Raw genomic sequence first — 72,089 nt, forward strand, 5'->3', positions numbered from 1 at the left:
CATTACTGAATAAAGTCTTTACAATTATTACACAGTCCAGTCTGCACACAGTTCAATCTGAATATGTTTGTTGTATTACTTGTCAGAGGACTTATCATTTTTGGGCAGTCATTCACACCCCTCACCTATTCAGGATGGTCACTGAACGGCATCCTGGGTCAGAGGTGATGACACTGAATGATTGTCTAATGATGAAGTCAGAGGTGTAGAGGTGGACAAAAATATAAATGGCTGGAATAAGAAATCTGGGTGTCACTTGTCTGGCTGGGCAGCATGAAGATGTGTGTAGATCACAAGACTGGATGGACAGAGCCAGAAATCTTTTAGCAGATGAACTGTATACAAATATGTATTTCAGCTGTGTATTTATGTGTTTCACTTTAATATTGTTTAATTACTGGAAAGTCTTTGTTGGTCTTTGAACTGAATTCAGATAAAAGTAAAACAATCATTAATTATTACTTGTACCTGACTGTACGTTCTGACACATATAGATATTCTGTATACTATGCAAATGACATGACATCACTTCCTATGATGAAATCTCTCATACACTATAAAGATAGAGAAGACCCTTTACAGGTTATTTCTGAAGTGTATAGATACAGATTATACAGAGGAATAATGAAGACCCTAATAGGCTTTTTTATATCATTATCATGGCTGTCAGGTGAGACTTCATAGGACAGGATCCCTCAGATGAAATAATCCTCCTAATAGATCTGAGTGTATGTATTAGTTCTAATGCTATTTCCTATTGTCACTGTATATTTTCCAGGTGTCCTGTCTTCTAACCAACTTGTCCAGTCTGATCCAGCCGTGATAAAGCCGGGGAACTCTCATACACTCACCTGTCAGGGTTCAGGAGGATTCACCTTTGGCAGCAATTATATGTCATGGATCAGACAGTTCTCTGATGGAAAGTTCCAATGGTTGTGTTATATTGGTAGCGGTGGGGACACAGGCTATCATGATGATGTTAAAGGAAGATTCACAGCCACTAGAGATAACAGCAATAACAAGCTGACTCTGAAAATGGACACCATGAAAATAGAAGACACGGCCGTGTATTACTGTGCAAGATACACACTGATGGGAAATATATCTTTCCTGTAACAATAAGTAGAATATCACTTCTTCATGTTATCAGTAGGTGGCAGCACATACATGTAATGACTGGACACAATAGCTATAACTACTAAAAAAACAACTAATTAACAAAGTACAGATGCAACATTGTGTAAAGTGTCTGTTACTTCCTCAAATATAAGTAGTCTCTGTCTGTGGTAACATAATGAAAGCATTACATTCTCCCTACACAGAATTGTCAGCTCTTCATATTAGTTCCAACATACAATGACAAATAGAGTTGGGTCGAACACCGCCCAGTTCAATTCGCACCAGAACTCTCGAACATCACAAACGTTTGGACCCCAACCCCATTAAAGTCTATGGGCCCCAAATTTGAAAAATCTGAAGTGCCTATATGCAAGGCTTATACGCAAGTTATTAGCCATAAAAAGGATAGAGGGGCCTGGGTACTGCCCTGGGGGATTTGTATCAATGCAAAAACATTTCTTTTAAAAAGATCGTTTTTACAGGAGCAAGGATTTTAATGAGGTTTAAAGTGAAACAATAAAAATCCAAAATTATTTTAAATATCGTGCCTGGGGGTCCCCTTAGTCTGCCTGTAAAGTTGCCCATCTATACTGTGTGTAGAACCTGCTGCAGCAACATTTACATAAAAAAAAAAAAAAGACAGTTAAATTGCCGGCAATACAAAAATATATATACTTTAACTTATTTATAGTTATTTATTATATTATAGTTTTTGATTTTGTGTTTCAAACTTTATCATACCCGAGATGTTATAAAGAAGAACGCACAGTAAAAAAAAATCATATTTAAATAGTTGGTTTGGGCTGCTCGTCGTTAAGAATTACTAGCAAAATAATTGTACCGCTTTCAGCACCTAAAATCGGAAAGAATCATACTGCCAGGGAGGTTAAATATCGTGCCTGGGGGGTCCCCTTAGTCTGCCTGTAAAGTGGCCCATCTATACTGTGTGCAGAACCTGCTGCAGCAACATTTACATTTAAGAAAAAAAAAAAATGATGGTTAAATTGCCGACAATACAATACAATTGCCAGCAATACAAAAATGTAAAAAAAAATGGCTTGGAAACAAGGAGCTTTGGGGTGGGGGGGAGAGCCCCCCTGCACCGAACACCCCCATGTTGAGGGCATGTGACCTGGTATGATTCAGGAGGTGGGGTGATTGCTCACCCCCCCCTTCCTGTCTTTCCAGGCTGCATGCTCGGGTAAGGGTCATGTATGGATTTTGGGGGCCCACGCCTTTGTTTGATAATGTTTGGTGTGGGGTTCCCCTTAAAGTACATACCAGACCCAAAGGGCCTGGTATCGATTGGGAGAACCCTCACATCGTTTTTGTTTTTTTTTTCACTTTTTTTCTATTGCCGCAATTTTTTTATTTTCATTCAGCTGTCACCAGGGAAGCACATTGACAGCTGATGATTCATATGTTGTTAAGGACGCAGTGACCGACTTCCTGGCCCGCTCCTTAACAACCAGCTATTTACTGTGTTATTCACTGTGCCTTGATTAGGCAAGGCTTTGGCCAATCAGGGCTTAGAATGCTCTGAACATCCCGCCGAGAGCTCCGCAAATTCCGGTGTTCGCCAAACAGGCGATGTTCAGGCCAAACTTTTGCTCAGCTCGAACTGTTCACCCAACTCTACTGACAATATAGCTGCTTGTCTCCTTATTTCTTGAGGCGGTTTATACTAGCACATTATGGCTTTTTTTTTTTTTTATAGTTTACTGCCACTTTAAGGGTACAAACCCCTAGTTTCAGACCACTGGGTTTTACTGGACAAACTTCTCAACTACAAATTAATACAAACAACATATTTCTTGGGGTAAAATCATCCTGTCTTTCTCAAACTCCCTCTAAAACCAGCACAACCTAACTGCCAGCTACACATTTCCATTCTTCTTCCAGTCTTTCTCCCATAATGCGGTGGGGGTTGGGTTGCCCTGCCTGGTGTGTCCTCTATCTCCCATGATCTCCTTTCCGCCTGTTCTTCTGTTCCACCCCCTGTTCTGCCATTCACACCCACTATCCAACCATAATCCCCCTCCCCCACCCCCATAGTTGTGCAACATCCCCTAAATATTTCCATGTAATGTAAAAAATTACACGTCAGATAAAACCGGAACATGTGTCTAAGGGAACTATGCTATCCTCATTCCACCATGTTATATGCATGTACTGACTAGGCTTCAATGGATGTCATGCTTGTCATAACTCAGCATGTCTATGGAATATTCTGGTATAATAAAATAAAGACTGCATTCAAAAAATTGTATATTGTAATGCTAGCCCACTTAAAGAGGTTGTAAACCCAAATTCGTTTTTTTTTTCTCACCCTGAAAGAGAAACGCATAATGAGCTAGTATGCATCGCATACTAGCTCATTATGAAATACTTACCTTAGAACGAGCCCCCGCCGTGCCGCCTGCTTACCTTTATGACGGGCGACATGTTCAGTCGCCCGTCTTCCGGGATCGCGGCATCCGGCCATCTGATTGGCCAGAGCCGCGGCGACGTCACCCCCGCGCACGCACGGGGGAGCCAACGGTCACGGCATGGGGCTCTGAAGGAATGGCACCAGCGGCCGTTCCTTCAGAGCGCATGCGCCAGTGACGTCACTCACTGGCTGCATGTAAGGTAAATATCTAATAAACGGTACATGTTTAGGAGAGATTTACAGTACCTATAGGTAAGTCTTATCATAGGCTTACCTATAGGTACAACTTGCAGAGGAGGGTTTACTTCCTCTTTAAAGAGTCACTAAACCCACAATATAAAAAAACTATCAATAGATGGAGTATTACATACTGTTCATACTAACTCTGTCAATATGAGATTCGTTTTCTGTATTCTGCAAAAAACCTGGTTGAACCTGCTGTTCTCTATCTCTACCTTCTTTTTATGTCCCCTGTTCAGCTAGGTGGCAATTCTGCACATGCTCAGTTTTCAGTGAGTTTTTATGCTGAGAATTTCCTCCCTATCACACCTGAGCAACCCATGTGACTATAGAGTCACACATGTGAGCATATACACAGTATTAAATGACAGCCCACTCCCTCCCTCCTTCTCCATATCCACTAACCAGCTAAACCCAATGGGGGCAGGATATTACATGTAGATTAATTGAGGCTTCACCTCCCTCTTATTCTAAGACACAGGCTGGAGGGGCATGACACAACTTGTGACTGGCAGAAATCTGTCCACACCATGTTATTGCCAAAAAATAATAAAGATTTGATTTCAAATAAATATATATAAATGTGTGTGTATGAAAATGTAAAACAGTTTAATGATATTAATTATTTATTTTACTCTGTATCCCAAAGGCTGTTTCTTTTTTATTTTGAACATGTGACCAGCAGCAGAGGACTAGAAGCTCCTCCTGCTTTTTTTCTTTCCTGCAGACAGACTGAGAAAGAGCTGGGTCATGTGACAGCAGTATACAAGGCTGTATATACAGAATAAAGCCCCTTGTCTCATGTATAGAGGCATGTGAATAAATATTCTATTTACCATCAGCTTTCTATGCTTTGTTCTAAGCTAAAAGGGAAATTATAGTACTCATACCTTCCAACTTTTTGAGATGGGAACAAGGGACACCTATTATCAAAAGTATGTAGGCAAAGAACACACCCCCTGCAAAAAAAAATGATCAGTTAAACCCACCAGTGCTTTTTTACCACTACAATTTCTTTATTTTGGCTTTTCAGATTTACAAATGCAGCAATTTAGAAATTGGATGAAGGGTTTAGCACTGGGAAACACTTTTTAAAAGATAAAATGTGCAATTTCTATACCAATATGTACAGTAGATCAGATCAAAATGAGGGACAAATGAGGAGGAAAGAGGGACAGAGGGACTTTGTTCCAAATGAGGGACAGTCCTTCAAAATCCGGGGAAAGTTGGTGGCTACGTAGTACCTGCAGGTCAGGTTAGCTACTGTAGACAGGCAGTATTTTATTTTACTTTAATTAATTTAATATAATAAATAGTAACTCCACTTTTGTTGAGGAAAAACATTCCCCTCTGGGTGATCACTGTACATTTTAACAAACTTTTTTGCCGATTCCTACCTTTTGTTATTCTGAAGGAATAGCTGTTTGTTTGGCTAGGTCCATGTGCCCAGTGAATCTGCATGGGAATGATTTTCTAATTATCAATTATCTGCTGCACCTGCAGAGCTTGAACAATGAAAGTTGCAGGGACTGCAATCCCTTTAGTTGTGGTTTATATCTTACTGGGAATATCTTACCAAAAATGACATTTTTGTTGCAGGGGATGCCCAAAATCTGACTTGTACCTTGGTGCAGACGTCTGGGAAAATCAGTAAACCAATCACAAAAGCATGAAATTACATTTCTGAGGAGATTTGTACCATTTGTGTACAGAACGTCTCCAGGTAGCCATATTGCATTGCATTTTATAGAAAGTTACAATGCTGCAGATTGAAAAGGAAAGGTATTTTTTAATAACCTTTAATTACAATATGACTTGTGTTACAATTGTTTACACTATATTATTATTATTATTTTTTTATTTGCTAAGTTTTTCCCACAAAAGTGCAGTTGCAGTTACCCTTTCACTTTTTTTTAATAGGTAATAGTGTATTTATACAAAAATAAAAACAAAAATCAAAACAAAACAAAAATGTTGCATGACAATTCCTCCCTCTAATCACTCTGTAAACTGTTGGCGCTATATAAATCCTGTATAATAATAATAATAATAATAATAATATTTTACCCAGTGAAAAGATATGCACATTCATTCTGTGTGAATAAAGAAAAAAAAACAAATATTATTTGGCTATTTCCTGTGCTGGATAAATATTTTTCATTGATTTAAAATGGAAAATACTGCATCTTTGCACTAGATGGTGCTAAAAATCATAGAAATTTACTATCTTGGCTTCAGTCTAAAATTGTTGTGCTTGGATTAAAATGGAACTAATGTATATTGTTTTTCATTTTGGATAGAACAATGGAGGGTTATAACCCCTGTCAGATTTTTTCCCCCATCTATGTCTAGTTGAGGAGATTTCCCTTCACTTCCTGTCCCATTACCAAACAGGAAGAGAGAGGAAATCCCTGGGGACCCCCAGATCACCAGCACTAGTTTCTATTTCTTTTCTGGGGACAACCCAAGAACATTTGGGATTTTCTTTTACTTTCACTTTCAATGATAATGGTAAACAGGACAAATAGAGAGGGAGAATCTCCCCAATGGGAACCCAGACAGCAGTAAAAACTGAAGAACGTTGTAATCCCTCTCCACCCTATCCAAAACTAAAAAAAAAAAAAAAAAAAAAGTTTTGGCTTTATTTATACTTTAGGTACTTTAACATACCACCTGAACAAGCATGCAACAACCGAGTGTCAGAAAAGCCATTATGTTATGTCCTGACATAAACTCATCAGCTGACAGCAGACACATATATATAATATGCTATGCAAATTAAATGATGCCATTTCCTGTTCTGAAATCTCTGGTAGAATATATAGGCAGATAATGTGCTTACACATCACCTTAGTGTACAGATAGAAATTAATCACAATAATGAAGACTTTACTGAACATCTTTATAGTGGTGACATGGTTGTCAGGTGAGACTATTCTAAAGGTGAAGAGATAAAGTGACAGTTTTGCTGATATATGACATTATATTGTGTAATTTCAGGTGTCCAGTCTGCAGAACAACTTACCCAGTCAGACCCAGCGGTGATAAAGCCGGGGAACTCTCACACACTGACCTGTAAAGCTTCTGGATTCACTTTCAGCAGCTACTGGATGCACTGGGTCAGAGAGATCAGAGGACAATTACAATTCCTAGCTGATATTAGCCCAGATGGGAATACCAAACGCTATCCTGACGATGTTAAAGGAAGATTTACAATCTCCAGAGATAACACTAATAACATGTTGTATCTGAAAATGGACAACATAAAAACTGAAGACACTGCATTGTATTACTGTGCAAGACACACACTGATCAAAACAGCTCTTGGATGAAACAAAAATGAGTCTGTCCTTCATTCAGTTAATCAGTAGGTGGCAGTAGAAAAATCTAAAGGGAAATCCTAGACCCAGATATATAAAAGCTCTCCTATATTCCTCCCAATAGGTAAGAATGGATATGTACTATACTCCCTCAGTGACTTGGAAAGGGCAATAATATAGCAATTACTATTTGTGACATACCCTGGCACTTATACTTACTTTAGATTATTGATATGTATAGGCCCCTTTCACAAAGGATGTGTCCAGTCCAATCAGTAGGAGATGTTTGAACAGATCCTCTGCTCAACGAGTCGAGAATGGGATGGATGCCACTTTAGTCACATCCGTGACAATTCATTTTTTTGCTGCATGTAAATATTGGAGCTTTCTGGACCCATATTAGATCTATAAGCAGCTATGTGTAAGATTACTTGCATCCATCTGCATGCAATTACCTATGAACCATCATGTTTAGGTCTAAAAAAAAATGGAAAAGGACACCATTTTTTTTTTCCAGACCTGAACATACTCAGAGGTAATTGGATGTAAATGGTTGCAAGTCCAGTTAAACCCAGATACCCATGGAGTATCTTAACAGGTCTACCTGAACAACTGACAGACAGACCTGATCAGGCTACTTGTGTGGGAGGGGCCTTAATCTGCCTAGCTCTTTAAGAGCCGGTTTACACTGGGGCGACTGAAAGTTGCCCCGACTTTGAAGCTGCCCTGTGCAGAGCGACTTCAACGCGGCTTGCAAACTTCTCTAACAGAAGTCAATGCAAGCCGCTCCGAAGTTGCCCCCAAGTAGTGCAGGAAACTTTTTCTAAGTTGGAGCAACTTGAATCGCTCTGATTAGAACGGTTCCATTGCACAGAATGGAGCGCGACTTGTCAGGCGACCAAGTCGCTTGTCAAGTTGTGGCTGTGTGAACCGGGTCTAAAGCAGAGTTCCAGTCGTTTTTGTGTTTATTAAAAGTCAGAAGCTAAAAAAGTGTAGCTATTGATTTTTAATAAACACACACTCACCTGTCCCAGGATCCAGCAATGCTGCCGCCTGAACCCTCAGTTCTCGCCTTCCCGGCATCACAAATGTGGGCACCCGGCTGTGACAGCTTGTGGTTTCACTGCACGAGCCGTGCTGCATCTTCTTAATGGCCGGGCAATCTTCTGAGACCTGGGACGTGTCCCAGAAGATTGCAGATGGAGGGGGGGGGGGGGGGGGGTAGAACTTCCGCTCAAGTACATACTGTGACCGACCTTGGGGCACAGAGTACCTAGGGACCTAGTCTAGAGTCACAGACAGAGATGTAGAGGGGGCCCTGGGAGGAGAACAAGCATGGAGTTATGGAGAAGTGTTTCCTGCATCCATTAGTAACATAAAGAACATTGTCACTGGGAGTGAGTTGACGGGACTGCTAAGTTGGTGGTGACCTGTACATGCTCCATGGTAGCAGCTCAGAAAAGATGCGCAGCTGGGGAGAGGTGATCTCTAACATAAGTTGTGTTTGCAGTTTAGTAATGTCATTAGTGTAAGAAGTGTGACCATGGATTACAAAGCATTATCTGTGCAAGCTGTTCTGCTCACTTCGGGGTACCACCTTAATGTTTATTTCACATGACCAAGTCTCCTGCCTGTGATACAGACATTAGCAAGTGTGGTTCCACAGTGTCCCCACAAGGGCACCTTAAGCCCTTAAGGGAAAGAGTAGGTTTCCAATTACAAGGTGTCTCTTCTATTAGCTTCTTGAAGAAACTGTCTTCCACTATCAGCTGGATAAACTGCAAGGTCTTTGGGGATTTCAGGGTGATCCAGTAATCTGATACCTCCTCCAAGGGAAGTGCTCCCCTGGCATTCTGTGGTCTGTAAACTCATATTATTTTGCTATTAAAAACTGCCTTGTTGGACAGATGTTTGTGTATAAGTGTGAAACTTGCAACATATGTGGTCATTTAATTTCCAGCCAGGGGGACTTTGCTTATTTGGCATCTTTCAGGGGGGAGGACCGTACCTGGTTTTGACCTCCTCTTTACCCAACCTCTAGGTTGTTCGTGCATGTGCAGTTCGGAGCTGGCTGTGATGTCGCAAGAAATGGCAGTGGCAGCCCCCGAGAACCGATTAGAAAAATCAGCTGGGGTGAGGATACCGCTGTCCTAATATTAAAACTCAGCAGCTACAGTATTTGTAGCTGCTGACTTTTAATTTTTTTCTGAAAGAGACTGGAGCTCCTCTTTAAGCCCCATCCACAGGTGGGCAAGTGCAAGTGTTTCAGCAGCACAGACATGAATAGTATATCTTAAACACTTCAGGAATTTTGACTCCAACACACAGCTCATAAAACCCTGCACAGATAAAATGTTGGGATTGTTCTGTTTCCTTAAGCACCACCCCTTCTCTTTAAGCTTCACTCTATACCTGAGAGTGGTGTAGAAAGGATGATCTCCACCTATATGTATCTATCATTAGATACTGTATATGTTCTCATATTAGGTGCCTGCATGCTGAGAAAAGTGTAAGATTAATAGCTGTGGATATTTATAAACTCTCCTAGAGATGACAGTACTCCAGCTGATATTGTCTTCATCTGCTATTTTATCCAGAAGGGCAGCAGCATATTTGTTTATATATCATCCAGAGTGGCATTTATTTCTTGGGTTAAGATAGTAACCCAGGAGATAAAACACAAACTACTAAAAAAAAAACCAAGATGCTAGATCCTGGTTTAAAATATGCCCCTATAAAAAAAAATAATAATACATTATCCTCTTTCATCTACCTAAACTATTTTTGGAGACATTTAATGCTACATCCAGCATATATTGGTTTGATTGATTAGTAATCAGAATGTTTTACTTCTTTAACCACTTTAGCCCCGGAAGATTTTACCCCCTTCCTGACCAGGGGGTTTTTTGCAATTTTTTACTGCGTGACTTTAACGGACAATTGCGCGGTCGTGCGACGCTGTACCTAAACGAATTTCACGTCCTTTTTTTCCCACAAACAGAGCTTTCTTTTGGTGGTATTTGATCACCTGTGCGATTTTTTGATCATGCGCTATAAACAAAAAAAGAGCGTAAATTTTGCAAAAATAACAATATTTTTCACTTTTTTTATATGAAATTCCCCCCCAAAAAAATGTAAAAATCAAAATTTTTTAACATTTTCAGCCAATTTGTTTTATGCTACATATGTTTGTTAAAAAAAAAAATCGCAAAAAGCGTATTTTGATTGGTTTACGCAAAAGTTATCGCGTTTACTAACAAAGGGAAAGATTTTTGGTGTTTTTTTTTTTTAACGAGTAATGGCGGCGATCTGCGTTTTTTTTTGCGGGACTGCGACATTGCGGCGGACAGATCGGACCCTTGACTGACATTTTTGTTACTTTTGGGGGTACCAGTGACATTACTGCAGTAATCAGTGCTATACATATGCACTGTTACTGTAAAAATTATACTGGCAGGGAAGGGGTTAACTGTATTGGAGAGGGAGGGGTTAAGTGTGTCCTAGGGGCGTGTTTCTAACTGTGATGGGACATGTCTCCTATTGTAAAAACAGAGATCAACGGTTCTACATAGTAGAACCGTCTGATCTCCATTTTTACACAGGAGAGAATGACAGGCGGCTTGTTTACATAAGCCGCCCGCCTTTCTCCCGCTCTACCGACGATCGTAGTGTGACCGGCGGACATCGGGTCCGCCGGTCACACGCGCGGACTCCTCTGTGAACGAGCCGGGGCGGGCGCGGGCCTCAGCGGGCGCGCGCTCACCGGCTATTGGCTCAAAAGCCGGTCACAGGCTAGCGACGTAGATCTACGTCACTCTGCCTGGCCGGGGCTGACTGCCGCAGTAAATATACTGTGCGCAGTCAGCAAGCGGTTAAAAAGGATAAAAAATCAAGGTATTTAAAGGGGTTGTAAAGTCAGAAGATTTTTTATCCTAATGCATTCTATGCCCGCTGACAGCTGATAAGTGAAGTCATCGGTTGTTAAGGACGCGGCGCCCCGCTTCCCAGGCCCCCAGCTTAGCATCCAGCTATTTGACAAATACCGCATGTGATACCACCAGCAAAACTCTGGTGGTAATTATCGCATCCTTTTTTACTCTTTGATTCGTTTGTGAATTGAACTTAGAGTTTTTTATGCAATATTTACTGGTACATTTTTTTTCCCGGAAAATACCGCATAATCATAATTTTTTTTTTTTGTAAATTCGACCTAAGTTACCGCATGTGATCATTTATGAAAATTAGTAACACGATACCCTTAACGCCGGTTCACACTGGCGCGACGCTACTTTCAGGGGCGACCTCCGAGATCGCGGCCGCCACAGACTTTATAACATTGAAGTCTATGGCGGTCGCCTCCTGGTCGCCCCAAAGAAGCTCCGGACCCTTTTTCTAGGTCGGAGCGACTTGTGTCGCTCCTATTAGAACGGGTCCGTAGCTTCCCTATGGGAGGCGACCTGCGGCGACCTGTGAGGCGACCAGGTCGCCTCACAGGTCGCCCTAGTGTGAACCGGGGCTTATAGCATGCGGTAAAGCTTTTTTTTTTATTATATTTCTTTATTACATTTTTTAAATATTACATTAAAAAGAAGAGAACAAAACAAACAATTCACCTCTCGGTTCTCGGGAGGAAATTTAAGTACAAAACACATTAAACATTTTACCCCAAGTCTCTATTCAACCTCCTCTTTTTCCCTGACTCCCCTTAGATTATTATCCTACCTAATTATTTCTTTATACTCATCTGATTCCTTAAAATTTTGCCATTCAACACAGATTTCTTTCTCACTTTCCTTATCTTCCTCTTCCCAGTCCCTTAAGGCTTCCAGTTTTCTTATTTTTTCTACTCTAGACACCCATTCTTTACTTGTTGGGGGTTCCTCTTTTTGCCATTTTAAGGGGATCAAGCTTTTGGCTGCATTTAATAAGTTAGGTATTAGTGTTTTTCTGTATTGCTTCACTGACATCTGTGTCCCGTGGAACAGGCAAACCCAGGGGTCTTCTGGAATATATTTCTTAGTAATTTTTTTTATCAGGGATAGAATTTCTTTCCAGAATGTTTTAATTTTTGGACAATTCCACCAAATATGGGATATTGTCCCTATCATCTGGCATCCTCTCCAGCAATTTCTTGAGTTCTCTTTCTGGAAATTTCCCATTTTTTCGGGGGTATTGTACCACCTTGCGAGCAATTTAAAGTTAATTTCTTCCGTATTTGTATCAATAGCTGACCTATGTACTAGCTGTAGACATTTGTCCCATAGGATGTCCTTACTACATGAACCCAGATCTTTCTCCCATTTCTCTTTTAATGTGGGATTTGTTTCCTTTGTTATCTTGAGCAAGATTTTATAAACGTTAGAGACACTGTTTGCCACTCCACCCGATACACACATCTGTTCGAACGGTCTTAAGTCCTTCGCATCTCTTAGTGGTTGGGGTAGGGAAGCAACAAAGTGTCCCAACTGCATGTATTTCCACTTATTTATTTTCCATTCCTTTTTTTTTTGTTTTAGATCTGCAAAAGGTAGGAGTCTCCCTCGCTCTATTACTTCTCCTAACCGAACGTCCCTATCCTCTATCCATTTACCTAAATCCCTATTTTCTCCAGGTGCAAAAAATTTAGTGTTTTGAAGCGGTATTAAGGGTGAATTATGTACCCAATTTTCATTTACGTGTAACATATCCCATATTTTTAGGGCGTGTCGTGTGATTATATCGGTATTCCTATTTAAATCTCTAAACTTCGGGGGTATCCATATAATTTTTGCCAAATGTGCTGTTGTGAGCGTGCGTTCTATTCTTACCCAATCTTTTTCATCTTTTTCTTTACTCCAATCTATCACCCTTGTGATTATTGATGCATAATAATATTTTTTGAAATCTGGTAGTGCCAGCCCTCCATGTCCTTTCTCTCTACTTAGTGTCGTGTAACTAATCCTTGTTTTTTTGTGCTTCCATATAAACTGTGTTATCAACGTTTTTAATGTTTTAAAGAATATTTGTGGGATTGGGATCGGGATCATTTGGATTATGTAAAGTATTTTAGGTAGTATTCTCATCTTTACTGTGTTTATTCTTCCTATCCAAGAAAATATCCTTGGAGCTAATTTATTTAGATCTGCTCTCGTACTATTTAATATTTGGAGGAAGTTTACTTTATATAGTTTCTCCGGGGATGCTGTTAATTTAATCCCTAAATAGTTTATTTCGTCTTTACGCCACTTAAAGTTGAATTCATTTTTTAACCTCTCTTCTTCTTGCCTGTCTATATTTATACTTAGTATCTCTGATTTTTTTTGGTTGATTTTTAAGTTTGAAAGCTTACCATAGTATTTCATAGTTTCTATTATATTTGGGAGTGTAATTGTAGGTTTGGTTATATATAGCAAAATATCATCCGCGAAGGCGGATACCTTGTATTCTTCCTCCCCTATTCTTACTCCTCCGATGTTCTCGTTTATCCTGATGGTTGCCAATAGAGGTTCTTGGGATAGAACAAACAACATTGGGGATAATGGGCACCCTTGTCTGGTTCCATTGAACATCTCAAAAGGTTCTGACATGGAGCCATTTATCTTAACCCTAGCTATGGGATGGTTGTATAGGGATTTAATCCTGGATAGCATTATGGGGCCCAGTCCTATTTCTTCTATAGTTTTAAACATGAATTCCCAATTCACCCTATCAAATGCTTTTTCTGCATCTAATGACATTATTATGCTTACTGGTCTATTCTTTAACATTTGCTTGATTAGGAGAATTGTTTTTATTCCATTATCTCGGCTCTGTCGACCTGGTATGAACCTCACTTGATCTCTGTGTATCCAATACTTCATCAGGCTCTTAATCCGTGTGGCTAGTATTTTTGTAAATAGTTTGGTGTCTATATCGAGGAGTGAAATGGGTCTATAACTTGAACATAATAATGGGTCTTTTTCCTCCTTGTGGATGACTGTTATGGAGGCGGACAGGGCGTCTTTGCTCATCTCGTATTGAGTACCAATTCCATTCATGTAATCTTTGAGATGTGGTATTAATATGTCCTTATATCTTTTATAGTAGTTTATTGTAAACCCATCCGGGCCTGGGCTTTTGCCTGATTTAGTATCTTTGATGGCTTTTTCTACTTCTTGAGCTGTGATTGGTATCTCTAGGGCTCTTAATTTATCTTCCTCTACCCTTGTCAATTTTGCGTTTCTAATATATTCTATAATTTTCTCGCTCCTGTCCGGCTCCGTAATCTGGTCATTCACTTTTTTCACTGAGTATAGGTTTGCGTAATATTTTTGGAATTCCTTGGCAATTTCTGTTGTTGATTGTATTAAGTCCCCGTTTTTGTTTTTTATTCTATCTATAAAATTCCTCTTTCCTCTTTTTTAATATCCTTGCCAGATTTTCCCCCACTTTATTACTTTCTTTATAGTTTTCTTTTGTATATCTTTTCATTTCCTGTCTAATTTCTTGATCTAGAAGGTCTTTCCATTCTTCTCTTTTTTCCTCCAGTAGGTTATGTATAGATATGTCTTGTGTTTTTTTATGTTTTTGCTCGAGGTGGTACAATTCCCTATGTAATCTATCCTTGTCAGTTTTTCTTTCTTTTTTCCTTTGTGCCCCTTTTGATCATTATCCGTCTCATATATGCTTTGTGCGCTTCCCATACCATATTTTTTGGCGAGTCATTAGTATCATTTACCTGAAAGTAAAGTTCCAGTTCCTTCTCTATCTCTTTACCCCATTTTCTATCGTTTAACATCTCTTCGTTTATTCTCCATGCATCTCTCTTCGGCTCTTCCCTTCCCATTCTTATCTTAGCCATGATGGGGGTGTGGTCGGACCAGGTCCTTGTCCCAATCTCTGCCTCAATAACCCTCTCTAACCATCTGTGTTCTATGAATATATAGTCTAACCTCGAATAGGTTTTATATATATTCGAGAAGCATGTATAATCTCTACTTTTTGGATGGAGCATTCTCCATACATCCACCAATTGGTTTTTTAACAATTTTTCTTTTATTCTATTTTTCTGGTTTTTATTAATACCTTCTGATTTGGAGGTAGTATCTAAGTTTGGGTCTAGGCATAGGTTTAGGTCTCCTGCTACGACCACTCCCCCTTTTTTAAACCTCCTTAACTTCCCCATCACCCTTCCTAGAAACTCTATTTGTCTTACATTAGGGCTATAAATATTTGCTAGGGTGATTTCCTCCTCCCCAATTTTCCCTCTTAAAAAAAGGTATCTACCTTCTGGGTCCACACACCTATCCTCGAGTGCAAATCGAAGGCCTCTGGCAAAGCCAATAGCAATTCCCCTTGATCTGCTCCCCGTGGAATCTGCGTAGTACCAGGTAGGGTGATTTTGGGAGTATAGCCTAGTGTTAAACGCATGGGAGATATGGGTCTCTTGTAGGAAGACTAGGTCTGCTTTCAGGTAGTTGATTTCTTTTAGGATTTTTTTTCTTTTATCTAGTGCGTTCAAGCCTCGTTCATTATAGGATAATATTTTAATAGCTACCATTTCTCAACTTTTTTTTATTTCTCGTCTCTCCTGTTCTGGGCTTTAGTATGCTCTCATATATCTGAGGGGCCTTGTTCCTTTGAATCGGTATGTAGCTTAGATGATTAGTTCCGGAATCAGTCAAGTTTTTAGGGGTTTTTCCTCTATTTATCCCTCCCACTCTTCTTCTCTTCCCTAACATCCATTTATTTTATTTAAATTTATTTTCTATTTTGACTGTTTCATAATAAGGGGATTTCTGACTTACCATAAAATCCATTTCTCTGATGTTCGGACACATGACGGACACAGTTCCTGATCTTCTTAACCATTGGGTTATACTGCCCCCTACAGGAGGCATACAAAAAGTCTGGCTATGCCTATTGCCAGTCCCTCTCTCTGCTATAGATACTCAGTTTTGTTACAAGCAGTGTCAGAACAATTACTCCACAGTGGGTGCTGTGTCCGTCAATGAACATCAGAGAAATGGATTTTATGGTAAGTCAAAAAATCCATTTTCTCTTTCGATCATTGACGGACAGCTCCTGATCTTCTTAACCATTGGGACGTCCCAAAGCAGTTGTTAAACATGAGGGGTGGGAACAGCGGAAAGAAACTCCCAAGGCCAACTATAGCCAACCAGGTAAACAGGAGCTCAACCAAAACAACTGCAGCCCACCTGAAAAAAACAATACACCCTCAAAGAGGACCAGGTCCTCTAAACAGCAGCCTGCAAAACCTTACGGCCAAAGAAAGCACCCACAGATGCCAACACATCCACTTTATAGAACTCTGGGAAAGTGTGCACCAACGACCAGGTGGAAGCCTGACAAACCTGCGTCACTGATGCTTGATGACGGAAGGCCCAGGAAGCACTGAGCGCCCTAGTAGAGTGCGCCTTGACAGGGGAAGGAAGAACCTGACCCCTGATGGAATAGCCCTGAATCACCGTCTGTCTGATCCATCTGGAAATGGTCACAGAGGAAATGGACTATATATATATATTGTGCAAAACATAAAAAATAGCACAGGTGATCAAATACCACCAAAAGAAAGCTCTGTTTATGGGAAAAAAAGGGTGTCAATTTCATTTGGGTACAGCGTCGCACGTCCGCGCAATTGTCCGTTAAAGTCACGCAGTGCCGAATCGCAAAATAGGGCCTGGTCTTTGAGCAGCCAAATCCTCCGGGGCTAAAGTGGTTAAGGTAGTACAAGTCCAAAAGTAGGAGAAAAAATGGTGTTTGCCACCTATATATCAATATAATTTCTTGAATCACTCCTTTGCTGCATCCGAAAATATACTTGAAACGAAAAAGAAAAAAAAAAAAAACACTAAGTTGGACTTTAAAGGCAAGTTGGACTACCAAATGTATATAAAATTCATATTTTATTTATAAACAAAAGTATAAAAACAAGGAAAAATACCTAGACATATATCAGCTAAAAACATGTATTCATATATGGATAAAAACGGGCCACTCTGGACCCTGTGCTTTACATGAATTGTTGTTGTTGCATAACTGCAGGTAAGTGATCCCCTGTGCATCAACACGTTTTACTGATCTGTTTGTTTGGGACACACAATGGGGAATATACAAGGAACAGGTCTCACTGTAAAAATAGAAAAGTTTTTTATATACATAAGAATCATGTTTCATTGCATACATTTTACAACTAGCAACCCACATACTTGTAGGTGCATTAAATGCAATATGTAAGGGCTAAGTTGCGCTAATGGGTACTACATCCACAGATAAATGTAAGATGAAGCACACTAATGATAGTCCAACATTGGTGACAAGTCCGTATCCAAATGAAAGGCACAGTCCAAAACAAACGATTCCAGTGGCAGATGATTAAACCAACATTCAATTCTCCTTACCAGAATGCAGAATAGAGTTCGCCCAATACTCAAGTCAGATCAAAACGCTCAGCCTTCGGTCGGTGTGATCAATTAGTCCTCTCAACCACAAATAATGATCATATGCAAAGAAAAAATAGACAGTACATAGCGTAATACTGTTGAATGCTATTTCGTCACCAAGAGGAGTGCACACCGTCACCAGATGGCTAATAGTGGAAAGCACCAGTAACCTTAGGTCCCAAGTCCTCACCAGATGTTCAATAATTAGGTGATGGTTAAAAATGAAAGTGACACACAGAGACCTCTCCCGATATCACTGCCTCTTACCAGATTAAAGATAAGTGAGGGCCACACAGTCTGAAAAGGAAGTGACACACAGAGACCTCTCCCGATAACACTGCCTCTTACCAGATTGTATATAAGTGAGAGCCACACAGTCTGTCGTCCCGTCTCCGGAGCAGATAGCTCTGATGGTCCCTCCAAATATCAAATTCTCCCAGAATGTGTTGGGTTAAGTCACTCTCCCCAGAAGCCAATCCTTAGAACAGGTGTCACCAGGAGAGATTCTAGGGCTGACTCGATCGTGTATCGTATGGTATAGAAAAAAGCAAAGCACTAAATAGTGCATTACCACAGACACTTTAATAGTAAAAAAGACAGCAACTTACAACATAAAGGATAATTCCAGCAAGGATATAGGCGAGCCGCCGGCCGGTCGGCTCCTCCGCCCGTCCTGATAGACACTCGTTCCCACAAGCAGGTGACGTCAGCACGCCGCGACCGACGCACGTTTCGTCAAATGTGAAAACGTCACATTTGACGAAACGTGCGTCGGTCGCGGCGTGCTGACGTCACCTGCTTGTGGGAACGAGTGTCTATCAGGACGGGCGGAGGAGCCGACCGGCCGGCGGCTCGCCTATATCCTTGCTGGAATTATCCTTTATGTTGTAAGTTGCTGTCTTTTTTACTATTAAAGTGTCTGTGGTAATGCACTATTTAGTGCTTTGCTTTTTTCTATACCATACGATACACGATCGAGTCAGCCCTAGAATCTCTCCTGGTGACACCTGTTCTAAGGATTGGCTTCTGGGGAGAGTGACTTAACCCAACACATTCTGGGAGAATTTGATATTTGGAGGGACCATCAGAGCTATCTGCTCCGGAGACGGGACGACAGACTGTGTGGCTCTCACTTATATACAATCTGGTAAGAGGCAGTGTTATCGGGAGAGGTCTCTGTGTGTCACTTCCTTTTCAGACTGTGTGGCCCTCACTTATCTTTAATCTGGTAAGAGGCAGTGATATCGGGAGAGGTCTCTGTGTGTCACTTTCATTTTTAACCATCACCTAATTATTGAACATCTGGTGAGGACTTGGGACCTAAGGTTACTGGTGCTTTCCACTATTAGCCATCTGGTGACGGTGTGCACTCCTCTTGGTGACGAAATAGCATTCAACAGTATTACGCTATGTACTGTCTATTTTTTCTTTGCATATGATCATTATTTGTGGTTGAGAGGACTAATTGATCACACCGACCGAAGGCTGAGCGTTTTGATCTGACTTGAGTATTGGGCGAACTCTATTCTGCATTCTGGTAAGGAGAATTGAATGTTGGTTTAATCATCTGCCACTGGAATCGTTTGTTTTGGACTGTGCCTTTCATTTGGATACGGACTTGTCACCAATGTTGGACTATCATTAGTGTGCTTCATCTTACATTTATCTGTGGATGTAGTACCCATTAGAGCAACTTAGCCCTTACATATACCCATTTTTGCTTGTCACAATTTAAGTTGCTGCTGTGTTATCTAGTATTTAGCGCAGTTATATCTTTCTTTTATATTAAATGCAATATACATAAAAAAAAAATACATGTGTATTCACCTTGTCCAGAATATGAACACTGAATACCTATGTGCAAAAGTCTCCCTGGACAGGCACTGGAGCACACAGGAAAACCAGGTAGAGTATGACCCACGGATGTGTTTTTTAACTGTCGAATGAAGTATGAAAGGAAGGGCATAGCTAGTAACAACGTACTGGTAAATATATCATACTATGTAGGTCAGTCCTATTTTAAACTACCTCTAGGACCCTAAAGGTTCCAGATCCAGGTAATTAGATACGGTAAGTAGTAGAAAGAATGATCTATTGTAAATACATAAATATGTGTGTCACAGCTAGTGCATCTACAGTATATAAATTTGTGTTGGATCATAATGTATAGTTAGCCACCCAATGACTGGAATATCTAGAGGGATAAAATAAACTCTATATAGCACCACTTTATCAGAACAAAACTTACTTGATATAAACAAAGGAGAAATGCCTTTAAAGATCTCCTTCCAACGAGACACAACCATACAGTCCTGACAGGGCCAAGGATACTATAGGGATTCACCTCCAATTGATAGCAGAGGATCACCCAAAATACCAGCAAATAGTTAGCCTCCATGGGGGGAAGAAAACAAAGCAGGAATTTAGGCCATCAACCAAGATCATTGGCTGTCCCACCTATTCCTACAAGGTCAAAAGACAACAAATATCTAAATAAACATTATCCATTAAGCATGGGTATCATATGTAGCCGAACAAGATGCTTACCAGCACTTGGAGTATGTGGAGCTTCAGCTTAGTAACACTAACAAAAAAAGAACCAAGGTGCTAGATCCTGGTTTAATATATCCCCCACAACCAATAATAATACATTTAACACTGTCATCTACCTGAGGGAGTTTTTGAGGAAATGAATGATGCTAGAAAGGGAATGGAGTAATGTTTGGTAGATTAGTAGTAATATTTTTTACTTCTATCTTTTTCTTCTTTAGGGTCAGTTCACACTGGTGCGATGCCAGACATCGCATGTGATTTGCACAGCATTGCTGTGCGGATCACATGCGATGTCTGTGCGATGTGAATTCAGCCATAAAAATGTATGGCTGAATTTGCATTGCATTCGGACCAAAATCATGCAGGGTCCTTTTTTTTGTCCGCACCAGAATCAGATCACATGGGTGTGAACCCATGTCCGAATTCACAGTTCACACTGCAAACTGATCCGGGAGTGTCTTTAACATTGTATTGACACCTGCAGCGGTTCGCAGAGGGCAGTGTGAACCACCACCGATTCATGTGTGGTGCGGGAACCTGCGATGGATTTGCAAGGTTTCCCGCATTGCACCAGTGTGAACCGGCCGTTAAGGATAAAAAGGCAAGATATTTATTACAATGCGACTATTCAGTTTTGGGTGGAGTTGTTACCATTTTATTTTATTGGGATATTTTTAACCAATGTTTCAAAATTTGTTTAAGAATATGGAAAATCTAGTACTGTGTGATTAATCAGTTTGAAATGGCTAAAGAAACTGATATATATTTTTTAGGATTGCAGGCATGGTAGTGTCCTTGGGGTATTATTTACATCAAATAGGGGAACATTTTTCTTCTATTTTGTAGCAAAATACAGTGGAGATGTAAGAGCCCATTCACACCAGAATGCAGTGCAGGAAACCCACATTCTGTGAACGTTTCCCTCAATGCCAACTGTTTTAGGATGCGCATTTTGGCGACAATTGCTTGAGAAAATGTGCGACTGTTACATAATGGCACCGCAAGTGTAATGCACGTTTTGGCGGATTTTTTACGCATTTCTGGGAATTACCAGAAATGCCCGAGTTCCTGGAGCACAAAGGTGTAAATGCATCCTTGACCACTTGCCGACCGCTGCAAGTACATATACGGTCAGCCCCTCCTGGGCAAAGTGACGTACCGGTACGTCACTCGCCCGCGAGCCAATAGGGGGCGAGCGCCCGCCGCCGGAGGCGCGCTCCCACCCCTGCTCGTTCACAGGGATCCCCGCGCGAGTGACCGGGGGCTCCGATGTCCGCCGGTCACTCGCGATCTCTGGCTGGAGAGGGAGAAAGGCAGGCGGCTAATGTAAAAAAAGCCACCTGTCATTCTCTCTGGTGTAACTGCAGAGATCATACGATCCTGCTATGTAGGATCGTATGTCTCTGTGGTTACATCACAAGCCACGCCCCTTGACAGTTAGAATCACGCCCCTAGGGAAACACTTAACCCCTTGATCACTAATAAAGTTAACCCCTTCCCTGCCAGTGTCATTTTTACAGTAACAGAGCATATGTATAGCACTGATTACTGTAGTAATGTCACTGGTACCCCCAAAAGTGTAAAAAAAAAAAATTGCAGATCGCCGCCATTACTAGTTAAAAAAATAAAAACAATAAAAATGACAGAAATCTTTCCCTTAGTTAGTAAACGCAATAACTTTTGCGCAAACCAATCAAAATACGCTTTTTTGCAATTTATTTTACCAAAAATATGTAGCAGAAAACAAATTGGCCTAAAATATTCAAAAATTTTGATTTTCACATTTTTTGGGGGGAAATTCATATAAAAAATTGTGAAAAATATTGTTATGTTTTCAAAATTGACGCTCTTCTTTTGTTTATAGCGCAAAAAATAAAAATCGCACAGGTGATCAAATACCACCAAAAGAAAGCCATGTTTGTGGGAAAAAAAGGACGTTAATTTAATTTGGGTACAGCGTCGCACAACTGCACAATTGTCCGTTAAAGTCAAGCAGTGCCGAATCGCAAAATAGGCCCTGGCTTTAATGCGTCTTTCTCGCAAAGCTAAATGCCACGTTAAAATGGTTTCCATGCAAAGAAGAAAACAACAACTTACATTATCAGTCTACTGGGCTACTGCTCCAATGTAGAGAAGGTGTCTCTTGAAATCTTTGCAGAAATGGAAACTCCCAGAAGTGTCAAATCTTCAGTGTGTCTGTGCTCTGGCCTACAGATGCACCTAAATTAGACAATATTTTACAAAAATGCACAGTATATTTTAACCCACTGGTGCAATTTATGTGGGTACGCTATTATCTTAAAAAGGTGAATGTAACCTTTAACCGCTTCCTGACCGCCCATCGCAGTTATACTGCGGCAGGACGGCCCTCCTGCGCAAACTGACGTAGGTATACGTCGGTCGCGCGCCAGCAGCTAGGGGGCGAGCGTGCGCTGCCGCTGGCACGCTCTTGCCCCCACTCAGCAGTGGGGAAGCTGATGCAAGGGGCAGGCGGCTCCGATTGCCCCCTGACACCCGCGATGGCTCCCCGCTGAGAGAGAAGGACGGTCGGCTGTTGTAAACGCAGCTGACCGTTCTTCTCTCTGGAATGATCACATCGCTCCTGTGATCCTTCTATATAGGAACACAGGTTTCTGTGATCATTTCACAAGCCACGCCCCCCCCCACAGTTAGAAACACACCCCTAGGTACACATTTAACCCCTTGATCACTTACTGTGTTAACTCCTTCCCTGCCAGTGTCATTATTACAGTAACAGTGCATATTTTTAGCATTGATTACTGTAGTATTGTCACTGGTAGCCCCAAAAGTGTCAAAAATGTCAGTCAGGGGCCTGATCTGTCCGCAGCATTGTCGCAGTCCCTCAAGAAATTGCAGATCGCTGCCATTACTAGTAAAAAAAAAAAGAAAAACAATAAAAATTACATAAATCTTTCCCGTAGTTAGTAGATGCGATAACTTTTGTGCAATTATTGCGATTTTTTATACCAAAAATATGTAGCAGAAAACAAATTGGTCTAAAATGTTAAAAAAAACGGAAAATTGATATCAAATACTTACCGTAATTTTCCTTTCCTGATGGACTCCATGGCAGCATACGTTCGGGTAGGCTCCGCCTCCTCTCCTACCTCATAGGACCCCACTCCCATAAATCTTTGCTCCCTTTCAGCATCAGTGTTCTGTAACTAGCCTACTCAGGAATTGGGAGGGGACTCCTGCTGCCATGGAGTCCATCAAGAAAGGAAAATTACGGTAAGTATTTGATATCAATTTTCCGTTTTCCTGACAGACTCCATGGCAGCATACGTTCGGGAAATAACTCGCTATACACTCCCGGGTGGGAAGATGCTGAACAAAGAAAACTTTAATTGGCACTGTCAACTGACAAAACTTGAATGCCGAAGTTAACTGAAGATAAAGCAGCAGGTTCAACACAGTAATGTGTAAGGAAGGTATTCACAGATGACCAAGCGGCTGCTTTGCAGATCACATCAGGCGCGACATGTTTAGAAACTGCCCAGGATGTAGCAATGCTTCTGGTAGAATGAGCCGTAATCGCCTCTGGAGGAGCCAAGCCTTTTGCTCTATATGCCCATTGTATAGCCTGGACAATCCAAGCAGCCACCGCTCTTGAAGATGCACGTGTACCTTTCTTATTCCCATGGAGAAGAACAAACAGGAAATCCGATTGCCGGAAGGAGGATGTGGCCTCTAAGTATTGACTCAGAGTGTTTCCCACATCTAAAGGATGGACTAAGGATTCTTCATTTGTTCTGAAGGTAGGCAAAACTATCTCAGAATTTTCGTGGAAGACAGATGTAACTTTAGGGTTTGACCCCAACATAGGGATTAGGACCACCCTGTCCTGAAAAAAGGTCAGAAAAGGCTCTTTGCAGCCCAAATTGTGTATCTCTGAGACCCTCTTGGCAGAGGTGATAGCCACCAGAAATACCGTCTTCAACGTAAGCTCCCTGATGGACATGGAAGCAACCTCTTTCGAAGCAAAGAAGTCCAGGACCAACGGAAGATCCCATTTCGGGAATCTAGGTTTCCTCTGAGGCCTGAGCCTGACTGCGCCCTTAAAAAACTGTTGGATCAGTTGATGTCTTGCCCACTGAATTCCGGTGAAAGCTGAGATGGCAGAAACTTGCACCCGGAGAGAAGAGACTGAGAGGGACAGATCTAAACCAGACTGTAGGAAACTCAATACTTGCTGAATGGTAGGTGCCCCTGCTGGACCCAAACCCTGGGCTTGATGACTCAGAAACCTTGCCCAGATTTTCTCATACACTCTGTTGGTGCTAGCCCTCCTCGAGCTCATAAGAGTGGGAATCACCTCTTCTGGACATCCGAGGGCCTCCAGCCTCTCCCTCTCAAGAACCAGACCTTGAGGTGTAGACGCGCAGGGTTCGGATGTAGAGTAGGCCCCTGCGATAGAAGGTCTGGCCTGAGAGGCAGAGGGATCGGGTCCCTGAAGCTGAGAAGGGACAGCAGAGGAAACCAAGGCCTGTTGGGCCAGAAGGGAACTATCGCTATGACCTCTACTTCCTCCATCTTCAGTCTCCGAAGGAATTGGAGTACTATTGGCACCGGTGGAAAGGCATAGGCAACTTGGAAGTTCCATCTGTCCGTGAGGGCATCCACCCCGAAGGCTCGAGGATCCCTGAACCTCGTGTAATACTTCTGAAGTTTTTTGTTGTGTGGACTCGCAAAAAGATCCACCTCCGGTGAAACTCCTAGAGACAGAACCCAATTGAACACCTCCTGATGGAGGGACCATTCGTTGTTGTCCAACTGGAATCTGGACAGGAAGTCTGCTTGCGTATTCAATACCCCCGGGACAAAGACCGCAGAGAGGTTGGCCAGGTGTTGCTGGGCCCAAGACATAATTGGATCTGTCTCCTGGAGTAGAGACATGCTGCGGGTTCCACCTTGCCTCTTGACGTATGCCACTGCCGTGGTGTTGTCCATCCTGAGTAACACTGAGGCCCCTTGAGTCAGATGGTGAAAAGCCTGGAGGGCTTTGAAGGCGGCTCGTAGCTCTAGGATGTTGGACACCACTCCGTGACTGGCGAAATTCCACCTGCCCTGTGCCACTTCTGACCGGCAGTGAGCTCCCCAGCCGGTACTGCTGGCGTCGGAGGTTATCGTCACCCACGAAATTGGAGCAATTGAGAGGCAGTTGGTTAGATTTGCACGGCATAGCCACCAAGGAAGACACCCCTTCATGAATGGTGTTAGATAAATAATCTGTGACAGGTTCTCTGTCGTCCACTGGTGGAGAAACCCCTTCTGAAAGGGTCTCAGCCTCCACAGAGCCCACTTCACCATGGGTGAGGTAGCCACTAGAGTCCCTACCACCTTTAGACACTGACGAGCAGTGAGCTGGGAGGCAGCGAGGGCGAGAGCCACCCTGCTCTGGACCACTGGAATTTTCTCTTCTGGTAGAGATATGGTGCAATTCACCGTATTGAACAGTGCTCCGAGAAAGACCAGGGACTGCGTGGGCACCAGATGGCTCTTCTCCAGATTGAGAATCCATCCGAACTCTTGAAGAGTACGAATCACCTGCTCCAGATGTAGCAGTAGCTGGGACCTGTCCTGGGACAGAAGAAGGAGATCGTCCAGGTAATGAGAAGAGACAGCAGGATCCTCCCAGTCAAGGGCCTCTCTCACCGCTTTAACTAACGGAGACACGAGGGCAAATTCAAATCCAGTACCGGAGTCATCCGAATCGGAATCGGACTCAGACGGGAGGATAGATGTATGGCTGGGTTGGGAGGACTCAAACGGATCCTGAACCGACAAATCTCTGTCAGGAGAGCGTGACGGACCTGCAGAAGTGCTTGGCTTATGCAAATCAGCAAGAGAGTCCTTTAAAACTCTGCGTACCACCTCCTCAATATGTTTGTCCGTTTTTTCCCTTTCACCCGTAGCTTGGGTATAACAGGGTTTGCACAAAGAGGAACCGTCTGGTATCAGGGTACGGCAACCCCAGCATTTTTTCCCCTGCGGGCGTTCTGAGCTGCCATGGTGCGAGGAGGAATGATGCTCACGTCCCCTGCTGTGGGAGGAGCTGCGCTTAGACTTAGACGAGGAGCGCTGGTGTTGCGTATTTGCATGACTGTCTTCGCTGCGTGTGCGGGGCTGTTGATCAGACCTAAGAGAGCTGAGACAGACATATACAACAAGCCATAAGGAAGATGAAAGAAAAACAGACATTTAAAGCTGATAAAACCAGCACATACCTAGAAAGAGCAGGCTAACCACTAGGGGGCGGCGATGAGTCCATTGCTCCAGTAAACACAATGGTGCACTATTCAGAGATAGGAATCCTGATAGGAAGAGGACATAACATCAGACCCATCTACCCAGAAGCAAAACCCCCAGAGGATGGAACCTTCTTACCTTGACTACAGGACCGGAGTCTGGGGGAGGCTACCGGAATGCCGACCTTCCCGCCAGCTCCGGTCTAATTCTGAGTTTAAATAGACCGCCAGGCCGTAACACGCCGTATTGCGCAACCGCGCGTGACGTCAGACCGCACCACTGCGCATGCGCGGCGACTCCGATACTCGGAGCGTACCGCGCATGCCCAGAAGCGCCGAACAACCCGGAAGTAGCGGCAAAGACCGTGGCGGCGGCCAAGAAGCACCATAAGTAAGTACTAAGCCACAGAACTAACGAAACCTGAGCAATAACTGACAGAAAAACACCCTAGACACGAGCATAGACAAAATAAAAGGCACTAAAAACGAAAGATAAGCATAAAAATGAGGAAAAAGAAATGGTCCCATATAAGGGCTTACCACTCTCCGATAGCATAACCGAGTCCAGGAGACGCAACACCGGCTTGTGCCTTCAGGCAATAAAGGGCCACCCGCAGCAGCAGGGCTCTCTCGGCCAAACCACATAGCTCCAGCTAAGGGTCTCTTCCATTGCCCCTCCATACCCCGCTAAGAGCCAGGGCTTATCGGAGACTCCAAAACTCAGTCTGCCACCGATATACAGGACCAGATAGTAGGAACATCAGACATATGTATGAGGAGGACGAAAAAAGAACACTGATGCTGAAAGGGAGCAAAGATTTATGGGAGTGGGGTCCTATGAGGTAGGAGAGGAGGCGGAGCCTACCCGAACGTATGCTGCCATGGAGTCTGTCAGGAATGTAGATTTTTTAAAAAAATTTTTGGGAATGTTATATAGCAGAATGTGAAAAATATTGTTGTTTTTTTTTTCAGAATTGTCGCTCTCTTTTTGTTTATAGCGCAAAAAATAAAAATTGCACAGATGATCAAATACCACCAAAAAAAAGCTCTATTGATGGGGAAAAAAAGGACGTCAATTTTATTTTGGTACAGCGTTGCACGACCACGCAATTGTCCGTTTAAATAACGCAGTGCCGAATTGCAAAATATGGACTGGTCATTAAGGGGGAAAATCTTCTTTAAGGGTCTATTTATAACGTTTCACCAATCATTCTCTGTTAGAGAATCAATCACTGCCATATAACCACTTGCCGACCGCCAGCAGTACATTTACTGTTGCAGGTCAGCTCTATTGCACGAATCGATGTACCTGTACGTAGTTTCATGCAATAGCCAGTAGGGGCGTGCTGATAGGCCAGAGGGGGGGGGGCAATTAGTGGATTCGCCAGCCACCCGCATTCCCTCCCCATAGAGACAGAACGGCGGTCTGCCAATGTAAACAAGGCAGACCGCCATTCTGTGAGTAATGAACACAGGGATCTTTTGTTCCAGCTATTTAGGAACACAGATCTCTATGTTCATCTTGTGAGTCCCTCACCCACACAGTTAGAAAGCATCCCCTAGGAACCCTTTGATTGCCCCTGGTGTTAACCCCTTCCCTGCCAGTGTCATTAGTACAGTAACAGTGTATATTTTTAGCACTGATTACTGTAGTAATGTCACTGGTCCCTTCAAAAAAGTCAAAAGTGTCAGTTAGGTGTCCGATCTGTCTGCCGCAATGTCGCAGTCCCGCTAAAACTCACTGATTGCCGCCATTACTAGTAAAAAAATAAATAACATGCTATAAATCTATCCCCTAGCTTGTAGACGTGATAAAATTTGTGCAAACCAATCAATATACACTTATTGGGATTTTTACACCAAAAATATGTAGCAAAAACATATTGGCCTAAAATTCTGAAAATTTTTTTTTTTTATTTTTTTTTATTGGTTGTGTTTTAAAGCAGAAATTAAAAAATATTGTTGTTTTTTTTTTTTTTAAATTGTTGCTCCTTTTTTTTTTTTTTTTTTTTTTATAGTGCAAAGAATAAAAACTGCAGGTGCTCAAATACCACCAAAAGAAAGCTCTATTTGTGGGAAAAAAAGGACATTTTATTTGGGTACAGTGTTGCACGACCGCGCAATTGTCAGTTAACCACTTAAGCCCCGGAGGATTTGGCTGCTAAAAGACCAGGGGTTTTTTTGCAATTTTTTACTGCGTGACTTTGACGGACAATTGCGCGGCCGTGCGACGCTGTACCTAAACGAATTTCACGTCCTTTTTTTCCCACAAACAGAGCTTTCTTTTGGTGGTATTTGATCACCTGTGCGATTTTTTGATCATGCGCTATAAACAAAAAAAGAGCATAATTTTTGCAAAAATAACAATATTTTTCACATTTTTTTATATGAAATTCCCCCCCAAAAAAATGTAAAAATCTAAATTTTTTAACATTTTCGGCCAAATTGTTTTACGCTACATATGTTTGGTAAAAAAAAATCGCAAAAAGCGTATTTTGATTGGTTTGCGCAAAAGTTATCGTGTTTACTAACAAAGGGAAAGATTTTTGTCATTTTTGGTGTTTTTTTTTTAACGAGTAATGGCGGCGATCTGCGATTTTTTTTGCGGTACTGCGACATTGCGGCGGACAGATTCGGACCCCTGACTGACATTTTTGACACTTTTGGGGGTACCAGTGACATTACTGCAGTAATCAGTGCTATACATATGCACTGTTACTGCAAAAATTACACTGGCAGTGAAGGGGTTAACTTTATTGGACAGGTAGGGGTTAAGTGTGTCCTAGGGGCGTGTTTCTAACTGTGCAGGGACATTGCTATTGGTGTAAAAACAAAGATCAACAGTTCTACATAGTAGAACTGTCTGATCTTCATTTTTACACCAGGGAGAATGACGGGCAGCTTGTTTACATAAGCCGCTCCGCCTTACTCCCTTCACAGGAGCGATCGTAGTGTGACCGTCGGACATCGAGTCCGCCGGACACACGCACTGACTTGTCTGTGAACAAGCCGCGGCGGGTGCGCCCGCCCGCAATAGGCTCGCAAGTCAGTGACAGGCGAGTGACGTATCCATACGTCACTCTGCCTGGCCGGGGCTGACCGCCGCAGTACATAGTCGTGCGGCGGTCGGCAACCGGTTAAAATAACGCAGTGCCGTATCACAAAAAATGGCCTGGTCATTAAGGGGGTAAAACCTTCTGGTTTTTATAGCCTTCTGGTTAAAGCACATGAACAAGATTCTCCAGTAGAGAATGTTTTCTGAATGTCAGATTCACTGCTTTATAAATAGACTCCTTAGTGTCTATTTTTGAACATCGATATGCCATACCTGTACATCAGTATGATGCACCTTTCATAAAAGTGGATGGATTGGGTCCGCCTGTCAGTTTCAGACCCGATTAGACCCTCTAGTCTCCTCTATGGAGCCGCAGGTTTCAATGGACAAGTAAGGCCCGAAGTAAAAAAAAAAAAAATAAAAAAAATAAGCGAAGGGCCTCATGAGGGGGTTTACTGGGCCACGGGCAGTCAGGGGTTAAGGACATCAGGCCATGTAGGTCAGGTCACGGATTGGACAGGGCATGCCATAGGTGGGGTCTACAGTAGGGTAAGTGGGGGGGACTTACGCTCTTCCAGCACATTCCCCGAGGCAGCAAGAAGAAAGGATCCCCTTGTTTTTTCTCCCTGTGCTTGCTGCTGCGATCGGCTTTGATGGGGGACTTGGAGGCTTTCATCTCTCGGCTGCGGGAGGCGGTGGCGTCTCGTGGGACCCGGTGGCTGGAACGTCACCTGGAGGCGGCCATGGAGGAGGACATTGCGGAGGTGGGGGAGCGGCATTCCCGCACTCGGCGGTCGCAGCCGCCGGCGCGCTACAGCCCGGATTTCTCCCCTGGAGCTCAGCGCCACGGTGGGAGCCCCGGTGGGGACCCTCCAGGGCCGCTGTCCCAGCGTTCGCCTGCTGTGGGCGGCGGGGCCTCTGGGAGGAATCCTCGGCGTCGGCGGAGCTCCAGTGGGCGGGGCCATTCTCGTGCAGGGCCTCCGGCCCCGCCCGCTCGTCCGGAAGAAGGAAGTGCAGCGGCTGCCCGTGGCGGTGAAGAGCGGCCGCCCGGGTCAGCTCGGCGGGGGAGAGGTTCCAGCAGTCGCCCTGGCCAGTCGGGTGGAGCGGCCGGAACTGCTACACCGCGCATGTCCGGTGCGGCGGTGGCCCCGGAAGTGGATGCGGAGGCTGGTCCCAGCGGAAAACGTCAGCGGAAGTCGGTGGGGGACGTCAGTTCCGGTCATCGGCGGGGGGGCAGGCGGAGCGGAGTGCCCCCCCTGCGCTTGCTAGTTCCAGGACGGTCGTAGTGGAGGAAGATCCGGAGGTCCGGTCAGAGGGCGAGCTGTCCAGTTCCGAGGAGGGAAGTGTTCCTGGTCCGTCGTCTGCTGTGGTTGCGGGACCCGCGGCCGCGGGGTCCCAGTCAGGTGAGGCTTTATCTTTGCACCCTTTGTCTGTCCGGTCTGCTTTGTCTGCGTTGGTGGGGGCGTTGGGGGTGGAGCAGAACCGGGGGGGGCCCGCGGTGGTAGGGGGGGCTCCGGGGGGGGTTGGGCTCTCCGCAGGTCGCTGAGGGGAGGGTCCCAGGGCCTGCTGCGCCGGTTGCGGCGGGGGGCCTGGGGGACTTGCTGGCGGGCCTGCGGTCCTTGGTCCAGCGTTTTGATGGGAGTGTGGGGAGTTCGGCGCCGGTGGCGGCGTGGGGCTCGGTGGGGGCTCCGGTCGCGGCGGCGTCTGGCACGGGACCTGCGGGGGCTGGGTCAGCCCCGGCTGCTTCGGGGGACAAGGTGGTGGCGCCGGTGGAATCGCCTCCTGCGGTGCCGGCGGTGGACAAGGTTGCGGAGCCCAAGGCGTCAGGTAAGGATGATGCGATTCGTTTAGCGGATTCCGCGAAGTGTGAGGTGTACGTCTGTTTTGAGGGCCCCTTGGGGGCGCACCTCAAGGCAGAGGTGCGGGAGAAGATCTGGAAGGATGAGTACGTCGAGATATTCACGTTGCTTCCGTTGGAGAAGTTTAACCTTGATAGGGTGAAGCCGGAGGAGTCAAAGAAGGAAGATGAGGAACGGCGGCGTTTTCGTTTAATTCCGCGCACGTTTAGCAATTGGCTTTAGACGTTTGCTATTTTTGCGAGTGTGGTGGGCGAGAAGCATCCGGAGCATTGCTCTGCTTTGTTTTGCTATCTGGATGCGATCGGGGAGGCCCACAGGGTGTATGGGGGGGTGGCGTGGCTCCGGTATGACGAGCAGTTCCGTCAACGGAAGGCGGTTCGCCCGTCGTTGAGGTGGGATCATAAGGACATTAGTTTGTGGATGCGCCTCATGACTTCTGCACGGGCGGTACAGTCTTCCTTTCCGAGCGGGGTCGGCGGTCCCTCTTCCCCAGGACAGCCGGCCGCGAAGCGTCGGGGTTTCTGTTGGCAGTATAACGAAGGGACGTGCCGCTTTGGAACTGCCTGCAAGTTCAAGCATGAGTGCTCCGGTTGTGGGGGCGCTCACCCCTTCTCCCGTTGTTTTAAGCAGGGTAAGCCCCGTACCGGGGACGCTCAGCACAAGAGGGACAACGCCGGTGATGGTGGAAAGGATGCGGCCTTTCCTAAGTAGGTATCCGGACCGGGCGGCGGCCCGCTTGCTGGAGGAGGGGTTTTCGGTCGGTTTCCGCATTCCTTGTTCCCTTGGTGGTGTTCCCCCTTTGGCGGATAATTTGCGTTCGACTCGGCTGAACCCCGGGGTGGTGTCCGACAAATTGGCGAAGGAGGTGGCCTTGGGCCGCATGGCGGGTCCTTTTGATGTGCCGCCCTTGGCTGATTTGGTGGTTTCCCCGTTGGGTTTGGTGCCGAAGAAGGAGCCGAACAAGTTTCGGATGATCCACCATCTGTCCTTTCCGTAAGGGGGTTCGGTCAATGATGGGATTGATCCGGGTGCCTGTGCGGTGTCATACACGTCTTTTGACGCTGCCATTTGTTGGGTTCGCCGTTATGGGCGGGGTGCGTTACTGGCCAAAACGGATGTGGAGGCTGCGTTTCGTTTGTTGCCGGTGCATCCGAGCAGCTTTCGGTTGCTGGGTTGTAGGTGGTTGGATGCCTTTTATGTCGATCGCTGCTTGCCCATGGGCTGCTCTATCTCCTGTGCGTTTTTTGAGACCTTCAGTTCGTTCGTGGAGTGGGTGGTACGGGAGGTGTCGGGGGTCAATTCGGTCATCCATTACCTGGATGATTTCCTGTTTATTGGCTCCCGTCTTCTCCCTTGTGTGGTGTCTTGTTGGCTTCCATGCAACATGTGGCGGAGCGTTTCGGTATTCCTTTGGCGGCTGATAAAACGGAAGGTCCAAGGACCACGATCAGTTTTTTGGGCATTGTCATTGACTCGGTGGCGATGGAATGTCGCTTGCCGGATGACAAGTTGCGGGACATTAAAGCGGAGATCTGCCTGTTGGTAGGGAAACGAAAAGTGCAACTTCGGCGGTTGCAGTCGCTTCTCGGCAAGTTGGCGTTTGCGTGTCGGATCATGCCTATGGGTCGGGTCTTCAGTCGCCGTTTGTCGGCCGCTACGGCGGGGATCCGCTCTCCGCATCATTTTGTCACGCTGTCGGCGGACCTGGTTGACGACTTACGGGTCTGGCACGTTTTTCTGTCAGCCTACAACGGTCGTTCGCTTTGGCTGCGGGGTCCGGTCAGCAATTGGGACATTGATTTGTTCACGGATGCTGCGGGATCCGTGGGGTATGGTGCTTACTTGGGGGGCCGTTGGAGCGCCGAGCGCTGGCCGGCGACTTGGCGGGAGAAAGGTTTCTTGCGGAACTTGGTTCTGTTGGAACTGTTCCACCGTGGTGGTCGCGGTGGAGTTGTGGGGGGAGGTCTTCCATGACAAAAAGGTGCGTTTGCACTGCGATAACATGGGGGTGGTGCAGGTCATTAACAGCTTGTCGGGTGCTTTCCCGCCGGTGATTCGGCTGTTGCGCCATCTTGTTTTGCGTTGCTTGCAGTTAAATGTTTACTTGTACGCCGTGCATGTCCCAGGTGTTACCAACTCGGTGGCGGATTCTTTGTCTCGTTTTCAGATGGACAGGTTTCGGGAGTTGGCGCCGGCTGCGGAGCAACGGGGGGAGCCTTGTCCATCGGAGCTCTGGACGATTGCTTTGGGATCGCCACCGACTTGATCAGACGGTCCTTGAGCGCCGGCACTTGGGCGGCGTATTCAAAGGTATGGGAGGAATGGCGGGCCTTGTTGACTCGGACAGGAGTGGAAGGGGTGAGTATGGGCTCTCGTTCTCTTTTATTGTATTTCGTTTGCTTGAATTTTGAACAAGGGGTGTCTGCGGCGGCCATCACTCGGAAGTTGGCTGGCTTGGCGTTCTTGTTCAAAATGTCTGGGTTGGAAGACTTTACCAAGGATTTTGCGGTACGGCAGGCTTTGAAGGGGTACAGGAGGGGTGTGAGGCGCCCGGATGGGCGTAGGCCGGTCTCCTTTCACCTGCTGGGGGAGTTGGTGGGCAGGTTGGGGTGCACCTGCTCCTCGGTATATGAGTCGCTTTTGTTTACAGCGGCTTTTGTTTTGGCCTTCTACGGGGCATTTCGCATTGGGGAACTGGTTAGCCCTTCTAGGAATGTGCACGGCGGACTGCTAGACGAGGAGGTGAGTTGTTCTGCCTCGGCTGTGGTGATCTTTCTGAGACGTTCCAAGACGGACCAGGTGGGCAGAGGTGTGTATGTGCGCCTGTATCGGGTGGGGGGGTTCCTCTCTTTGCCCGGTTGCGGTGGTGGAGGAGTTCAGGCGGGTGCGTCCATCGGTGGTGGGATCCTTTTTGATGCACAGGGATGGTTCGGCTCTGTCGAGGTTCCAATTTGTGGCTGTGTTTAGGAAGTGCTTGTCCGAGCTGGGTCATGATGCAGGTAGTTACGCTTCTCACTCCTTCCGCATCGGGGCGGCTACAGAGGCGGCCAGGTGGGGTGTGGATGAAGCGACGTTGAGGCGGATAGGCAGGTGGGAATCTTCTCGTTTTCGTTTGTATGTTCGTCCTCATTTGGTTTAGATGCTTGTGTGGTTCGGGGGGTGGCTGGTTGTTTTGATGTTTCATTGCCGTGGTGCTGTTTTTCTTTACAGGGGGAGCTGCATGCCTCGTGTGGATCTTAGGACACTCGTATGTGTATTGGGGGGCCAGGAGGGCTGAGGTGCGGCATGACGGGAGGCAGTTGGGTTTTACAAAGGAGGAGGCCACCGTCCGGTGGATTGGCGTCCCGGGTTGCTTTGGTGCAGGGTCCTGCCGGAGATCAATCGTTTTGTACAGTTGGACAGAGCCCCTGGTATTCTGGTGTTACATGCGGGGGGCAATGATTTGGGGGTCAGGTCCATGCGCCACCTCATCCGGGACATTAAATTTTCTTCGGTTACGGTTGGCCTTCCCTGACACGGTGGTGGTCTGGTCGGAGATTGTCGGCCGCAAGGCTTGGCGTTTGGCCAGGTCGGTCGCCAAATTGAACAAGGCCCGCATCAAGGTCAATGCGGCGGTTAGCCGTTTTGTAATTAGGAACGGGGGGTTGGTGGTCAGGCATCGGGAGTTGCAGGTGGATACCTGGCGGTATCTGCGGGGGGATGGGGTTCACCTGAATGCAGTGGGCACGGATTTGTGGTTCCTCGGCATTCAGGAAGGTGTCCAGCGTGCCTTGCGTTTGTGGAGGGGCTCGCAGTTGTAAGGTGTCACGCCTGCGAGCGGTGGCGGTTGGGGGTCTTTGGAGGCGGTATAAAACAGTGTTGGTATAAAAGTGTTTAGGGTGACCCATCTAGGTATGGAGCCCTCTGGTATCCCGGTTAAGAGTGGATATTAACCGGAAGTGGTAGGAGGTATCAGTGGTCAAGTGGGTTGTCCCTGAGCTGGTGTTGCGCGGCTGGGGACCGTTTAACGGATTACGCTGATACCAGGTTAATTGGAATCTTGTGCCTCCCAAGACCAACAACTTATTTATGGTACTGGAATATTTATGGTTATGTTAAAATGTGTTTTGGTTATTTTGGTTATTTGTTAATAAATGGCCCACCGGGCCAATTTTCTCCAAAACTGGTGTCACTGGTATTTTGTTTAGTTTAAGTATATGGTTGGGGCTAACAGGGAGTAAGCCTCAGGAATAATCATGTGTCTGTTGACACCGACGACATCCAATCTGATCCTATTTGCTAAAAACAGACGTCTGGTGGATTAGAAGACAGTCAGGTGTAAATGGACAGGCGGTCCCTTTACATCTGACTGCCCATAGAGAAGAGCAGGCTGTGTCTGTTCTGCATAAATTGAGTGGACCAGCCAATCGCCTGCTCAGCGAGGATCAGCCGACATATTACTCACTGAGCAGGGAGACTCCAATGGAGCCCACCGCATGTGGAAGGCGCCTAAAAGAAAAAATCAGGTTTGTTGCTATGGGTATCAACAACTTTATTTAATTTGAATTTATATAATATATTAACTGTTTCAAAAATATATTATTTAGCTTAATGACAACAAAGGTTTAATCATAAAAAAATATATTGCCAGTATTTTTTTTTTTTTTACAACCCCACTGTGTACATTATAATTTTCTTAACAGAAAGAGCTAAAATAATAAAAGCAGATGGTTCATCAACATCTTGGTGCCTTTTCTGCTAATCACACGTTGATAGAAGCCCAACACATCCATATATGTAATATGCCATGCAAAGTATATGATGCCATTTCCTGTTCTCTCATATATAGGCAGATGATATGTACAGACATCACACAAATGCACACATACAAATTAATCACAATAATGAAGACTTTACTGAGCCTCTTTATTGCAGCGATATGGTTATCAGGTGAGACAATCCCACAGGTGAAAATTCCATCATAGAGATAAAGTGACATTTTTGCTCATATATGACATTATATTGTGTAATTTCAGGTGTCCAGTCTGCAGAACAACTTACCCAGTCAGACCCAGCGGTGATAAAGCCGGGGAACTCTCACACACTGACCTGTAAAGCTTCTGGATTCACTTTCAGCAGCTACTGGATGGGTTGGGTCAGACAGATTGGAGGAAAATTACAATGGTTGTGTCTTATTGACCAAGGATCGAGTAGCATATATTATCATGATGATGTTAAAGGAAGATTCACAGTCTCCAGAGATAACAGTAATAACATGTTGTATCTGAAAATGGACAACATGAAAGTTGAAGACACTGCATTGTATTACTGTGCAAGAGACACAGCGATCAAAACATCTCTTATATAGAACAAAAACTCATCTTTCACTCTCTCATTTGATCAGCAGGTGGCAGTAGAAACAATCATATTCTGCCCAGTTTGTAAGACTGGTGATATGTCACTTACTTTAGAATGTTTGCACCCATATAATCTGTGACTTTCTACTGCCTTGAGGTCCTTTCTCTCTTCATAGAAAGTATGTCCAGGTTTTTTTTTCTTAGGGAAAAGGTGCAAGTACACTTTTTCCCCAAGTCACCCTGGTCTTCTTACCCCACCAAACTCTGAGCATTGCCCCTTTTAGAGAATATAGAAACAAGTAACATTTGAATTGTGACTGAAAATTGGTGGAATTTGTTAATACAGTAAACCCCCCTCCATCGCGGGGGTTACGTTCCAGACCCACCCGCAATAAGTGAAAATCCACGAAATAGAAATACCCTATTTAAATACACTCTAGGCATGTTTTTATAACTTTCACTGTACTTTTAAAAGCATCTTAAGGTCTTTAAAGCGGAGTTCCACCCTGGGACATTTTTTTTTAATAAAAATACCCCCCAGACAGTCAGGGCTAGTACATTCCACAATGGCTAGCCTCTGATCTGTCCCGGGTTGCACTTACCTGTTAGGAGAAATACTTACCTTGCAAAAGTATTGTCCAGCGCTGCCATATCAGGTGTGGGCAGCTTGAAGCCAGCGCGATCCTCTTCTGCCTCCTCTTCCGTCTTCTTCGGTCCCACGATGCACAGCACCGGCCCCGCCGTCAGTTCCGGTGCGCGCGCGTCATCCCTCCACAGCTTCTGGGGATGCCCAGAATCTGTTTAGAAGGGAATGACGCGCGCGCACCGGAACTGACGTCGGGGCCGGTGCAGGCGCATTGATTCCTTGGAGCGATGACGTTCAGCTCCCAGGAATCATTGCAAAGTCAGGAAGTGACGAATCGCCGTGGCCGCCGAGGGGAGGAAGAAGGAAGTAAGGTAAGTATATTTTCTTCTATACGAGGTAAGTAAAAAAAAAAAAAAAAATTGCGATTATCCATTTGTTTTTCAGGTGACCCGGAGCGAGAAGATGGAGGTAAGTATAAATTTAGGGTGGAACTCCGCTTTAAACACACTTTTAAAACAATTAAAACACATTTAAAGATACTGAGAGACAGAGCAAGAGCAATGGAAAACACAAAAATACTTTATTAACAATGATTTAATTAGTAAAATAATATTAATAGGTCTTACAGAAAAAAAAAACACAAAATACCGGGACCGTGAAAACTGAACCCCGATATAACGGGGGTTTACTGTAATAACAAGAAAGGCAGCAAAACGTACACATCATAGGAAATATACAGCACTTACCAACAGGGCTGGTGCAAGGACTTTCGACACCCTAGGTGAAACCACATTTTGTTGCCCCTTGGCTCCACCCTGACTCCCTCCTTTGCCCTATCCATGTTTTCCCCACCTTTTTAATGACTGCTACCCTTTGTGGACATGATACAAAAGAAGGTCAGAGACTGTGCGGCCATAATACAGGAGATGGTCAGAGACAGTGCGAACATGATACAGAAGATGGTCAGAGACAGTGCGAACACGATACAGGAGATGATCAGAGACTGTGCGGCCATAATACAAGAGATGGTCAGAGACTGTGCGGACATGATACAAGAGATGGTCAGAGACTGTGCAGCCATAATACAGGAGATGGTCAGAGTCAGTGCGAACATGATACAGGAGATGGTCAGAGACTGTGTGGCCATAATAAATGAGATGGTCAGAGACTGTGCAGACAGGATACAGAAGATGGTCAGAGAATGTGCTGACATGATACAGGAGATGATCAGAGACTGTGTGGCCAGAATATGGGAGATGGTCAGAGAGTGTACGGACACAATACAAGAGATGGTCAGAGACTGTGCGGCCATAATACAGGAGATTGTCAGAGACTGTACATACATGGTACACGAGATGATCAGAAACTGTGCGGACATGATTCAACAAATGGTCGGAGACTGTGCAGACATGATACAAGAGATGGTCTGAAACTGTGTAGACATGACGCAGGAGATGGTCATTGACTCAACGCTGTATCTTGGCCTAGGCCAACAAGGCCCAGGCCTAGGGTGGCACTTTGCAGGGGGGCAGCAAAAAAGCCGCCCCCCACATGAAAAAGACAGCCTCCTCCCAGCTCCTGCACGAAAAGAGTCCCCACCGCTTGTGCTACACTTTTAGTGTAGCGCCAGTCTTATGGGCCGGACTGGGCCAGGTGGCAGGGCCTAGGAGGCAAATCGGTCTGGCGCAATAAAGCGGCCACACTGCTGCCAGTATGATAATACTGGCTGGCGGCCGATGACTGGCCTGACGTTTGCAAAGACCAGTGGCCGCACTTAATAGAACTGGCGGCCGCCAATACTAGTAAGTGTGGCACTGGCAGCAGGTCTTAGCACCCAAATGCTCCGCATACCGGGCTTTTGTAGTCTTCTGGATGAGAAGTAAAGCTGGAACATATACTTAGTTTGCTCATGGTTTTTGCAACCTGGTGATTTGTCTTAGGTTTTTATCTATAGGAACATCTTAATGCCAGTTAATCCTGTTTTAATTAGCAAAATGTATTGTTATTAAACATACACAGGTAAAAGATCTTTTAGTCTGTGTGTTGACATATTTTGAAGTCATTTTTGGCTTTGACTATTAAACTGGTTTGTGAATGTCACATGACCACCTTCAAACGGAACTGTAGTTGGGCAGGTCCACATCCCCAGTATTCCTCCTGCGATAAGTGGCACTGACAGCCAAGAGCGGTACCTGTGTTGTCAGATCAGCATTGTATGTCCAATAATCCACAAATATGGATTTAGTCCAACCCTATCTGCTGGCCCAATGTGATGTAATTTAGGGGTATTTTAGCAGGTGAATATGAGCACTTCCACCACTGGAACTGCTTTTGTTATCACTTGGCACTGGCATTTGTTCTGACATCAGTTTGAGATGTTTCAGTGATCATTCAGAGTTCATTGACAGGTGCATTTGACCTCCTTCTGACCTGCATTTACCTGTGTCCAGGGCCGGACTGACCATCGGGCACACCGGGCATATTCCCGGTGGGCCGCGGCATCGGCTCTCACTCAGTCCGACTCCTCACAGTAGAAGTCAGACTTTCATTTCCCTCACTGCAGTGGCCGCGGCCGCTGTACTTGCCAGGTACACCGGCTCCGCTGCCAATCAGCCTTCTGCTCAGGGGGGGTGTGAGTCACACCCCCCTGAGCAGAAGGCTGATTGGCAGCGGAGCCGGAACTTAAGTCAAGAGAAGTATGTTCCTGCCTGAAGTATGTAAGTGTGCTTCCTCCCGCCGCGCCGGTGTCCTGCTCGATATGACTATGTGTCACCCGGGTGGGGGGAGGGCCCCGGCGATGTGCGGTCATGTGCGGAACTCCGGCCGGTCACCGGGAGTGCTATGCACGACCAGGGGAGGAGGGCGCACTGATCACACTGCTTCCATTCATCCCGGGCTGGCCGGGCCACACTGCATGCTGGGAAATGTAGTCTGCACACAGCGCCACTCTATGAGTCATGCAGGGATTCGAACTACAATTCCCAGCGGGCCCCGCTCCTGGATGAGCCATCTGCCTGTCATTCTGGAGCGCTGACTGTATGTGATCACCTGAGCCCTGGACATGACCTACATAGTGTGTGTGAGAGCACCGACCTCTCCCATCTGTCATCAGCACATCTGGCCGACCAGTCATGTACCATGTCATATCCAATATACACATTGCTGCCCGCAGCCTACATTCTCAGTGTGCCTGTCATTGCAATTGGATGGATAGACAGGACCTCATACTATAATGTTGGGACATTCTTTATATTGGACAGATCAAAATGTGACCATGTGTGGCCAGGTTCAGACCTGTGTGTAAATCCACCGCTCCTCTGATGAGCAATTCACGTTCAGATCGCTCTTCAGGGGTGATTGGCTTGAGGTGATTTGACGACATCTCACCCCAGTTTTGCTGAACAAGTACGCCGCATTTCACATGTTCACAAAGCATTTCTGACAGGTCCCCATTGGCTAAAAACATGTTGGATAGTTTCTAGTGTAAGCCTGCATCATTGCAGGGATACATCACGGGATGTAAGGCGACATTCTTAATCCATGCCACATAGAGAGCCATTTGTATCCACACAGGGATGTACAGGTGTTCCCCGTGCTGACAGTCTCATTCATATCTATAAGTGATGTGCTCAACCACACATCTAAATGACGCCATAGGCCTCCTTCACACAGCCATTTAGCTGCATACATCTGTCTGTAGACCTCCTCTGCATTTGGCCTGGCACCGTCTCGGATCCACCTGGGTGTCATGGGGTATTCCTACCTTTTGTTCCATCTGGTGGCACTCCGAGGTGTGTGAGATCAAGGGGTGAATTGAGGGGTGCTACTTGGTCTGTTTGCACATGCATGCATATACACTCACCAGCCCCTTTATTAGGTGCACCTGGCTAGTAGCATGTTGGAAGTCCCCCCCCCATGCTCTCCATCCCCCTGGTTTTCCCTGCCCGCCCGCCCCCAGTGCTATCCACACCCTGCGCCTTCCAACCCCCCTGCAATGCTTTCCAAACCCCCCCTTTAATTCTCTCCAGCCCCCCCCCCCCCTTGCCCTTCAGCTCCTCCAGTGCTATCTGCTTTCCCTGTGCTCTCCGGCCCCCCGGAGATCACAGAAGTGTCATAGAAGTGTCCTTCTATCTTCTATCATATCCTCAGTCTCTGACCTTCTCTTGTATCACATCTGCAGTCTCTCCTGTATCATGTCTGCAGTCTCTGACCATCTCCTGTATCATGTCCTCAGTCTCTGACCATCTCCTGTATCATGTCCTCAGTCTCTGACTATCTTCTGTATCATGTCTGTAGTCTCTGACCATCTCTTGTATCAGGTCCGTAGTCTCTGACCATCTCTTGTATCATGTTTGCAGTCTCTGACCATCTCCTGTACTATGTCCAGCGGGAACACTCTGCAGCCACACCGCACAGCCCACCCAAGGTAAGTGGAGGACTGGAGAGAGGAGTGACTTCTACTTAGGGATTTCTTTTGCAGATAGGGTAGGCTGGCACTGGCAGCAACAATTTTATTCAAAGAAATCAGGATTTCTTCTGCAAATAGGCTGGCACTGGCAGCAACAATTTAATTCAAATCAGGATTTATTTTGCAAATAGGCTGGCCTGGCAATGGCAGCCAGGCATAGTACTAGTCTAGTACTATGCCTGCCAGTGCCAGGTCAGCCTATTTGCAGAAGAAATCCTGATTTGAATAAAATTGTTGCTGCCAGTGCCAACCTACCAGGGGCTGATCTAAGGTGTGAAGGTGCAGGAATTGGGGTGATCTGAGGTGTGAAGGTGCAGGAATTGGGGTGATCTGAGGTGTGAAGGTGCAGGAATTGGGGTGATCTGAGGTGTGATAGTGTAGGAATTGGGATGATCTGATGTGTGAAGGTGCAGGAATTGGGGTGATCTGAGGTGTGATAGTGTAGGAATTGGGATGATCTGATGTGTGAAGGTGCAGGAATTGGGGTGATCTGAGGTGTGATAGTGCAGGAATTGGGGTGATCTGAGGTGTGAAGGTGCAGGAATTGGGGTGATCTGAGGTGTGATAGTGCAGGAATTGGGACTGATCTGAGGTGTGAAGGTGCAGGAATTGGGGTGATCTGAGGTGTGATAGTGTAGGAATTGGGATGATCTGATGTGTGAAGGTGCAGGAATTGGGGTGATCTGAGGTGTGATAGTGCAGGAATTGGGGTGATCTGAGGTGTGAAGGTGCAGGAATTGGGGTGATCTGAGGTGTGAAGGTGCAGGAATTGGGGTGATCTGAGGTGTGATAGTGCAGGAATTGGGACTGATCTGAGGTGTGATGGTGCAGGAATTGGGGTGATCTGATTTGTGAAGGTGAAAAACTCACTTGATTTCTTACTATTATTCAAGCGGTTTACAGCAGTTACTTTATATGAAGCTGACAGTTGTTTTTTATGTATCTGTCATCAACCATCCCGACGAACGCCCCCCCCCCCCCCCCCCTCGCGGGCTGCTCAGTCCAAAATGCCCGGGCCTATTTTTTGTCCCAGTCCGGGCCTGCCTGTGTCTAATGCAGATTTTGCATTCCAATAGACTTGCATAGGTATGGAAAATCTACTTGAAGCAAGCAAAAGCCTCTCAACACAGCTTAGGGTTCATTCACACCAGCTGCTGCCTTGGTGAAGCATAAAGAGGAAGGGGTGTGGTTTGCAGATGACGGGGGGGGGGTCTTAAACAGGAAGGGGTGTGTTCTTGGCAGAAAGAGGCGGGTCTAATTTAAATTAGGGGGTGCACGAGTTTAGTTAGGCCTAGGGCAGCACAAAACCTAAATACACCACTGCATTGACTGCACGGACACAATATAAGAGATGGTCAGATACTGTGTGTCCATAATACAGGAGATGGTCAGAGTCTGTGCAAATATGGTACAGGAGATGGTCAGAGACTGTGCGGACACGATACAAAAGATGGTCAGAGATGGTGCGGACACGATACAGGAGATGATCAGAGACTGTGCGGCCATAATACAGGAGATTGTAGGAGAGTGTGTGAACACGATACAAGAGATGGTCAGAGACTGTGCAGCCATAATACAGGAGATGGTCAGAGACTGCGCGGACACGATACAAGAGATGGTCAGAGACTGTGTGGCTACAGTATAATACAGGAGATGGTCAGAGACTGTGCAGACATGGTGCAAGAGATGGTCAGAGACTGTGCAGACATGATACAAGAGATGGTCAGAGACTGTGCGGACATGATACAGGAGACGGTCAGAGACTGTGCAGATAGGACACAGGAGATAGTCAGAGACTGTGCAGATATAATACAGGAGATGGTCAGAGACTGTGCGGACATGGTACAAGAGATAGTCAGAGACTGTGCGTACATGATACAGGAGATGGTCAGAGAGTGTGCGGCCATGATACAGGAGATGGTCAGAGACTGCAGAGAATAGATGACAGAGCAGTAAGTTGAAGTGCCTACCCCATATCCATACTTCAGGTCTGTCCTAATACAGATTCAGTCTGCCCCAGCACACACTATACAGCTCCCATAGACAATGCTGTACAGAGACACTATGATAATGAGCAGCAATGACACAGCTCCCCTGTGTCCGGTCCTAGTCACCCCTGTCATCTCTGGTCTCACCCCTCCTCCCTGCTTTTTCATGCTTCTCACATAGTACAGGGAGCCAGGCACACGTGGTGGGTGGGGAGGAAGATGTCAGCAGAGCCAACATTTAATACAGGGAACAGGGCTCTGCAGTGTGAGGAAACCACTATTTGGCAGAGAGTGTGGTGGGCGTGATGCAGTGTCTAAGCAGCCATAAACAGTGGAAAGGGTGCCCAGGGAAGCCAGCTTTTGTTCGGACATGCGGACACTGATCAGGGGACCTTCCCTCCCACACACACAGAAAGGCAAATTAGGCAGCCACGAGGCCTCTCGCTAGTGGCACGGCGCTGCAGCGCACCTGAGTTTGGTGTGCCTGACTGATGTACCCTGTAGGCCGACGCCTACCTCGCCTATAGGTAGCTCCGGCCCTGCTTAAATGTAACCTCAGGGACACTTCCACATGATTTTAACATTCTTGTCATAGGTACATTCTCAGTCTCTCTTTCCACTTCTTACATAAATAGCAGCATGATAACCATGAGGTAGATATTATCCCACATATTTAGAGGGGTCAAAACAATGGCAAGGAGGAACAGTAGTCCTGAAATGGTTTTTGTTAGAAGGTATGCTCTGTAACCATTAAGTTAATTTGTGTAAATCCTCTTTTATGCTCACTAGATGAAATCAGGACACGTTGATAGTATTTTTAAGAAGTCATTGGGTCAAGTCATAGTTTGAGGCAGCAAATTCTCTTGGAAAACACAAATCATTTTCTTTTCATTCAACTGGAATTTAGTAGACAATTTCTGAAATTCTTCTTCTCCAAAAGTAAGTGTTTACTCAATGTTATCAGGACATTTTTTCAGTCAAACAACCAAGACAAGTTGGCAAGGGAAGATCATGTTCAGTGAGCAATCTACTCTCTATTGCAGCATTTAACCACTTTACGACTGCCCTCTGCAGATTTAGGGCTCTTTCACACGGCCGTTCAGTTTTTTGGCTCCGCTCCGGTCCTTTTTTTTATTTTCACGGAGTGGATGACACTTGTGTCATCCGCTCCGTATGTCCGCATATCATCCCATCCGTTTGCCAATGCTATATGGACATAATGTAAGTCTATGGGCATTGCGGATGTCAGTGGATGACACCGCTGACATCCGATTTTGCTTCCTTTCCGTTTTTTTAACGGAGGAAAAATAGGGTTCTGTTCCGTTCCAAAAAACGGAACAGAACTGGTAGGAAGAAAATCGGATGTCAGCGGATGGTCATCCGCTGACATCCGCAATGCCATAGACATTCATTATGTCCGTAAATCATCCGCAAAAAAATAGGATGATTTGCGGACATACGGAACGCCCGTGTGAAAGGGCCCTTACTGCTCTACGTCGCTTGCTCTCTGGAGGCTAGAGGGCGAGCCCGCCCCCAATCGTCAGTGGGGAAGCCTGCTCTGATTGCCGCCTGACACCGGCGATCTCCCCACGCTTAGAGAGAAGGGCGGTTGGCTGATGTAAAAACAGCCGTCCGTCCTTTTCCCTGCAATGATCACATCAGGATATGTGATCCTGCTATATAGGATCGCATGTCTCTGTGATCATCTCACATGCCCAACCCCCCCACAGTTAGACTCACTCCCCATGGCTTACATTTAACCCCTTGATCACCAACATTATTAACCCCTTCCTTGCCAATTATTACAGTAACAGTGCATATTTTAAGCATTGATTACTGTAGTAATGTCACTGGTTCCCCCAAAAGTGTCAAAAATGTCAGTTAGGGGGGGGGGGGGGGCGTGGCGTACGGCGCTAGAGATGGCCGCATAGTCCTGCAGCTCCGTCGGCCACTCGAGACTACAGCCTACACTGACCCCACGGAACGACCCTCTCACCTCTGTATACCTCCTGGTGGTGTCCCGGATGGCGAAGGGCAAGAAGGGAGCCCACAATTTCGCTCGGATGGACGGATTTCTCATATCCAGCGCCGCCGGTCCCAGGCATCCTGGCGCCAGCCCGCCCCAGCAACAACGGCCTCCGCGTGAGCGATCCCGCAGCCTCCCAGGGGATGGATCTCTGCCGCTCAGGCAAGTAGCAAATCCCGATAGCGGGAACTCCTCGGGCTCCTCGACCCCGCCATCCCCGACGATAGCGAGAAGTGCTCGCTATCTCTGAACACATTGGTGGCTGCCCATAATAGCCACTCTGAGGACATCTCCTGGTTGAAGGACAAAGTTGCGGACCTGGAGGACAGGTCTCGCAGGAATAACTTGAAGCTCAGGGGTGTCCCTGAGTCGGTGCTGCCGCAAAACTTAGAAAAGATGGCCAAGACCCTTTTTACTGCGCTGGTTCCATCTCTCTCAGTAGCTGAGCTTGAGAAAGACAGGATACACAGGATACCCAAGCCCAGCTTTATTGCCCAGGACCTGCCTCGGGATGTATTGCTTCGTGTCCATTTTTTTCAGACTAAAGGTAAATAGAGATGTATAGAACTGTTCGCCGGCGAACAGTTCCCGGCGAACTTCGCATGTTCGCGTTCGCCGCTGCGGGCGAACATATGCGATGTTCGGTCCGCCCCCCATAATACATCATTGAGGCAAACTTTGACCCTGAACCTCACAGTCAGCAGACACATTTCCAGCCAATCAGCATACCTCCCTCCCACACCCTCCCACCTCCTATAAATAAGCAAGGGCAGCATCCATCTTAGATCATTCTGAAGCAGTGTGTGTAGTGAGAGTAGGGAGAGAGCTGCTGCTGCTGCTGCTGTTAACCTAGGGACAGTTAGTCAGTGTTCCTGGTCTTGCAGTGTTCTTGGTCCACTACTGCTGTAAGGACAGCACCCCAAAAAGCCCTTCTAAGGGCTGGTATTTGTGTAATTTTTATATATATATATATATATATATATATATATATATATATATATATATATATATATATATATATATCTAGCGTCCCCAAAAGCCCTTTTAAGGGCTGGTAATTGAGTTGTTTCTTCTTATATATATATATATATCTATCTATCTAGTGTCCCCAAAAGCCCTTTTAAGGGCTGGTAATTGAGGTTTTTTTTTTTTATTTATATATATACATATATATATATTTAGCGTCCCCAAAAGCCCTTTTAAGGGCTGGTAACTGGTAATAGAGTTTTTCCTATATATATATATATATATATATATATATATATATATATATATATATATCTATTATACACTGCAGTTGCCTGCCCGCTGTGTGTGAGAGGCCACAGACCTATCACAGACTGTACTGTGTGCACACCACACTCATTTCGGGTGGCACAGGCACAGTACCTGGCATTTTAAAAAAATTTTTTTTTTTCCTCTGTCATAATTGCAGTGAGTGCTGTGTCAGGTCCACAGAGTGCACTGTACCCACTGCAGTGCACTGCCCACCACTGATATATATACGGTGGCACAGCATCTTGTTGCAATAAATTGAAAAAAAAAATATTTTTTATTATTGCAGTTGCCTGGGCTGCCAGTGACTGTCAGGTCCACAGAGTGTACTGTGCCCACTGCAGTGCCACTGTGTGCCCACCCACCACTGATATATAAGGTGGCACAGCAGCTTGCAAAGTAAAAAAAATATATATATTTTTTTTAAATTGCAGTTGCCTGGGTGCCAGTGACTGCTGTCAGGTCCACAGAGAGTGTACTATGCCACTGCCCACCCACCACTGATATATAAGGTGGCACAGCAGCTTGCAAAGTAAAAAAATATATATATTTTTTTAAATTGCAGTTGCCTGGGTGCCAGTGACTGCTGTCAGGTCCACAGAGAGTGTACTGTGCCACTGCCCACCCACCACTGATATATAAGGTGGCACAGCAGCTTGCAAAGTAAAAAAATATATATATATTTTTTAAATTGCAGTTGCCTGGGTGCCAGTGACTGCTGTCAGGTCCACAGAGAGTGTACTGTGCCACTGCCCACCCACCACTGATACATAAGGTGGCACAGCAGCTTGCAAAGTAAAAAAAAAATATATATATTTTTTAAATTGCAGTTGCCTGGGTGCCAGTGACTGCTGTCAGGTCCACAGAGAGTGTACTGTGCCACTGCCCACCCACCACTGATATATAAGGTGGCACAGCAGCTTGCAAAGTAAAAAAAAAATATATATATTTTTTAAATTGCAGTTGCCTGGGTGCCAGTGACTGCTGTCAGGTCCACAGAGAGTGTACTGTGCCACTGCCCACCCACCACTGATATATAAGGTGGCACAGCAGCTTGCACTCATAGTACAACAGTAACAACACATTAAAAAAAATGACAGGCAGAGGCAGGCCACCCCGCAAGGGCCGTCGTGGTCGTGGTGCTGTGATTTCCTTAGGCCCTAGAATAATGCCCAGTGTTCAGAGGCCACCACAGACCCTGAACTCAAAAAATTCTGAGGCCATAGTTGACTGGCTTACACAGGACACCCAATCATCTACAGCTTCCGCTCGGAACCTTAATGTACCATCCTCCTCCAGCTCAGCTTCGGGCACCTCTCAATTTACCACTCGCCAGCCCGCCGGCACCACCACCAACACTAGCACCACAGCTGCTTCACTTGATCCATCAGAGGAGTTATTTTCACATCAGTTGGAAGAAATAAGTGATGCGCAACTATTAGTGCCAGAGGATGTAGATAACGGGGATATGTCTCAGTCAGGCAGCATTATACACATGGACGTACATTGTGATGATGATGATGATGATGTTGTACCTGCTGCTGCTGCCTTTGCTGAGTTGTCAAGTGAAGCGGCTGATGATGACGATGTGTCTATGGATGTCACCTGGGTGCCTGCTCGAAGAGCAGAAGAAGAGGGGGAAAGTTCAGATGGGGAGACAGAGAGGAGGAGGAGACGAGTTGGAAGCAGGGGGAGGAGGTCATCGCAAGGAGCTAGTGGCACAGTCAGACAGCATGTAGATTCGGCACCCGGGGTCAGCCAGACAGGACGCCAATCAACGCAAGCTGTTGCCACCACCAGAATGCCGTCCTTGCAAAGCTCAGCAGTGTGGCATTTTTTTTGTGTGTCTGCCTCTGATATCAGCGATGCCATTTGTAACCTGTGCCAAAAGAAACTGAGTCGTGGGAAGTCCAACACCCACCTAGGTACAACTGCTTTGCGAAGGCACATGATCTCACATCACAAACGCCTATGGGATCAACACACGAGTAAAAGCAGCACACAAACTGAAAGCCACCATCCTCCTCCTGGTCCAGCATCTTCAGCCACGTCAACCACTGCTGTCCTCCATGCCCCCTTTCAACAACCCGCCCCTCCGCCTCTCACCTTCAGCAGTTCCTGCTCGTCACCTGCCCACAGTCAGGTGTCTGTCAAGGAAATGTTTGAGCGTAAGAAGCCAATCTCACAGAGTCACCCCCTTGCCCGGCGTCTGACAGCTGGCTTGTCGGAACTCTTAGCCCGCCAGCTTTTACCATACAAGCTGGTGGAGTCTGAGGCCTTCAAAAAATTTGTCGCTATTGGGACACCGCAGTGGAAGGTACCCGGCCGAAATTATTTTTCACAAAAGGCAATCCCCAACCTGTACTCTATTGTGGAAAAGGAAATCATGTCCCGTCTGGCACACAGTGTTGGGGCAAGGGTCCATCAGACCACTGATAGCTGGTCTGCAAAGCACGGTCAGGGCAGGTATATAACTTACACTGCGCATTGGGTAAACCTGCTGGCGGCTGCCAAGCATGGAATGCGTGGCTCTGCTGCAGAGGAGTTGGTGACACCGCCACGACTTGCAGGCAGGCCTGCTGCCACCTCCTCTACTCCTCCTACTCCATCCTCTTTGCTAACCTCCTCGGCTGAGTCCTCTTCTGCTGTTGCGTCTTGCTCCACACCAACTGCACCCCCCCAGCTCCCCAGGGGCTATTCCACATGCCGGATACGACAGTGTCACGCTGTCTTGGGGTTGACTTGCCTGAAAGCAGAGAGTCACACCGGACCAGCACTACTGTCCGCCCTGAACGCACAGGTGGATCAGTGGCTGACCCCGCACCAACTGGAGATCGGCAAAGTGGTGTGTGACAACGGCAGCAATTTGTTGGCGGCATTGAATTTGGGCAAGTTAACACATGTGCCGTGCATGGCACATGTGTTGAATCTGATTGTGCAACGTTTTGTGCAGAAGTACCCAGGCTTACAGGACGTCCTCAAGCAGGCCAGGAAGGTGTGTGGCCATTTCAGGCGTTCCTACACGGCCATGGCGCACTTTGCAGATATTCAGCGGCGAAACAACATGCCAGTGAGGCGCTTGATTTGCGACAGCCCGACACGTTGGAATTCAACACTGCTAATGTTCAACCGCCTGCTCCAACAAGAAAAAGCGGTCAACGAGTATTTGTATGACCGGGGTGCTAGGACAGCCTCTGCGGAGCTGGGTATTTTTTTGCCACGTTACTGGACGCTCATGCGCAATGCCTGTAGGCTCATGCGTCCTTTTGAGGAGGTGACAAACCTAGTGAGTCGCACCGAAGGCACCATCAGCGACATCATCCCATATGTTTTTTTCCTGGAGCGTGCCCTACGAAGAGTGCTGGATCAGGCCGTAGATGAGCGTGAAGAGGAAGAGGAAGAGTTGTGGTCACCATCACCACCACCAGAAACAGCCTTACCATCGATTGCTGGACCTGCGGCAACACTGGAAGAGGAGTGTGAGGAAGAGGAGTCAGAGGAGGAATGTGGCTTTGAGGAGGAGAAACACCAACCACAGCAGGCATCCCAGGGTGCTCGTTGTCACCTATCTGGTACCCGTGGTGTTGTACGTGGCTGGGGGGAAGAACACACCTTCAATGACATCAGTGAGGATGAGGAATTGGACATGAGTAGCTCGGCATCCAACCTTGTGCAAATGGGGTCTTTCATGCTGTCATGCCTGTTGAGGGACCCTCGTATAAAAAGGCTGAAGGAGAACGACCTGTACTGGGTGGCCACACTACTAGACCCCCGGTATAAGCAGAAAGTCTGTGATATGTTACCCAATTACCGGCAGTCGCAAAGGATGCAGCAGCTACAAAATAAGTTAAAAAGTATGCTTTACACAGCATATAAGGGTGATGTCACAGCACAACGGGAATCTAACAGGGGAAGAGGTGAAAGTAATTCTCCTCCTACCACCACAACCACGCCGGCAAGGACAGGACGCTTTACAGACGTCTTGTTGATGGAGGACATGCGGAGCTTTTTTAGTCCTATGCATCGCCACAGCCCTTCGGGGTCCACCCTCAGAGAACGACTCGACCGACAGGTAGCAGACTACCTTGCCTTAACTGCAGATATCGACACTCTGAGGAGCGATGAACCCCTTGACTACTGGGTGTGCAGGCTTGACCTGTGGCCTGAGCTATCCCAATTTGCCATTGAACTTCTGGCCTGCCCTGCTTCAAGTGTGCTGTCAGAAAGGACCTTCAGCGCAGCAGGAGGTATTGTCACTGAGAAGAGAAGTCGCCTAGGTCAAAAAAGTCTTGATTACCTCACGTTTATTAAGATGAATGAGGCATGGATCCCGAAGGGACTGACAGTGGGGGATGCATTTGACTAAAAAAGGCCTGGTGATGACTGAGATGCCTTGGCCTAAAAATGGTCCACACGCTGCTGTATATAATCATTCTCTGCATGCCGGATGACTTACGTGACGTCTCCGCCACCAACTACGGTTCAAGCCGCAATTTTTTAGTGCACTTTCTGCCTTAAAACCTCAATATTTCAGGCCGCTGCTACAGCAGCAGCTGCAACAATACCTGCTTTTTCATGCATGTGTACATGCCTAATTTTTCTGGCCTCTGGTGCTACACTGTGGCTGCAAAAAAACAAAAAACAAAAAAAAAGGCACATACATGTGTCAATTCCCCTTCGTGATCGTTACCTTGTCGTGGTGAAGGGGCTTGCGTATCACAATGAAGCGATCACCTCTAGGATTGTGTTGGCACACCCCAGATGATAAGGTCGTTGCTTCATTGTGTACAGACCAAAAGCGATCCGCAGGATAATTTTTCATAGAAAAAACATTCATTTTCTTTCATTCTTTCTGCGGAGCTGGGTATTTTTTGGCTGCGTTACTGAATGCTCATGAACAATGGCTGTAGGCTCATGCGTCCTTTTGTGGAGGTGACAACCCTGGTGGTCAGTCGAACCCAAGGCAACATCATCAACCTCATCCCATATGCGTTTTTTCTGGAGCGTGCCCTGCGAAGAGTACTGGATCAGGCTGTAGATGAGCATGAAGAGGAAGAGTTGTGGTCCCCATCACCACCAGAAGCAGCCTTGTCGTTGTCAATTGCTGGACCTGTGGCAACGCAGAGAGAGGAGTCTGAAGAAGAGAAGTCAGAGGAGGATGTTGGCTTTGAGGAGGTGGAATACCAGCCACAGCAGGCGTCCCAGGGGGCTTGTTGTCACCTTTCGGGGACCCTTGGTGTTGTACGTGGCTGGGTGGAGGAAGAGACCTTCAATGATGTCAGTGAGGACAAGGAACGGGACATGGCTAGCTGGTATCCAACCTTGTGCAAATGGGGAGTTTGCGGTTGTGCAAATGGACTGACTGACTGTTAAACGGGGAGTTTGGTCTGTCAGAGTTTGGTCTGTCACTGTGAAGCGGGCGACGGGCGTAACCCTTACACTACTTGACCGATAAAACATCATACCTGATCGTATTCACACACTGGATGTTTTAGTGCTGGTTTACACTGCCGCTACCACTAAAGTAGCGTCGCTTCCAGTGCGACTTTGGCGCGACTTAGCGCGACTTTGGCGCGACCTCATCGCGAGGCGACTTTTTATTGGGCCAATCACAATATCATGTTTTGTGACCGTCACCTAATTTCCTTTTCCTGTTTTTTGTTTTACATATTTCCCCATGTGTGCAGTGTTGTCTGTGTCATAGCTCAACTGATAGGCATGTTTGCCTTGGCATATCATATTTCAGCTTGCCAGAAAGAAAAAAAGACAGCTGGAAAGACACTGCATTAGTTTTCTACTAAAAATTATAAGAAAAATGCTGTTTTTTTGGGGTTCTGGACATACTACAGAGCTGAAACTTGACAGGTACACTTTTTAGACCCCCCAGACACTAAATACAAAAAATGACATGCCTGCCTAAAAAAATGCCCGATAAATGCCTGCAAGAAAAAAAGCCAGCCGCAGAGAAGCCATATTCCTGAAAATATAAGAAAAATGCTGTTTTTTAGGGGTTCTGGACATGCTACAGAGCTGAAACTTGACAGGTACACTTTTTAGACCCCCCAGACACTAAATACAAAACATGACATGCCTGCCTAAAAAAATGCCCGCTAAATGCCTGCAAGAGAAAAAGCCAGCCGCAGAGAAGCCGTATTCCTGAAAATATAAGAAAAATGCTGTTTTTTAGGGGTTCTGGACATGCTACAGAGCTGAAACTTGACAGGTACACTTTTTAGACCCCCCAGACACTAAATACAAAAAATGACATGCCTGCCTAAAAAAATGCCCGCTAAATGCCTGCAAGAGAAAAAGCCAGCCGCAGAGAAGCTGTATTCCTGAAAATATAAGAAAAATGCTGTTTTTTAGGGGTTCTGGACATGCTACAGAGCTGAAACTTGACAGGTACACTTTTTAGACCCCCCAGATGCTAAATCCAAAGAAATTTTTTATTTTTATTTTTTTTTAATTTTTCCAATAATTGGCTCTCTATCAAAAAATTATAAGAACTTTTTTTTGCGTGATCCCTCTCCGGCATGCCACAATCCAGGTGTTAGTCCCCTTGAAACAACTTTTCCATCACTATTGTGGCCAGAAAGAGTCCCTGTGTGTTTTAAAATTCGCCTGCCTATTGAAGTCTATGGCGGTTAGCCCGGTTCGCCGGTTCGCGAACATTTCCCGATGTTCGCGTTCGCCGTTCGCGAACGGCGAATTTTAGGTTCGCGACATCACTAAAGGTAAAGTGCTTATGGCATCCAGGAAGTTGCAATCCCTGCCGGGAGAGTACCCTCAACTTCAGATTCTTCCCGATTTGTCCAGGCACACCTTACAGAAGCGAAGGAATCTGGCCACGGTGACTAAGGCCCTCCGTAATCACCACATTCCACACAAGTGGAAACATCCGGCCTTCCTGTCCATAACGCACAATGGGTCTACAGTCACCATCTCTACCATGGAGGAAGGACTGGCTCTGTTGCAACGCTGGAACATCATCCCGGACTCGTCCCCTCGACCCTCTACGGCTCCTTCACCGACGCCCGTCCCCAGTGAATGGCAAGTAGCATCACGCAAACGCTCCAACTCAGCGCAACGTTCGTTTGGAGGTGATAGTGTCTTCCCACAGTCTCCACTTTAGTCTCAGGCCTAGGATGACCCTAATCCTCCTGGCCCCTCGTTACCTGTTACAGGCTCCTCCTGCTTTTGGACTTTTTTTTATGGTTCGGGCTCTGCCTGTTGCCCCTGTTCCTTTCCCTTCCTCCCCTTGTTCCTGCTCCGACGTTGGATTGTTTTTTGCTTAACTGATCACCTCGTTGATTCCAGTGCTCCTCATCATGCTGCACCCTGAACTCTGTTACTTTGCTCTCACCCAGCTTGACCGTTCCCCCCTGAGCCACCCACCATGACCATTAAACTGCTCTCTCTGAATGTTAACGGATTTAATCACCCTGTCAAGCGCCACTCTTTGTGGACTGAACTGTGCACCAGTCGAGCTGATGTAGTTGCCCTGCAAGAGACTCATTTTAAGGCCGCCCAGCCGCCGCGGTTCTCCCATAGGAACTTTCCACATCTTTTTTTTGCCAACGCTCCGGAGAAGAAGCGGGGAGTCTTGGTGGCGATCAGGGACACTGTGGCCTTCACCCTTAAGGGTCAGACCAGGGATCCGGATGGTCGATTCCTAATCCTGCAGGGGGACTTCAACTCTCTTCCTATGACTCTTGTGGTAGTGTATGCTCCGAATAGTCATCAGAAGAGGTTTCTCTTGAGACTGCTTCGGCAGGTGACTGCTAATGTGTATGGTAATCTGGTACTGTGTGGGGATTTTAATACGGTGGTCGACCCAGGGCTTGACACCTCAGTGCCCGCCCGGGGGCGACAATTCTCTTTGCAATCCCTCCTCCACAGGGAACAACTCTACGATGTCTGGAGGTGCCAGCATGGCTCGGAAAGGGACTACTCCCACTACTCCTCCAGACATCGTTCCTATGCACGTATTGATATGTTTTTGACGGACCTCCCTTTACTGGGTAAGGTCTCCTCCTTGGCTGTCAGAAGCATCACATGGTCTGACCATGCGGCTGTGGAGATGGTCTTGGAGGAGGGCGGACCCAGAGAACGGACTTCCATTTGGCGATGTGACACCAAAGTCCTTCAGGACACAAGGACAGGCAAGGTTATAGGGGATCAATTGTTGGAGTTCTTTCACATAAACGCTCCTTCGGTTTCGGACCCCTGGTCACTGTGGGGGGCGCACAAGGCTTTCATTCGTGGGGTGTGCATCCAGCAAACGGCCAGGTTGCGCAGGGCTTACAACCAGAGGCTAACGGATCTCCTTAAGGAAATTAGGGAGTTGGAGACCATCCACAAGCGAGGCCCTACCGACACAGTGACTAGGGATCTGACCCGCAGGCGTGAGTCCCTTAAATCCCACCTTCTGGAACGTTATGATCGCCACCTCAAAAGCCTTAGACTTTGCTACTATGCTCATGCTAACAGGGCGGGTAAGGTCCTAGCTGCCCGGGTCAAACAACGGCGGGCGTCTGCCCGCATTTCCCACCTTACGCACCATGCCTCCAAAACTAAACTCACGCACCCGAAGGACATCGCAAATGAGTTTGCGAAGTTCTATGGTTCTCTCTACAACCTGTCCCAAGACTCCTCCACCACCCAACCCAGTACTGAAGCCATCCAGAGCTTTCTGGCTAAGCTGTCCCTCCCCTCCCTATCTGAAACCCAACTTAGTACCCTTTCGGCTCCGATAACGGTACCGGAGGTGTCTAGGGTAATCCAATCCCTTCCTACTGGCAAGTCTCCGGGCCCGGATGGATTGGGCAACGACTACTATAAACTCCACAACCATACCCTCAGCCCGTTCCTTGCTCAGGTCTTCAATAAGGCGATGTCGACATCCACCTTTCCGCGGGAAATGCTGGGTGCCTACATCACTACCATCCCCAAGCCAGGAAAGGATCCTAGCCTCCCAGCTAATTACAGGCCCATCTCTCTACTGAATAGCGACACCAAAATATATGCTAAAATCTTGGCTGCCCGCTTACAGACCGTCCTCCCGTACCTTATCAAACATGATCAAATGGGGTTTATGCCAGGCAGACAGACGTCGGATGCCACCAGGCGTATTATTGACCTGGTGCATCTCGCTGAGAGTTCTCATACCCCTTCTCTGCTCCTCACATTGGACGCAGAGAAGGCGTTTGATAGAGTAAATTGGCTCTATATGCGGATGACCTTGGAGAAGTTCGGTAGAATCTGTCTGCTCTGTTGGCACTCTATTCCTGCCCTTCGGCCCAGGTTCTCGCTTCGGGCGTTGCCTCGGCCCCGTTCATCATTTCCAATGGCACCTGCCAGGGCTGTCCTCTCTCTCCAGCGATTTTCAATCTGATGATTGAGCCGCTGGCGGAGGCCATTCGTTCTGACGACGGGGTCGAGGGGTTCCGAATGGGAGACACCGTCCACAAGGTTAACCTGTTTGCGGATGACGTTGTGGTTGTCCTGACAAACCCGGTCCGGTCCTTACCGGCGGTTCACAGGATACTGCTGGCCTTTTGGGAGATTTCCTACCACAAGGTCAATGCCTCTAAATCCCTAATACTCAACATGGGAATTGACCCGAAGGTAGCTGCCCTCCTCCAACTGAACTATCCCTACCAATGGACAGGGGATCAAATCCCATATCTAGGGGTGCGAGTTACCCCGAGTATAGCTAGACTCCTCCCTGCTAACCTAGACCCCTTGCTTAAGAAAATCAATAAAGAGATGGGGGACATGGCTAAGACTGACATTTCCTGGGGCGGTCGGATGGCCGCCTATAAGATGATGATCCTGCCACAAATACTCTACATCTTTAGGGTGATTCCCATCCCCTTCCCCAGGAAATACATGGTTGCCCTATCCTGTAGCTTACGTAACTTTATCTGGTACGGGAAGAGGGCCAGAGTCGCTACATCCCTGTTAATTCAGCCCAAGGCTTTGGGAGGCGCCAAGCTCCCGGATCTCTCGACGTATTACTGGTCCACTAGATTGGATCAACTGAGGGCTTGGTTTGACCCTGGGAACTGCTTCCCCTGGAAGTCTCTGGAGGGTCACATGGCGCCTATCAAAAATGTCAGTTAGGGGTCCGATCTGTCCGCCACAATGTCGCAGTCCCGCAAAAAAACGCAGATCGCCGCCATTACTAGTAAAAAAACCAATAAAAATTACATAAATCTTTCCCGTAGTTAGTAGACGCAATAACTTTTGCTCAAACCAATCAAAATACGCTTATTGCGATTTTTTTTTACCAAAAATATGTAGCAGAAAACAGGTTGGCCTAAAATGTTAAAAAATTTAGATTTTTAAATTTTTTTAGGGGGAATGTTATATGGCAGAATGTAAAAAATATTGTGTTTTTTTTTTTTTTCAAAATTGTCGCTATTTTTTTGTTTATAGCGCAAAAAATAAAAATCACACAGGTAATAAAATACCACCAAACGAAAGCTCTATTTGTGGTACAAAAAGGGATGTCAATTTTATTTGGGTACAGCGTCACACGGCCGCGCAATTGTCAGTTAAATAGACTCAGTGCCGAATCACAAAATAGGGCCTGCTCATAAAGCAGGAAAATCTTCCGGTCTTAAAGTGGCTAAAGTGATACTAAACACAGACCACTTACTATCCTTTTTCTGTTCTAGTAATATAATTTAGGCTCCGTTCCCACTAGTGAGACTTGTCATGTGACTTTGGACGTATAAAGTCGCATGACAAGTCGCACCCCATTGATTTCAATAGCACCCATTCAAATCTCTGCAACTTGAAGTTGCAGCAACTTGGAAAAGGTTCCTGCACTACTTTCTTGAGACTTTCTTGCTATTTGAGTGCCAGAGAGTGCAAAATAGCATGTAAGTCACATGAAACTTACATTCCAATTTTGCATTTAAAATCACGCAAATTTAGAATCACACTAGTGGGAACAGAGTCCAAATCATGCTAGTGTTATTTTTAAAAAATGAAACCTCCAAGTACCTGTATGGATTTGCGGTATACAGCGTCACATGATGCTCATGAATAGCTTGCCCGAGTGCAGTGAAACATCCTAGGAAGAGCAGAGAGTGCCTTGATTAGGGTATGACCGATGCCCACTCCTGTTCTTACCATAAACCACCCACCTTCTAATCCTCTAAACAAATGATACTGACAACGACTTTGGATAAAATTGTGGCCTGTTAGGCCATTTTATTAACAACCAATTTAAAACATTGTAAACAGTAAACCAATAAATACTCCAGTACACATAAGAGAATCAGGGGTTGTTGGTCTTGGGAGGCACCAAAAATCCAATTCAAAAATGGTATCAGTATCCAAGAAACCCAACGGTCCCCAGCCGCGAAACACCAGCTCAGGAACAACCCACTTTTCCACTGATACCCTTTGTTAACACATCCCGGTTAAACCCCTATTAACCGGGATACACTATAGGGCTCCATACCGTAGATGGGTCACCCTATGCACTGACCAAAAAACCTGTTACCGCCTCCAAAGACCCCCAACCGCCAACCACAAAAACAGCATCCCAAAACTCCAAATCCGAATCGACATCCTCCACGTGCACAGTCCGAAATCCCAAACTCAAGGGCAGGAGGGCGGGGATTCCTCCTTCTTCTTTGCTGCTCCACACGATTCTGCTTGGCCCCAAAGCAGCCCCACCCAGTGTTACCACCCCTGAGCCCCCACCCAACCTGGCCTAATCCAATCCTTTACTGGCACCACCAGCCACAGCCCACCTGTTAACCCTATCCTGCCTCCTTCTCCTGTGTCCCCTATCAACCCTATCATGAGGCCCTGCGCCTATTTTTTTTTTTGCTCCGGGCCTGACTTGATTAGGGTATGACCGATGCCCACTCCTGTTCTTACCATAAACCACCCACCTTCTAATCCTCTAAACAAATGATACTGACAACGACTTTGGATAAAATTGTGGCCTGTTAGGCCATTTTATTAACAACCAATTTAAAACATTGTAAACAGTAAACCAATAAATACTCCAGTACACATAAGAGAATCAGGGGTTGTTGGTCTTGGGAGGCACCAAAAATCCAATTCAAAAATGGTATCAGTATCCAAGAAACCCAACGGTCCCCAGCCGCGAAACACCAGCTCAGGAACAACCCACTTTTCCACTGATACCCTTTGTTAACACATCCCGGTTAAACCCCTATTAACCGGGATACACTATAGGGCTCCATACCGTAGATGGGTCACCTTATGCACTGACCAAAAAACCTGTTACCGCCTCCAAAGACCCCCAACCGCCACAGCACACAGGTGTGACACCTTACACCTGTGAGCCCTGCCACACTCGCAGAGCCCGTTGAACTCCATCCTGAATCCCAAGAGTCCACAAGTCGGTACCAACCGCATTCAGATGCACACCGTCACCCCGCAAATAACGCCACGTATCCACCTCCAGCTCCCCATGCCTGACTACCACACCCCCATTACGGCAAACAAAACGGCCAACCGCCTTGTTCACCTTAATCTGGGCTTTGTTCAGACTCGCAGCGGACCTGGCAAAACGCCATGAGGTCCGACCCACAATGTCCGACCAAACTATAACCATGTCGGGAAAGGAGGTGCGCAGTCTGAGAAAATCAAACTTGATATCTCGTATGAGCAGGCGCATGGAACGGACCCCCAGATCGTTGCCCCCTGCATGCAGCACCAGGACGCCCGGGGCCCAGTCCAACCGAGCAAAACGATGCACTTCCGGGAGGACCTTGCACCAGATCAAACCCGGCACGCCAATCCAGCGGACAACAGCCTCCTCCCGAGAAAAACCCAATTGGCGCCCGTTGGGCCGCACTTCAGCCCTCCTGGCCCCCCAGAACACATATGAATGCCCCACGATCCATATCAGGCACGCAGCTCCCTCTGTAATGAAACAGCAAGAAAACATGACAAACAGGACACACCACAGAGCCCCCCCGACGTACCACAAATCACAACAAATGAGGACGAACGTACAACTTGAAACGGTTAGACTCCCACCTACCAATACGCCGCAACACTGAGTCATCAACACCCCACCTGGCAGCCTCCGTAGCCGCCCCGATGCGGAAGGAGTGCGAAGAATAATCCCCGGTCTTGTAGCCCAACACAGCTAAACACCTGCTCAACACCGCCCTGAACTGAAACCTGGACACGGACGAGCCGTCCAGGTGCACCAAGAAAGACCCCCCAACCGGGGGGGCGCGCCCCCAGAAACTCCCGTACCACCGCCACTGGGCAGAGGGGGGAACCCCACCCTATACAAACGAACATACGTACCTCTACCTGCCTGGTCGGTCTTGGACCTCCGAAGAAAAATCACAACCGCAGAAGCGGAGCAACTCACCTCTCCCACCAAAAGGCCCCCAGGAACCTTCCTATTAGCACTCACCAATTCTCCAATGCGGAACGCCCCAAAAAAGGCCAAAACAAAGGCCGTCTTGAACAACAACGCCTCATACGGAGAGGAGCAGGAGCTGCCCACCTGCCGTGCCAACTCCCCCAACATTTCGAACGATATCGGGCGGCGGCCATCCGGCCGACGCGAACCCCGCCTATAACCCTTCAAAGCCTGGCGGACCACAAAGTCCTTTGTAAAGTCCGGAAGGCCGCAAATCTTAAACAGGAAGGCCAAGGCCGCCGGCTTGCGGCCGACGGCCGACGGCCGACGCCGACACCCCCCGCTCAAAATTCACGCACAGAAAATACAGCACAAGGGACGGAGAAAGCATACTCACCGCATCCGATCCAGCCCAATCCAGAAGGACCGACCACTCCCTCCACACCTTGGAATACGCAGCCCACGTGACATCACTCAGCGACCTTCGGAGCAAACCAGCGGCGACCCCGACACAATGTGCCACAGATCCGTCGGGCAAGGCTCCCCATGGCGTTCCGCCTCCGGCGCCAACTCCCGAACCCGGACCTGCTGAAACCGAGACAAAGCGTCAGCCACCGAATTCTCCACCCCGGGCAAGTGAACAGCATATAAGAAAACATTCAACTGCAGACAACGCAAGACCAAGTGGCGCAACAACCTGATAACCGGCGCAGACGAACCGGAAAGCCGATTGATAACCTGCACCACGCCCATGTTATCACAATGCAGACGGACCTTCTTGTCCCTGAACTCAGCCCCCCACAGCTCCACTGCCACCACCACCGGAAAAAGTTCCAACAGAACCAAATTTCGCAACAACCCAGCCTCGCTCCATGCTGCCGGCCACTGCTCCGCACACCACCGGCCACCGAGGAAGGCGCCAAAGCCCGTAGAGCCAGCCGCATCCGTATACAACTCCAGATCGCAGCTGCTGACCGGGCCTCGTTGCCAAAGCGACCGCCCGTTGAATGACGTCAAGAAGACATGCCAAACCCGCAGATCATCCACATGTTCCGCAGACAACGTAACGAAGTGGTGCGGCGACCGCACCCCAGCCGTGGCAGCCGACAGACGCCGGCTGAAAACCCGGCCCATCGGCATGATCCAGCTTCCCAAGGAGCGACTGCAGTCGCCTAAGCTGTACCTTCCGCTTCCCCACCAGCAAGCAAATTTCAGACTTAAGATCCAGCAGCTTGTCGCCGGGCAAGCGACATTCCATGGCCTCGGAATCAATTATGATCCCCAAAAAACTAATCACCGTCTTAGGGCCCTCCGTCTTATCGGCCGCCAACGGAATGCCAAAGCGCTCCGCCACGTGTTGCACCGTGGCCAGCAGAACCCCGCACAAAGTGGACGAAGGAGGGCCCACACACAAGAAGTCATCCAGATAGTGGATGACCGAATTGACCCCCGCCACATCACGCACAACCCATTCCACGAACGAGCTGAACTGCTCAAAGAAAGCGCACGAGATCGAACAGTCCATGGGCAAGCACAAGTCCACGTAGAAGGAACCCAGCCACTGGCAGCCCAACAGATGAAAACTTTGGGGATGGACGGGAAGCAGCCGAAAAGCGGCCTCGATGTCCGTCTTCGCCGGCAGCGCACCCCGCCCATACTGACGCACCCAAAATATGGCCGCATCGAAAGAAGTGTAAGACACCGCACAGGCCTCAGGATCAATGCCGTCATTAACCGACCCCCCCTTGGGAAAGGACAAGTGATGAATCAAGCGGAACTTGCCAGATTCCTTCTTGGGCACCAATCCCAGAGGGGAGACCACCAAGTCGGCCAAAGGGGGCCGAAGAAAAGGACCCGCCATGCGGCCCAACGCAACCTCCTTCGCCAGCTTGTCCGACACCACCCCGGGGTTAAGCCGGGTCGACCGCAAATTGTCCGCCACCGGGGGAACGGCGGACATGGCGCAAGGAATAACGAAACCCCCCGAGAACCCGGCCTCCAGCAAACGAGCAGCCGCCCGATCCGGATACCTACTTAGAAAAGGACGCATCCTTTCCACCATCACCGGCGTCCTCCCTCTTCTGCTGAGCATCTCCGGACCGCGACTTGCCTTGCTTAAAGCAACGGGAGAGGGGGTGCGCACCCCCACAGCCGGAGCACTCGTGCTTAAAGCGGCACGAGGACCCGAACTTGCAAGTCCCTTCGTTAAATTGCCAACAAAACCCCCGACGTTTTGCGGCCGGCTGTCCCAGGGTACCCGGACTTCCGGCCGTCCCTGGAAAAAAGGAAGACGACGCCCGCGCCGACGTCATGAGGCGCATCCATAGACTGATGTCCATATGATCCCAACGCAGCGCAGGGCGGACCGCCTTGCGCTGGCGGAATTGCTCGTCATACCGAAGCCAAGCAACCCCGCCATAAACCCGGTACGCCTCGCCAATGGCGTCCAAATAACAGAATAAGGCGGAGCAATGCTCCGGCCGCTTCTCACCCACCACGCTCGCAAAGATGGCGAACGCCTGCAGCCAGTTGCTAAACGTGCGTGGAATCAACCTGTAGCGCCGCCGCTCCTCATCCTCCTCCTTGGATTCCTCCGGCTTCACCCGATCCAAGTTGAACTTCTCCAACGGAAGCAGCGTGAAGATCTCCACGTATTCCTCCTTCCAAATCTTCTCCCTGACCTCGGGCTTGAGGTGCGCCCCCAAGGGCCCCTCAAAGCAAACATATACTACACATTTTGCCGCATCCGCGAGCCGAACCGCATCCGCATCCTTACCTGTGGACTTGGGATCCGCAGCCTTGTCCCCCACCGCCTGCGCGGGCGGCGTCACGACCGGCGCAGAGACCGGCACCTCCGTGGCGGAAGCCGCCGCCCCCAATACACCTGAGGCCGCTCCCGCCTGCGCCGAGCGAGCGGCCGCCCCCTGTCCCCAAGCCGCGGTCGGAGAACCGCCGCCCGAACCCCCTTCAAAGCGCTGCACCAAAGATCGCAGCCCCGCCAGCAAGCCCTCCAGCCCGGCCCCGGCGCCCGTTACCGCAGACCCCGCAGCCCCCCGCGGGGCGGAGGGGACCCCCGACCCCAACGGCATACCCTCGGACCCCCCCCGGCCAGGCCCAGCCCCCGACCCCCCGGACAACGCCTGCAACACTGACAACAAAGAAGATTGCACATTGAAAGACTCACCAGGCCGGGCAGGGCTAGGCCCCACCGCCGCAGATCCGGCATCCCCCGCAGGCACAGGAACAGGCACCTCACCGACATCCGAGCCCGACAGCTCCCCATCCGATCGCTCCTCCAGACCGACCCGATCCTCCACCGGAGCAGGAACAGCAAGCACAGAGGGGGCTGACCGACTGCCATCCCCCCCTGCCGCAGACAAGCCGACCTTCCAGCCTCGGCGCGCCTGGGCCGCTTCTCGCTAGGCCCCAATCCACAGCCATCCACATCCGACTCTTCAGGCTCCACCCCCGACCGGGATGCCCACAGACTCAAGCCACCAGCCGCTCCACCCGACTGGCTGGTGGCCGCCAACGGCCCTCTCCCACGCCGAGCCGCCCCGACCGATCGGTCCTCACCAGTCGGGGCGGCCGCTGAGCCTGATGTGATCCGACGAGCGGGTGGGGCCGGAGAGGAAGAACGGGCAGGGCCCCGCCCGGACGTGCTCCGCCGAAGAGGGGGATTCCTCCCAGCCGCACTGCCGGCCCTGGCAGGAGAGCGCCGGGCCGGCGAGCCTGGAGGGTCCACAGGGGGGCTCCCGGAACGGCGCTCAGCACGAGGGGACACTGGCGGGCTGTAACGCTCCGGAGGCCGTGACCTCCGAGCGCGGGAACGCCCGTCCTCCGCTGCCGCAGGCTCCCCGCCAAGCATAGAGGAGACCTGCGCATGCAGCCAGGAGGAGCCGCGCAAAGCGGCAGCCTCCCTAAGCCTCCCCAGCAACAAGTCCAAGTCAGCCATATTCAGCCAAGTAAGGGGCAGCACAGCGGATTCCTCCTTCTTCTTTGCTGCTCCACACGATTCTGCTTGGCCCCAAAGCAGCCCCACCCAGTGTTACCACCCCTGAGCCCCTACCCAACCTGGCCTAATCCAATCCTTTACCGGCACCACCAGCCACAGCCCACCTGTTAACCCTATCCTGCCTCCTTCTCCTGTGTCCCCTATCAACCCTATCATGAGGCCCTGCGCCTATTTTTTTTTTGCTCCGGGCCTGACTGAACTGTCCACTGTGTCCACACAGCACTGATTGGTGCTGTGCCGTTTACATGAAAAAAAAAAAAAAAGCTTTCATACTACACAATCAAAATACACTTTACTTATTACCTGTTTGTGTAAAATGATCATTCAAATGCATATGTGAAATCAATTAAGGCCCCTTACACATGGGTTGGGCTCTGATGGAGTCCACCTGCTCAGCTGGGAATCTAGCCACTGATTTGCACTGAGCAGGTGGATGGCTGCTCTATGTCTGCTCCACTTATGTACAGCGGACACAGACAAACCCTGCTTTCCTCTAAGGGCGGTCGAATATAAACGGACCGTCTGTCCATTTACACCCCACTGCCATTTGATTTGATCCACCAGACAGATAGGGAACGGATCCCAATCCGTCTGTTTTTAGCAAACAGGATCAGATCGGATGTTGCCAGGTGTGAACGCTCTATGGAGGGACTGGAGGGTCTGATCGGGTCCATCTGAAAAACTGACATTATCCTTGGGCAGAAACATAGTGTGGGCAGAATTACACGTTACTGCTAATCACGCTTTTACTTTGTTTTTCCAATCACTGTCTCTGTCAGGAATCAGCAGCAGAGATAGCCAAATCTGCATAGCTATACTCAGTAAACTGGGACCAGACCACATATATTTAAAGTAAGATGTATCTACAGTGAAACCAAAATCCATCTAAACACCAGCGAACAACAAACATAGAGATATACGTGAACAAAATAACTAACTAAAAAACCTAACATTGAAGAACTTGCAAAAGCAGTACAACAACGCGTCGGGGAGCACACCTGACCAGGGAACTCACAACAGTCAGAGCAGAGAGTCCCTGGAAGCAGAATGCAGCCTGGCTGGTCCAACCCAAAGGGAGATTGCTCCAGTATAGATGTAGGCCCTAAGCTTTCCCTCCTCCTCTGGAACCTCTCCCTGACACTAGTACTGTCCCTGACAGACGGGTATGTTGCCCCTGCACTAGCCAACTCGCAAAAGCATGCCAAAACTCAGAGGAAGGTACTTAAAAAGACTCTGTGTGACCTAAGGTGGCCACCAGGGTCACCTGTATGCAACATAGCCAACTGGAACAGTGCCCCAGGGGACTGAGGGAATCATAGAGAAATCTGTTATCCTGACTTCCTCGTCCAGTTGCATTGCTGTCCGGGATGAGTGCTACCTGAAGTGGAGAATGTAGACTGCACCAGCCTCCAAGTTGGCAGTATCTGGCAGCAAGCAAAACACTGAAGTAAGAGGGAAATCTAGAAGAGGGGCTAAATACCCTCCCAGCAGGTAGGACCAGATGGAACTTATTACGGAGATCTGCTGGCTGCTGGAAGACCCCCACTGGTGGACACCGAAACTACAACCATCTCCTCTGGGAAGCACAGATAGTACTGCCTATCCAACTATCAGTGTAGCCTCATCAGTGCCTCCTCATTGGTGTCCATCAGTGCCACCTCATCAGTGTCCATCAATGCAGACTATCAGTGCCCATCAGTGCAGTCTATTAGTGCAGCCTCATCAGTGTACATCAATGAAGAAGCATGACTTATTTGAAAAAATGTTATAACAGAAACAAAGAAGATTTTTTCATTTATTTAGCAAAAAAAAAAAAAAAAGAAAACCAAGTGGTGATTAAATACCACTAAAAGAAACCTCTCTGTCTGAAAAAAAAATGTTAAAAATTGGATATGGGTGCAGTGTTGCATAACCGTGCAATTGTCATTTAACCACTTAAGCCCCGGAAGATTTTACCCCCTTCCTGACCAGGGGGTATTTTGCGATTCGGCACTGCGTGACTTTAACGGACAATTGCGCGGTCGTGCGACGCTGTACCTAAACGAATTTGGCGTCCTTTTTTTCCCACAAACAGAGCTTTCTTTTGGTGGTATTTGATCACCTGTGCGATTTTTTGATCACGCGCTATAAACAAAAAAAGAGCGTCAATTTTGCAAAAATAGCAATATTTTTCAAATTTTTTTATATGAAATTCCCCCCCAAAAAAATCAAAATTTTTTAACATTTTCGGCCAATTTGTTTTATGCTACCTATGTTTAGTAAAAAAAATCGCAAAAAGCGTATTTTGATTGGTTTGCGCAAAAGATATCGCGTTTACTAACAAAGGGAAAGATTTTTGTCATTTTTTTTTTTTTTTTTTTTTAACGCGTAATGGCGGTGATCTGCGATATTTTTTGCGGTACTGCGACATTGGGGCGGACAGATCGGACCCTTGACTGACATTTGTGACACTTTTGGGGGTCCCAGTGACATTTCTACAGTAATCAGTGCTATACATATGCACTGTTACTGTAAAAATACACTGGTAGTGAAGGGGTTAACTTTATTTGGGAGGGAGGGGCTGTGTGTGTCCCTAGGGGCGTGTTTTCTACTGTGATTGGCTGTGGCTTCAGCTGTAAGGACACTGATCAACGGATCTACATACTAGATCCATGTGATCAGTGTTTTTACAGCGAGGAGAATGACAGGTGGCTTGTTTACACAAGCTGCCTGACATTCTCCTTCTCCCCCGCCGATCGCCGAGTGACCGGCGGACATCGGGTCCGCTGTTCACACGCGCGGGGGGGTCCGTGACCACGCAGGAGCGCGCCTCCGGCGGCGCGCGCTCGCTCCCTAGACCCTCACAGGCAAGCGACGTAGACCTACGTTAGTTTGCCTGTGAGGGGCTGACCGCCGACGTAGATAGTCGTGCGGCGGTCGGCAAGTGGTTAAAGTGTGACAGCACTGAAAGCTGAAAATTGGTCTGAGCAGGAAGGGGGTAAAAGTGCCCAGTATTGAAGTGGTTAACATTTTACAAAAATGCACACTATATATTACCCCACTGGGGCAAATGGTGTGGGTAGGCTATTATCTTAAAAAGGTGAATGTAACCTTTAAGGGTTTATTCACACAGCAGTGAAAACGGAAAATTTATATCAAATACTTACCGTAATTTTCCTTTCCTGATGGACTCCATGGCAGCATACGTTTGGGTAGTTCCGCCTCCACTCCTACCCTATAGGACCCCACTCCCATAAATCCTTGCTCCCTTTCAGCATCCGTGTTCTGTAACTAGCCTACTCAGGAACTGGGAGGGGACTCCTGCTGCCATGGAGTCCATCAGGAAAGGAAAATTACGGTAAGTATTTGATATAAATTTTCCGTTTTCCTGACAGACTCCATGGCAGCATACGTTTGGGAAATAACTCGCCAAAACACAATTGGGTGGGCAGATGCTGATAAATTTTAATTAACATCTGCAACAGATAACACTTGAGCACCAAAACCAACAGAAGAAAGAGCCGCCGGCTCAACACAATAATGTGACATAAATGTATGAATGGACGACCAAGACGCTGCTCTGCAGACCACATCCGGAGCGACATGTCTTGAAGCTGCCCATGAAGTAGTGACACCACGAGTAGAATGCGCAGTCACCGCTTTAGGAGGAACCAAGCCTTTCTCTCTATAAGCCCACTGAATCGCCTCTACTATCCAGGAGGCAATTGATCTTGAAGAGGCATGCATACCTTTGTTCTTCCCAGACAATAGGACAAAGAGATAATCTGTCTTTCGAAAAGAGGCTGTAGCTTCCAAATACTGTCTGAGCGTGTTGCCTACATTCAGTGGATGAACTTCCGGAGGTTCGGCCGATGAATTGAAAGTAGGGAGAACAATTTCTTGGTTCTCGTGAAAGACCGAAGTGACTTTAGGCCCTGCTCCCAGCATTGGAATAAGGACAACCCTATCCGGGAAGAAAGTCAGAAAGGGTTCCTTACTTCCCAGACTTTGAATCTCAGACACCCTTTTTGCAGATGTAATAGCCACTAGAAAGACTATCTTGAGGCTGAGATGTTTCACTGATATTGGCTCTTCTGGATTCATGCTGTAACGCTCCTGCGTTTTTATAGTAAGCTGGATTTGCAGCTGCAGAATCTCCACTCAGTAGTCATGTAGAGATGTGTTGAAATACCAGATCCAACTCTCCAGACTCATCACTGTGGGCCCGCCTGCTTCAGCATACGAATATACATACACTCAATAAGATGTTCCTGGAGTGGTAGGATGTATATGACAGTATAGAGGTGATGTGCTGAAGGGACAGGCGTGAGCAGTGATAGCAATGATAAGCACTTGATAGTAATGTTCAGGAGAGTAGTAGATGGTAATAGGTAGAATGCAGATAGGTTAGTAATCATGTATGGTAACAGGTGGTAAGGACAGCAGATGATATATATACAGGATAGACTAACCCAGTGCAAGGATAGATGGTAGTAGACTCAAGAGCTAGCAATCTATGTAACAGTGCAGATGATAGAATTAGTAATGCATAGATAGTAACAGACCTTAATGTGCAGAAGTAGATAGTGTAAGTTTGTTATGCAGGAATCCCCTGTGGGGTACTTATCACTAGTGAGGTTGGTAAGTAGAAGGGTCCAGTAGTAAGGGAGTGATCCGGTAGCGAGATACGGGATCAGTAGCGAGGTTCCGGTCTGTTCCAAGTACAGAGAATAGCTGGAGGCTCCGGCAGCAAAGGACAAGGCTGTTAAGCATGCGGTTTGAACGAACAACCTGTGAGAGAAAGCCGGCGATTGAAATAGCCGCTCAGAGCGGCGCTCAGTGATGATGTCATGCTTCTTAAAGGTATATGCGTTCCACCTAACAGAAAAGGTGGGACGCAATATGCAACGGAAAATGGGCAATAAGGGTACCAAAGGTACCAGAATCTTACAGTACCCTCCCCCTTAAGGCCGGCTCCGGAAGGCCTATAGCACTGGTTTCTCCGGGTATTTAGAGTGAAACCTTCGTATAAGCCTAGGTGCGTGAACATCAGAAGTATCCAACCAGGTGTCGTCTTGGGGTCCATAGTTCTTCCATCTTATGAGATATTGGAGTCTTCCTCTGTGGATACGAGAATCCAAAATCTCCTTAATCTCAAATTCTTCTCCGCCTTCAACTTGTACTGGAGGTGGAGGCAAGATGGTAGGCCTTATTCCTTGGTTAGGAACATGTGGTTTCAGTAGCGACACATGAAAGATGGGATGTATTCTGAGATCTGTCGGTAAGGTGAGTTGCACTGCAGCTTTTCCAATGAGTTTCTTAATTGGGAAGGGTCCCAGAAATAAAGTCCAAGCTTTTTGCTAGGGATCTTTAACCTTAAATTTTTTGTCGATAGCCAAACGAGGTCCCCAATAGCATATTGAGGAGAAGGTCTTCTACGGAGGTCGTAGTACCTTTTTTGTTGACTATGAGCGTGTGAGATAGTGGTATTAAGTAAACCCAGAGAGTCTTTTATTTGGGTAAGATAATCCGAGGCTACTGGGTTAATTGATGGTAGGATGCGTGGTGGAAGAAGTGTGGGATGAAACCCATAGTTTAAGTAGAACGGACTTTGCTTAGTAGTACTGTGGGTTGCGTTGTTATAAGCAAATTCCGCCAGAGGGAGGAGGTCCACCCAATCATCCTGTAGGTATGAGGTGTAGCAACGTAGATATTGTTCAATGCACTGGTTGACTCTTTCATTCTGTCCGTTGGTCTGAGGGTGGTAAGGAGAGGAAAGCTTTCGCTCAATCCGTAGTATGTGACATAGAGCTTGCCAAAACTTGGAGATGAACTGTGAACCACGGTCGGATAAAAGAGTCTTTGGAATTCCATGTAACTTGAACACATGTTTCATTAGTAATTGCGCTGTTTGCTTAGATGAAGGTAATCTGCGAATAGCAATGAAATGTGCCATCTTTGTCAGATGGTCCACTGACACTAGAATGGTATTAAATCCTTTGGAAGGTGGTAGTTCTACTATAAAGTCTAAGGACACAACTTCCCATGGAACCTGGGGTATTGGTAGACTGCAGAGTAGACCAGATGGTTTTGTAGTGTCAATTTTGGACCTTGCACAGATGTCACATGAAGAAACAAATTTTTGTACAGATGTCTTCATATCAGGCCACCAAAACTGCCTGGTAAGCAAATTAAGGGTCTTAGTCATACCCATATGTCCTGCCATAGGCACATCATGTGACAATTCCAAAATCTTGGTGCGCATAGTAGGGGGTATGTAGAATTTGTCGTTGTAGTAGAGGAAGCCTTCTGCATCAGTACTTAGCTGTGGTGGAGGTGAATCCAGTCCTATACTGTGCAAAATCTCTTCCTTCAGGGGACGAACAACACCATTAATACGTTCATAGGGTATTATAGGAATAGAAGGAATTTCAGCGCAGTTATCTTCGTTTAATCGTGATAGCGCATCCGCTTGTTTTTGTCTGCAGGTGTGTATGTCACTAGGAAGTTGAATCTTAGGAAGAATAATGACCATCGTACCTGCCGGTGGGAAAGAGTTTTGTTAGTCTGAAGGTATTGAAGATTTTTATGATCTGTATAGATGAGTATTGGTAACCGGGTATCTTCAAGTAGATGTCGCCAATTTTCTAGCGCCAGTTTTATGGCAAGCAACTCTTTTTCACCCATTGGGTAATTCACCTCTGGGCTGCTTAGTGATTTAGAGAAGAAAGCAACTGGGTGGAGTGGTGAAGTATTTGTTGGTCGTTGGGAGAGAACTGCTCCTACTGCCATGTTTGACGCATCTACCTCCAGAATATATTGGAGGGATGGGTCTGGATGGCGTAGTATGGGAGCAGAAGTAAAGCTTGATTTTAACAAGCGGAAAGCTCCATTTGCTTCTTCTGACCATTTGAATGGTTTCTTTATACTCGTAAGTTGTGTGAGAGGTCTCACAATAGCAGAGAAATTCTCGATGAACTTCCTATAGAAGTTTGAAAATCCGAGGAATCGCTGTAATGCCTTATGAGTTGTTGGTATAGGCCAATCCAGAATACACGATATCTTGCTCATATCCATCTTGATTCCGGTTTTAGATATAATGTATCTTAGGAATAGTATTTCTTCTTTATGAAATAGGCATTTTTTTAATTTCACGTATAGATTGTGTGCGAGTAATCTGGATAACACAAGTCTTACATGTTTTATATGTTCAGACAAAGATCGAGAATAGATAAGTATATCGTCCAGATATACCACAACACAGACATCAAGTAAGTCTCTGAAGATGTCATTTATGAATGGTTGAAAAGCTGCGGGAGCATTACACAACCCGAAAGGCATCACAAGATATTCGAATAATCCGTATCTGGTTCTGAATGCTGTCTTCCACTCATCTCCGTCACGGATTCGAATCAGGTTGTATGCCCCTTTCAGGTCCAATTTAGAAAAGTAGGTAGCCCCTCGCACTTGTTCAATGAGTTCAGGGATGAGCGGTAAAGGATAGCGATCCTTTATCGTAATGGTATGTAATTGCCTATAGTCAATAATAGGCCTAAGACTTGAATCCTTATTGCGGACAAAGAAAAGTCCTGCAGCTGTGGAAGAAGTAGAGGGTCTGATGAACCCTTTCGCCAAATTCTCATCCAAGTATTCCTTGAGATGAGAGAGTTCATCCTGTGAAAGAGGATAAACATGACCGAAAGGCAATTTGCTATTAGGGAGTAGATCGATAAAACAATCATAGTCCCTATGGGGAGGCAACACTTGAGCATTT

The 72,089-nt window shown here is 47.0% G+C and overlaps 1 protein-coding gene, 1 long non-coding RNA gene and 1 pseudogene across 3 annotated transcripts; 2 read left to right on the forward strand and 1 right to left on the reverse strand.

The window, feature by feature from the left end:
- Positions 1-583: 583 nt before the first annotated feature.
- Positions 584-846, forward strand: LOC309557471. Its single transcript, XR_014225390.1, has 2 exons — positions 584-670; positions 779-846. It is a non-coding gene; the product is annotated as an uncharacterized lncRNA (long non-coding RNA).
- A 32,742-nt stretch (positions 847-33,588) lies between these two features.
- Positions 33,589-35,067, forward strand: LOC309545548 (annotated as a pseudogene). Its single transcript has 2 exons — positions 33,589-33,625; positions 34,478-35,067. The product of its transcript is annotated as an uncharacterized misc_RNA (transcript).
- Positions 35,068-59,932: 24,865 nt separating this feature from the next.
- LOC309545559 (uncharacterized protein) lies at positions 59,933-60,489 on the reverse strand (the record flags this gene model as incomplete). Its single annotated transcript, XM_082244769.1, has 2 exons — positions 59,933-60,121; positions 60,373-60,489. 2 exons carry the CDS (start codon positions 60,487-60,489, stop codon positions 59,933-59,935), a joined length of 306 nt encoding a protein of 101 aa, XP_082100895.1.
- Between the last annotated feature and the right edge of the window lie 11,600 nt (positions 60,490-72,089).

This window comes from Pelophylax lessonae (genome assembly GCF_965119305.1).
Source record: "Pelophylax lessonae genome assembly, chromosome: 1".
Taxonomy (NCBI): Eukaryota; Metazoa; Chordata; class Amphibia; order Anura; family Ranidae; genus Pelophylax; species Pelophylax lessonae.